Here is a 72,089-nt window from a genome sequence, read left to right as displayed (position 1 = left end):
ATTGTCGGTGATTGGCTCATGGACACTGATTCATCAAGTGGATCATCCGATGATGATAGTGATGATGAAAAGGTGGCCGCCATTGCTATTGATCTTGCATCTTCACCACCATCATCGCCATCATCCTCTACACACCTATGCCTTATGGCCAAAGGTGAACGCAAGGTAACTAAGAGTGATGATAGTAGTGATGATGAACATGCTAGCGATGATGATAGCGATAGCGATGATGATGACTCACCTACATATGATGATCTTGTCAAAATACTAAGAAAATATACTAAGATCATTAGAAAGAGTAGAGCTACAAATGAAAAACTTGATGCTAAAAATGATTCACTCTTAGCTAAGTGTGATACATTAGAAAAGGCTAATGATGAGCTCAAAGAAACAAATGATTCTCTATCATCCAAACTCAAGGAGCTCAAATCTTCTAAGAAAGAGCTTAAAGATAAAAATGATAAACTTGAGTGGGTGCACAATGAGCTTATCACTAGTCACAACAAGCTAAAAGATGAATATACAACTCTAAAGATCAATTATGATACCCTTATTATTGCACAAGAATTCTTACCAAATGAGCCACATGATGCTACTAACCATGTTGTTAAGATTGATATAGCTACCTCATGTGATGATTTGATTGATGAAAGCATTGAGCATGGATCTAGTAGCAAAGGCAAGCAAGTGGTTGAGTGCAATGACTATGATGAGTATGTCAAGCTCAAGAGTGACAATGAGAAGCTCATGAAAGATCTTGAAGAGATGAAAAGTCACAACACCATTGTGCTAGAAACTCTTGATCATGACAAAGAGTTGATCCTTGAGAATGAGAAGCTCAAAGAAGAAAACAAGAAAGTCAAGGAAGAGAAGAACAATGATATTCTCAAGGAAGAGAACAAGAAGCTCAAAATGGAGAAAGAGCATATCAAGGTAGGATTGAGCAAGTTTGCTAGAGGCAAGCATCTCCAAAGTGAGCTACTCATGAATACCGTCATGAAGATGGATAGAAGTGGCATTGGATATATGGCAAGTATAAAGAAGAAGAAGGCTCAAGCTCAACACCAACAATCAAAGCCAAAGCCAAAGCCAAAGAGATGTTTTGAGTGTGGACAAGAAGGCCATTTTGCTCATGAGTGTCAAACTCCACCACCACAACCCTTGCCCAAGCATGCTAGACCCTTTGCTTTCAATGCTCACTACATGCTTAGAAAAGATTCTAGTGGAAAGATGAAAGTCATGTTCTTAGGACCCCCTAACAAGAGTAGGCCTAAGAAGATTTGGGTGGCTAAGTCACTTGTTGAGAAGGTGAAGGGCCCTCAACAAGTTTGGATCCCTAAAGCTTGAATCTCTTGTGTGTAGGTGAACTATAAGACCGGTGGAAGTCATTGGGTTATTGATAGTGGTTGCACTCAACATATGACTGATGATCCTCGTATGTTCACCTCACTAGATGAAGAGGTAGATGGACAAGAGAAAATAACATTTGGAGATAATTCAAAGGGCAAGGTCAAAGGATTGGGCAAAGTGGCAATATCAAATGATCATTCCATCTCCAATGTGCTCTATGTTGCTTCATTGAGTTTCAACTTGCTATCCGTTGGACAATTGTGTGATCTTGGCTTCCAATGCTTGTTCACCGAGAAGGAGGTGATTGTATCTAAGGTAGATGACAATCAAGTGATATTCAATGGATTTAGATACAACAACTTATATCTAGTTGACTTTACCTCCGAAGATGCAAACTTGAAGACTTGCCTATTCACCAAAACAACACTTGGGTGGCTATGGCATAGAAGACTTGCTCATGTTGGGATGAGCTCACTCAAGAAGCTTATGAAGAATGATTTGGTGAGAGGATTGAAGGATGTGAAGTTTGAGAAGGACAAGCTTTGTAGTGCATGTCAAGCCGGCAAGCAAGTTGCAAACACTCATCCAACCAAAGCTTTCATATCAACCACAAGAGTGCTAGAACTCCTACACATGGATTTATTTGGACCAACAACATACAAGAGTTTGGGAGGAAATCTCTATTGTCTTGTGATTGTGGATGACTATTCAAGGTATACATGGGTGTTCTTCCTTCATGACAAATCTGAAGTTGCATCTTGTTTCAAGAAGTTTGCCAAGAGAGCTCAAAATGATTTTGAAGTGAAGCTCAAGAAGATAAGAAGTGACAATGGCAAAGAATTTGACAACACAAACATTGAATCATACTGTGATGAAGTTGGAATCAAACATGAAGTCTCCGCAACCTATAGTCCTCAACAAAATGGTGTAGTTGAGAGGAAGGACCGGACTTTGATCACTCTTGCAAGGACAATGCTAGATGAGTACAACACCCCCAAAGCTCTATGGGCGGAAGCAATCAACACCGCATGTTATGCATCCAACCGCCTATTTCTTCAAAAGTTCCTTGTCAAGACACCGTATGAGTTGCTCAATGGGAAGAAGCCGGACGTCTCCTTCTTTAGGGTGTTTGGTTGCAAGTGCTACATCTACAAGAAGCAGCAACACCTAGGGAAGTTTCAAAGACATTGTGATATAGGTTTTCTTGTTGGTTACTCATTGAAGTCCAAAGCATATAGAGTATTTAATCATGCCACCAGCTTGGTTGAAGAAACATATGATGTGGAATTTGATGAATCTAACGGCTCCCAAGGAGCACATGAGAATCTTGATGATGTAGGTGATGAACCATTGAGGGAGGCTATGAAGAATATTCCAGTGGGAGACATCAAGCCAAAAGATGATGAAGATGATGTACAAATCATTAACCAACCTTCTTCATCAAGTGTACCACAAGATGGTGAAAAAGGTGGGAGAGTAGAGAATGAAGATACTCATATCTCCTATGAGCAAATGGTGGTACAAGCACAAGATGTTGATGCTCCACAACCTCCTCCTCAAGAGGTCAATAGAAGAAATACACCTCTCCTACAAGATCATCCACAAGACCTCATCATAGGGAGTCCATCAAAGGGTGTAATGACTCGATCTCAAAAACTTACTTCATTTATTGCTCATCACTCTTTTGTCTCTTGCTATGAGCCTACCAAGGTAGAAGAAGCTCTTAAAGATCCGGATTGGATCAATGCCATGCATGAAGAGTTGAACAACTTCACTCGCAATGAAGTTTGGAATCTTGAAGAGTGACCAAAAGGTGCAAGAGTCATTAGAACAAAGTGGGTGTTCCGCAACAAGCAAAATGATCAAGGTGTTGTTGTGAGGAACAAGGCAAGACTAGTTGCAAAGGGGTTCTCTCAAGTTGAAGGTTTAGATTTTGGAGAAACCTTTGCACCGGTTGCAAGATTAGAAGCCATCCGTATCCTTCTTGCATATGCATCACATCATGAAATGAAACTATATCAAATGGATGTGAAAAGTGCATTCTTAAATGGCTTTATTAATGAACTAGTCTATGTTGATCAACCTCCCGGGTTTGAAGACCCTAGATATCCTAATCATGTTTATAGGTTGTCCAAGGCACTATATGGGCTTAAGCAAGCCCCAAGAGCTTGGTATGAGCGCTTTCGGGATTTCCTTATTAAGAAGGCTTCACCATTGGGAAGGTCGACACCACACTATTCACCAAGAAGCTTGATGGGCATATCTTCATTTGTCAAGTATATGTTGATGATATCATCTTTGGATCATCAAATGAAGACTCATGCAAAGAATTTGGTGAATTGATGTCTAAGGAGTTCGAGATGTCAATGATTGGTGAGCTTACATTCTTTCTTGGTTTTCAAGTCAAGCAAATGAAAGAAGGCATCTTCATCTCTCAAGAGAAATACACAAAAGATCTTCTCAAGAGATTCAAGATGGATGAATGTAAGCCAATCAAGACCCCAATGCCTACCAATGGACATCTCGACCTAGATGAAGGAGGTAACTCGGTTGATCAAACTCTCTACCGTTCTATGATTGGTAGCTTGTTATATTTAACCGCATCTAGGACCGACATCATGTTTAGTGTGTGTATGTGTGCTAGATTTCAAGCTAGTCCTAAGGAAACACATTTAATTGCCGTAAAAAGAATCCTTAGATATCTTAAGCACACACCAAGCATTGGCCTTTGGTATCCCAAAGGAGCTTTATTTGAATTAATTGGCTATTCCGATTCGGACTATGCCGGATGCAAAGTTGATAGAAAGAGCACATCCGGAGGGTGCCATTTGCTTGGTAGATCACTTGTATCTTGGTCCTCCAAGAAACAAAATAGTGTGGCTTTGTCCACCGCCGAAGCGAAATACATTGCCGCGGGTGCTTGTTGTGCATAAATATTATACATGAAACAAACTTTACTAGACTATGGAGTAGTTCTAGAGAAAGTACCTCTTTTGTGCGACAATGAAAGTGCGATAAAACTTGCAAATAATACGGTTCAACACTCTCGCACCAAGCATATAGATATCCGCCATCACTTTCTAAGAGATCATGTAGCTAAAAATGATATATCACTAGAAGGTGTAAGATCCGAAGATCAATTAGCGGATATCTTCACTAAACCGCTAGATGAGGCTACATTTTGTAGATTGCGGAATGAGCTCAATGTACTTGATTTTAGTAACTTCACTAAAAATTGAGCTTGTGTTGTCCCTTGCATTCATTGTAATATACAACATGTTTAATTTGTGGCAATGCACATAGGGCTTGTCTAACATGGTTAAGATAACCGCCGAAAAGCGTGTGAAGAAGCTTAACCTTGGATCAAACTGGACAAGCAACTAGATTTACTTACAAGTATTGCATATGCATGAATGTTGTTTTGTTGTTTTGTTCCTTTTGCCCTCTTGTTGCCTATTTTCTTAAAAAAGAATTATAGCCTAAGGCAAAATATTTTGAAAAATATGAGGGTTTGAGAGAGGTCACTCACATCAGTCCCAATTGGTGCTTATTTGGATCTTATTCAAGTTGGGACTTGATTGGGAATAGGCAGCGTGAAGGAAGGTTGAAGGTTTGCTGGAAAAGGTGCACCGGACACTACACCGGACGCTGCTGTCCAGCGTCCGGTCAGTTCACAAGAGGTGAACTGCTACTGAAGGAGTGACCGGACGCTGCGTCTATGCGTCCGGTCAGGAAGGGTTCAGCATCCGGTCGATCGAAGGAAGACCAAGTTGTACTGACCGGACCCTGCCTGCGTCCGGTCATGGACCACCGGACGCGTCCGGTCCCGATTCCAGAGGATTTGGACCTCTTTGGAATCGACCGGACGCTGGGTGGTAGCGTCCGGTCGCTACCACCGGAGCGTCCGGTCAGTGGATCTCGCGCGGTTTCAGGATTCTTTTTCCGTTTCCTTCTCTGTCGCGTCGGTGGATCTATTTATATTGGCAGTTCTTTCGTTTTGACTCCCTGTGCCCTAGCCCTAGCTCTTGCCGCCGCCTCCTGTGCCTCCTCCGCTCGCCAGCCACGTGCCTCCGTGCCCCTGCCTCACCGCACCACCGCATCTCGCGCGCCACCCGCCAATGCCAGCCCGTCGCAGCCACCAAGCCTCCCTAGCCGCCATTGCTCACCCGCGCCAGCACATCTTGCAGCGCCGCCGTGCTCCAGCCTGCCGTGCCTCTGTAGCACCGCGCCGGCCTCCTTGCGCCCAAGCTCGCCGCTCCACCATTGCCAAGGCTGCCGGTCATCACGCCGAGTGCCCTAGCCCTACCATCCCCTTGATTGGTAAGGCAAGTTTTATTTTTCAATCTTGATCTCCACAATTGTGACCTAGATCAAATTCTCAATGCACTAATTCCCCATTACATTCAGGGCGTTTGACCTAACCCTAGCTGGTTCCGAGATCCCCCGCGTGACATCTTATCTCTTCTCGGATCGTTGATCGTCAGGTAGAAAGCCACTCGATTCAAGTTCGCATCTACATTGCTTTCTCTATTAGGATTTTGCATCTATTAGACATATGATATTTATTTGTATATCCATCTATTCTATCATGCAGCGAGTCGGTTCCGTTGTGTTTCGTCTAGCAGTTGGTAGTCAACTCGGAGCCAAGCTCACGAGTAAGGATCGAGGCCAAGCCTCAAAAGCGGCAGTTTGATAGTTGATCTTCATCAGCGGCAGTTCACCATCTTGTCAGTTCAGATGGCTCGCACCAAGAATGTTGGTGGTGGCCCAGGTGATGATGATCGGAGGCCCCCGCCTCGCCAGCCAGCCGGATCTAAGGGCAAGTCAACCAAGCAGCTGACATCCAAGAAGCGCAAGTACCCCGACACCGAGACAGTGAGAGCAACAACTGTTGCAGAGGCCGTAGAGCGTGCTGAGAGAGGAGGTGCCCGCAGCGGCGTGGTTATAGCAGATCCATAGCTCACACCAACACAGAGGGCAGCAGTTGAGGAGGCTGAGCGATGTCATGGTGGTCCACCTAGGACTGTCATGATGGTAGGTCATCGTCTGCCTATCGAGGAGCCTCATCCTCAGGGGGAGTCCCAGCAGGAGGCACAGCAGCAGCCCCCACCAGCAGAGCCTCAGCCAGTTGAGCAGACCTAGGAGGCCGAGGAGACAGAGCCAGCACCCCAGCTTCGCCGCTCTGGACGGACCCGTGTACCAGTCTCACCGAGGCCACCGACATAGCGGAGGGGATCACGTCCTCCACCTAGACCACAGGGTCTGCCTCCAGTGGTTCACCTCGACTTGAGGGCCGCTACAGCCAGGTAGGTTCAATAGCTGTGGTTTGTTGAGTTTGAGGTCTGGTTTCCTCCGAGGAGGGATGAGAGAGCAGCTGAGGGGTTCTACACACCACCGCAGGAGGATTTCTATAATGCATATCTTAACAGTGGGGCAGTGTTTAGATCTCAGAGGGTCTGTCAGATAGAGTCTATTGTGGCAGCAGCCGGAGAGAGCATTCGGCCATACTTGTCATATTTGCCAGGACTGACAGATTTGATTGGACGGACAGGCATATATGTACCATCTTGGGTCCGTCAGTTTTATGCCTCACTCTACATCGATCCTCATCACAGATTCATTCACTTTGCTTTCAAAGGCAAAGACTACAGAGTGACGAGTGGCAGAGCCAGAGAGATACTGAGGCTACAGGAGTAGCCTGTTAAGATGCATGAGGTTTGTTATGGACAGCAGGAGCCTCCTAGGCATCCTCATGGAGGGTAGGTGCCCCCTACAGATTTAGTGCGACATTGCTTCAAGGAGCCTTTTGGTGAGGGGTCGAGCAGGAACCCTAGTGACTTGACTCCTACAACGAGGGTACTAGAGGCCATCATCAGGAGGACACTGCTCCCAGGTTGGGATACAGGGAGGGCCTGACTCGCTTATAGCTCTGGCTTCTCAATGCCATCATGCAGAGGATAGTATTTGACATCTGGGACCTCCTTCTTTTAGAGATGGAGGATACTATAGCTGAGGGATTCAAGGGTCGCAGGCAGCTTCCCTATGCTCACTAGATCACGTTCCTCATCTGTAGAATAGTGCTTGATAAGCCCCTTGGTATGATGGATGAGTATACAGGTGCCACCACAGAGTTCCTAGCTTACAACCTGTCACAGAGGATCAGACACGCCACTCCTCAGGCACCCAGATAGCCTAGCCATCGTCCTAACGTTCCAGAGTCTACAGCTTAGCAGGATGAGATCATTAGAGGGATTGTAGCTACTGAGGAGGAGGAGCTAGAGGCACAGCAGGAGGTGAGCGAGTATAGTGACTGCTCTGACGGCGACTACCAGCCTATAACTCAGATGCCTCCATGCAGACACGATGTAGAGGCCGGTAGCTCCAGTTCTGCTCCACCTACTCCGCAGACAGACCCCGCTCTCATTGCTATTCTTGAGCGGATGCAGCAGGATCAGACACGATAGGCATAGGAGACAGCTGCCAACTTCGCCCAGTTTCAGGCTCGTCAGGACAAGTTTCAGTGGCAGCAGTAGCTCCTTCAGCACCAGCAGTTACTTATGCGGCAGCAGCTCTTGGGATTCATGCAGCATGTAGAGACAGCCATTGGGGTCCCACTGCCACAGCCTTCGCCCCAGCTTGCACAGCCTCCTACCACTTCGACGACTCCAGCAGTACAGCCCATCGGGCTTCAGAGTCAGGGACAGCCTCCAGCTCAGTTCATGTCACCTCCCGTATAGGTGTCCCAATGGTTAGCCTCACCTGGTGTAGCCCCGCAGTTCACTCCTTATCACACGAGTTTCTCACCAGAGCAGACTTCCTCGCTATTCGTGCCTGAGACGTCAGTCTCTAGGAGTCTTGGAGCATCCTTCAGCGAGTTGACCGGCATGCCAACTCCACCTCACATGAATACCGCCGGTCCGTCTACAGCCGCTCCAGCTATCATGACTACTCAGAGGCTCCCCTCGTCTGTCGCCTCATCAGATCCTACGACAGACATACTAGCAGCTTCACAGGCAGCACCTGCCCCAGCTCAGACCCAGATCGCTTCAGCGACACTTCCTGCCACAGAGGGTCAGTCAGTTCAGAGCTCAGGGTCAGATGATGATGGCGCTCAATTTCATATTGCACCACGTACTTCAGCGCCCGACTCGTCCACTGCTGTCCCGCCGTCCGACCCTTAGGTTTTGGTGTTTGACGCCAAAGGGGGAGAGGGTTTGAGTATGTAGACTCAGGGGGAGCGAGTTTCAGGGGGAGCTAGGTATCTAGTATTAGCCTATTATATACATTTGGAGTTTTATTTGTGTGATACACTATTACTTATGCATTCATGAGTTTACTTTCATGCATACTATTATATATATGTGATAGTGCTATCTTCGTGATTGTGATATTTGACATGTGTGATTTCTACTTTGCATTATCTATATGTCATATCACTTGTGTAATGCTCATTTGCTTTTGCTTCCGCGTTTACACTTCGAAGCAAATGAGCTTTGTTACTTGTACTCATGCTTTATTCATATCCTTTGAGTACATTATGATGGCTTGGGTCATATAAGCTTGCCTAACTCTTGTGTTCTTATTGACAAAAGCTTATATGAATCAAGCCCGTCTAAAAACCTCACTCCATAACATACTCGAGGTGGTATTGTCATCAATCACCAAAAAGGGGGAGATTGAAAGCATCTAGGCCCCTAGTTGGATTTCGGTGATTAATGTCAATACAAGATTACTATGACTAACGTGTTTTTTGCAGAGGCAATTAAGTTAGGTCATGGTAATGAAGATCGATTGGGCAATCGAGGTTGTCATGCCCCTACGATGGAAATCGTTTCGGTTTTTAAAGGATGGACGACAAGGTTAAGGATAACTAGTTCTAAGTGTCGATTGGAGTTGGAGAGACACTTAGAGTAGTTTAGGACTTTGTTTTTCCTTTGGCCGTACTATTAAGGGGGGTATGAACGGGTAGCTTGACCTAGTTGAGTCTAGTGAGTTAGGTGTGGTGCACACTTGTTAAAACTGGCTCTAGGTAGCTCCTATGAATGCCTAAGATCCTTTAGAGCAAACTTCATTCACATATGTTCGAAAGTTGGAAGTGAATGGAGGGTCAAACACTGACCGGACGCTGGCCGTAGGGTCCGGTCAGTTCATTTGACCATGAAGAACAAGTCTGGTGTGACCGGACGCTGGAAGGTCGTGTGACCGGATGCTGAGGGCTAGCGTCCGGTCGACTCTAGTAAGGGTCCAGACTTGGGAAAGAGTGACCGGACGCGTCCGGTCAGTGGTGACCGAACCCTGAGTATCCAGCGTCCGGTCGTTTACAGTAAGCATCCAAGAGCGACCGGACACGTCCGGTCGGTACTGACTGGACCCTAACAGCGTCCGATCATCACTTGAAAACTATTCGTGGGTTGAACTGACCGGAGTGTCCGGTCAAAACGATCGGAGCGTCCGATCATCCCGCAGAAGCTCATAACGGTTCGTTTTTCAGGCTGCCTTATAAATAGAAGCTCCACTCATGAGTGGAGTAACTTTTGCTCATTCCAACAGCTGAGAAACACGTTTGTGAGTGCCAAGAAGAGCAAGGTCCTAGTGAGGTGTTTGTGATTTGAGAATCCAAGAGAGTAGCCTCACTAGCAAATCAGGAGTAGCAAAGTGTGCATCCATCTTCTCATTAGGCTTCGTGTGGTCAAGTGAGAGTTCGTGCTTGTTACTCTTGGTGATCGCCATCACCTAGATGGCTTGGTGGTGATTGGGAGTTTGGTGTTCACCTGGTGGAGCTTGTGGGTGACCCAACTCAAGTTGTGAGCGGCTTTGGGTGATTCGCCGCGATGGAGTGTCGAAGAATCAACCCGTAGAGAGCACTTGATCCTTGCTCGGATCAAGGGGGAGCTACACCCTTGCGTGGGTGCTCCAACGAGGACTAGTGGGGAGTGGTGACTCTCCGATACCTCGGCAAAACATCGCTGCGTTCCCTTCTCTCTCTATTTACTTTGAGCACTTACCTTGAGTATTTACTTTGAGCAATTCAATACTTCTTTTACATCCATAGAATTGCTTGCTAGAGTAAGTTTGGAACATAGGTTGCGAGTTCGTTGTGCATTAGTTTAATAGAAACACTTTTCTAGGCACAAGGGGTTAATTGGGCTATCCGTAGGATTTGATTATTGCAAGAGAATTTTGAATTAGCCCAATTTACCCCCCTCTTGGGCATCTTGATCCTTTCAGGCAGCAAGACCACCATACAGCCACAAGGACCACATGCTATAGCCCCACAAAGACCAGCCAACATAGAGACTTATCACATCATTCTTCTCCTAAGTCTTGTGCATCGTCTTGAAGAAAAGTTGAACCATCCCGGTCCTAGAGCAGAGCTCAAGGAACTTGATCCTCCCAAGAGGCTTGGTAAGCAGGTCCGTAAGCTAGTCCTTGGTGTTGATGTAGCTCGCCTTGATGCTCCCTTCCTCCAAACTAAAGATGGCAATGGGCGTGGTGCCCGCGGATACTACCTTCTTGTGCCCGCGCCCGCTAGCTAAATCTCTCGCCCGCGCCCACGCCCGTGACCCACCACGGGCAACAAACCACGCCTGCGCCCTCCATCCACGGGCATGAAATGCCCGCGGGCATGCCCGTGTGCCCGCCAGGTTGAGCATATACATAAATCATAGTGCATTACAAGAGATACGAAGATACATATTCACAACAAATCGTGTATATATACATATATTTGCTTGTAGGTCCTGATGAGGACATGGCACCTTCGGATATGAACAATGATTATAAGGTGCGCTCGTTCCTATATTTGCATAGTGGCTTTGGTTATAATTCACTTGGTTCCACATGTACATGTCACTATTTGATTGTAGGTTCAAATGTATTTCATAATGGAAGTTCATCAAAGTTGAACTTTCGGTTCATCGGCAGCCCGACAGTGCCTCATTGGGAAGGCCATAACTCATCCATCCGGAGTGAGATCGAGGTCAATGAGCACTTGATGGAAAGCTTGTTTGATAAGTTTTCAAATAGATCTGGTTCCATCTCAATATCACATCGGCAAGGCCTCCAAATCACCAATATATTCTGTCGCTGTTTCTGCTGGGAGCTACACTGTCGTTATGGGCTTGTTATTCATCCTTGGGATCCTGGCCCAAGTGGGAGCACACCCCAAGGACTTGGAGAACCCACCAAGAAAGCCCTTGGACGTCCTCCTCCTTGGCCACCACCTTAGGAGGCCAGTAAGGACGTCCAAGCCAAGCCAGAGGCCCAGTCCAATCCGAGTTCGAGTCTGCCTCGGCCGTCAGGACCAGTCTGCAATAAAACGGACACCCAGGACGCATCCAGACTCCGTTTTTGATGATCTACATATGGATGGAAAGATAATTTAATAAGGAAGCCAATCCAAGTGGTTTCACGTCAAAAGCTCTTCGGAATCAACGAGAATCGTCGAAACAAGTTAGCGTCCAGAATCTGCCAGGGTGCTGCGACACCTTCTTTTGGGCTGTTGGGCCTTGTAACATGTTGGGACACCTTTAGGACGTGAAGAGGGATCCTTGGACGTCCCTTAGGCTATATAATCAGTAGCCACCACCTACTTTAGGTTTTGGGTTTTGTTTTAGATCAATCTGTTATTGAACAGTCGCCATTATCGGTTTGCAAGACCCCAACTTCGAGTGCTTAATCATTCATCTACAATTGTCACTTTAATTGAGTTGCTTTTTATCTTGTTCTTGCTTGTGTTCTTCGATTCGCAGCAGGGATTAGCCTTCTTGGCGAGGTCAACCGGATTGTAACACGGTTGATAACCAGAGGAGATGTGGTGCTAAGGTTGCAGGGTTTGGATCTTTGTGATCTGAAGCTGGATTGGTGTGTCGCTCTCCGAACAAATCATTGTTTATCTTGAACCTGACGGAAGATCGGGATCCCCGTCCTCATGTGAAAATTCAGAACCATCAACTATTACCCCTGCTGAACATGAGAGCAAAGGTAATGCCCATGATGCTAACGTCACAGAAGGTGAGAGTTCTCTTGATGTGCTGAATTTTTCCACCAATCATGCTATGATAGAGCAAATTTTAGTAGAGCATTCGCTTGATTTACCTTTGTCACAAGATGATTTGCTTGATGTTTCTTGTGACAAAGATGACTTGCATGATGATATTTATGTTATACCCATGCAATCATTGAAGAATGATCACGCTATATGTGTGCTGAAAATGAGCACTTGTGCTGAAAATAGACTTGTTATTCATAATGCTAGTAAAGTTGATGAGCTGAAATTATTGTCTTCTTTAAATACTTTGGGTTACATTGAATTTGATGTTCTGTGTAATCTTAGTTCTTTAGAGGAGAAACTTTATGAATATGCTAATTTGCCATGGTTCTCTAGACATACATATCATTTTATTGGAAAAGATAATTGTAAAGGAGAGTATATGGTGCATCGTGTCTTTATTTGTTCAAATTTGAAATCTCCTTATATTGAGCAAAAGTATGATCAACCAAAGGATTGCAATTGCTATAATCTTGTCATGTCGAGTTCCTCTAGTTTTGTTATAAAGAAACATGTTAAATTTCAAGAAGGGGCGCAATGTTGGCTACTACCAACAATGTTTTCTTCATCTAATCCCAAACCGAGGATGGTTTGTTGTCAAGAAGGGGAGGATGATGAGGACATGGCACCTTCGAATATGAACAATGATTATAAGGTGAGCTCGTTCCTACATTTGCATAGTGGCTTTGGTTATAATTCACTTGGTTCCACATGTACATATCACTATTTGATTGTAGGTTCAAATGTGTTTCATAATGGAAGTTCATCAAAGTTGAACTTTTGGTTTGTCGGTAGCCCGACAGTGCCTCATTGGGAAGGCCATAACTCATCCATCCGGAGTGCGATCGAGGTCAATGAGCACTTGATGGAAAGCTTGTTTGATAAGCTTTCAAATAGATCTGGTTCCATCTCAATATCATGTCGGCAAGACCTCCAAATCACCAATATATTCTGTCGCTGTTTCTGCTGGGAGCTACACTGTCGTTATGGGCTTGTTATTCATCCTTGGGACCCTGGCCCAAGTGGGAGCACACCCCAAGGACTTGGAGAACCCACCAAGAAAGCCCTTGGACGTCCTCCTCCTTGGCCACCACCTTAGGAGGCCAGCAAGGACGTCCAAGCCAAGCCAGAGCCCCAGTCCAATCCGAGTTCGAGTCTGCCTCGGCCGTCAGGATCAGTCTACAATAAAATGGACGCCCAGGACGCATCCGAACTCCGTTTTCGATGATCCACATATGTATGGAAAGATAATTTGATAAGGAAGCCAATCCAAGTGGTTTCACATCAAAAGCTCTTCGGAATCAACGGGAATCGTCGAAACAAGTCAGCATCCAGAATCTGTCAGGGTGCTGCGACACCTTCTTTTGGGCTGTTGGGCCTTGTAACATGTTGGGACACCTTTAGGACGTGAAGAGGGATCCTTGGACGTCCCTTAGGCTATATAATCAGTAGCCACCACCTACTTTAGGTTTTGGGTTCTGCTTAGATTATTCTGTCAAGAAACAGTTTCGCCGTTCTTCGGTTTGTGAGACCCCAACTCGTGAGATTAATCATACATCTGCAATTTGGTTGTGATCTTTCTTGTTCTTGCTTGTGTTCTTCGTTGCACAGGCAGGGATTAGCCTTCTTGGCGAGGTCAACCTGGTCCGTGACTCGGTTGATAACCAGAGGAGCTGTGGTGCTAAGATTGCAGGGTTCGATCTTTCGATCTAAAGCCGGATCGGTGTGTCATTCTCCGCCACAACGATAGTTACCATCACCTGACGGAAGATCGGGATCCCCGTCTCCATTAGGTCCCACATGTCAGACCTGTGGAGCGGGTCTGGCGGATAAGCGGGCGAGGATAGTAAATTTCTTTGCCGGCGAAGAACTATCCTCTGGGTTCAGGATGGTGCCCGCGCCCGTGCCCGCGGGCAAGAAGTCATGCCCGTATCCTTGCCCATCGGGTTCCATGCCCGCGGGCATGCGGGCATTTTGTACCCGTTGCCATCTTTACTCCAAACAGCCTCGGATGAAGTGGTATCTCACCCGGATGTGCTTACTCCGTTCATGAAAAATGAGGTTCTTTGCCAAGGCCAGAGCGGACTTGCTGTCCATACTGAGCTCCACCGCTCTAGTGTCTCTGCCGAGGAGATCACCAAGCAGTCGAACGAGCCAGAGCGCCTGAGTCAAAGCGGTGGAGGCCGCTATGTACTCGGCCTCGTAGCGGGACAGGGCCACCACCTGCTGCTTGACCGACTGCCAGCTAACGAGGCACTTGCCAAGGAGGAAGAGGATACCGCTCGTGCTCTTGCTGGTGTCGATGTCATCGGCGTGGTCGCTGTCGCTATACCCGACGAAGTGTGCCACCCCAGGACACCTAGGGTAGTAGAGTCCGTGGTCGAGAGTCCCCACAATGTAGCGGATGATCCTCTTCACAGCATGCTGGTGCTCTATCGTCGGTCGCTGCATGAACTGACTAACGTAGCCGACGGAGAATGCCAAGTCCGGCTATGTGTGGGAGAGGTAGCGAAGGCTCCCCACAAGACGCTGGTACTATGTAGCGTCCACCTCCTATGTCGTGCTATCGCAGCTCAGCTTCAGCCTCTCCTCCATTGGAGTGAGAGCTGGGTTGCAGTCGATGAGCCCGGCTAGCTCAACAATGCGCTTGGCGTAGGCGGTCTGTCGAAGCATGATCCCGAAGTCATCCTGGTGCACCTTGACTCCCAGGTAGAAGGAGAGAGGCCCCAGGTCACTCATCTGGAAGGTGGCCTTCATCTCTTCCTTGAATGCCGCCACCTCCACATCCTTGGTGCCGGTGATCACCAAGTCATCGACGTAGACACCCACCAGCACAACATTTCCTCCACTGCCCCGTCGGTAGATGGTCGCCTCGTGCGGGCTTTGCTCGAAGCCCATCCCTTTTAGCATGGAATCCAACTTGGCATTCCATGTCCTCAGTGTCTGCCGCAAGCCATAGAGGGCCTTGCGTAGGCGAAGCACCTTGCCCTCCTTGCCGAGGATCGCAAACCTCGACGGCTGGTGCATGTAGACCTCCTCCTTCAAGTCACCGTTAAGGAACGCCGACTTGACGTCCATGTGATGAACACGCCAACCCTTTTAGGCAGCTAGCGCAAGGAGTCACACGGACTCCATCCATGCCACGGAAGCAAAAGCGTCGTCGAAGTCGACCCCCTCCTGCTGCACGAAACCTCATGCCACCAAGCGAGCCTTGTGCTTGATGGTGGCACCGGCTTCATCCCTCTTCAGCTTGTACACCCACTTAAGGGTGATCGCGCGGTGACCACGAGGAAGGTCAGCAAGCTCCCAGGGGAGGTTCTTCTCAACCACATCCATCTCCAACTGCATCGTGGCGTGCCATGCCGCGTGTCTCTTGGCCTCTACAAACGACCGAGGCTCGTTGTCGTCACACGCAAGGTGCAATTGCGCCTCCAGGTCGTGAGGCACCAGTCCCGACACCGGCTAGCCACCGAGAAGGTTCTCCATCATACGGTACAGCAATGGCTCACCGTCATGGTATGCGTCGATGCGCTCCTCGTCGTGAAAGAGCGGAGTAGCGAGCTCAACCGGGCTATGCTCCACACGAGCTGGTGTTGGAGTAGACGTGTCTGGAGAGGTGCCTATCGGTGCTGGAGTGCGTGGCGGTGCCAGCTGTGGTGGAGCCAACAAAGAACTCATCGCAGCTGAGGTCCTGGCTAGAGAGCGTGGTGCTATCGGAGTAGTAGGCACCGGGGTCAGTGAAGGCTCGGAGACTGGGGTAGACGCGCTGGTCGAAGAAGAGCTGCCTACTCCCCCAGCTCCCTCGAAGTGGACGTACTCGACAGTGAAGTCGTCGTACGTCAGAGCCGAGCTGTCGTCCACCGCCTTGTCCCATGCCCATCCTAGCCCTGTTGAACACAATGTCATGCGCCGTGCGCACACGGTGTGTCTTTGGGTCGAGGATGCGGTTGGCCTTCGAGCCCTCTGCATAGCCGATGAACACTCTCAGAGTGCTCTTGTCGTCGAGCTTGCTGATGTGGCCAAGTTCCTTGGCAAACACGAGGCAGCCGAAGACCCGCAAGTGGGACACCGCCGGCTTGCGCCCATGCCAAGCCTTGTACGGCGTCCTGCCATCGAGCACCTTGGTAGGCGAGCGGTTGAGGATGTAGATGGCCGACACCACCGGCTCTCCCCAGAAGATAGCCAACATCCCCCTCTGCTTGAGAAGGGCCCGAGCCATCCCCACAACTGTCTGGTTGCGCCGCTCAACGACGCCGTTCTGCTGCGGGCTGTACGGCGTGGAGTAGTGGTGCTAAATGCCCTTATCAGCGCAGTACGACGCGAATTCAGCCGCCGTTGTCAGTGCGCAGCACGCGCAGCTTGCGGCCACACTCCGCCTCCGTAGCAGCCTGCGCACGCCTGATGCCGTCCGTAGCCTCTCCCTTGCTGCCGAGGACCATCACCCACATGTAGCGGGAGAGGTCGTCGATGAGCAGCAGGAAGTAGCGTCGTCCTCCCGGTGTGGCCGGTGTCACCGGGCCACACAAGTCCCCGTGCACAAGCTCGAGCATCTCCTTGGCTCGAAAGCTCGCCCGCTGGGGAAAGGGGAGTCGCCTCTGCTTCGTCAACACGCAGACGTCGCAGAGCTACTCCACATGGTCAAGGCACGGCAGGCCTCGCACCATCTCCATGGCACTGAGCCGCTTCAGGGCCTCGAAGTGAAGGTGCCCGAAGCGCTCGTGCCACTGCCACGCCTCGTCATCCCGATGAGCAGCGAGATAGAGGGGTTGTGCCCCCTACATGTTAAGGACATAGATTTGATTTGCGCTTTTGGTTACCTTCGCAAGAAGGCAACGATGACGATCCCAAATCCTCATGACTCCATCCTCAACCACCACGCGCGAGCCGTTCTCATCCAGCTGTCCCAAGCTGATGATAGAGTTCCTCAACGTGGGGATGTAGTTAAGGATGGCAACGAGTCAGGTTCAGATTGGGTGGAGTCTCTGTGCACCCAAAACCGAAACCCAAAATCGAAACCCGAATCCGCCCTGAAAACCGATTCGGGTGGAAATCCATCACCAAAACCAAACCCGCGGATACCCGAAACCCGAACGGATGCCCGAAACCCGAATGGATACCCGAAACCTGCGGATATATATACACATATTCACATGTATAAACAAGAGGCAACAAATAATAAATATTTTCATGAGTCAACTTTAAATAAATTTAATAATTTAAGTAAACAAATTATTAATAGTATATTATAAAACATGAGTTTTAATTCTAAATGATTTATTTCGGATATCCATTGGAAACCGAACCCAATTGGTTTCGGGGCCCCGAACCTGAAAACCGTGGGTGAAAAACCATCCCCAAACCCGAAGCCGCAGAACCCGAAACCCGCGGATATCCGCCCCAAACCCGATCCGTTGCCATCCTTAGATGTAGTAGACTCCGGTGAGCAGCATGTGCTCACCAGACATGGCGGTGAAGATGACGGAGCCGACGCCCTTGATCTCCACGCCGGAGGCATCCCCAAACTTGACGGAGCCTCGAACGCTAGAGTCAAGCTCGGTGAAGAACTCTCGTCGACTGGTCATGTGATGGGTGGCGCCGGTGTCGAGGCACCACCCGTCAGTCTTGTCGTTGCCGGAGCCGGTCCTGCTGGAGGTAGCTCGATGCTTGCATGTGCCATGAACAAAGCCGGCTCCTCCTCCGCCTGTGCGACGTGGGCCTGGCCGCGTCGTGGCTATCGACAGTCCTTGGCCCAATGGCCAAGCTGGCCACAGTTGCGGCAGGTGTCGTCTCGTGTCGGCTTGTGCTTGCCGGCGGCACCGCCCTAGGCACCTCCACGGGCATCACCCTCGGCATGTCCTCGTGCCCCGGCCTGGGCATCTCTGCGCGCCTTGCGCGGCTTGCCACGCTTGCAGCCGCCTATCGCGGAAGAAGGCTCCCCCTTCTTCCGGTCACCTTGGCAGGCAACCCACTGCTCCCGAGTGAGGAGCTTCCCGTCAGTGGTGATGGGCCCCGAGAGAGACTGTGGCTCATCACTGTCGATGACCTTGAGGCGACCTATCGCCTCCTCGATCGATATCGTGGAGAGATCCAGCAGAGACTCGATCGAGCAAGCCATCTGCTTGTACTTCTCGGGGACGCAGCGAAAGAGTTTTTCGACAGCTCTCTCCTCGCCATAGGTGTCATCGCCGAACTGCACCATTTTCTACAACAGAGTGTTGAGACAGAGAGCAAAGTCATCAACATCCTCACCTGGCTTGAAGGCCAGGTTCTCCCACTCCTTGCGAAGTGCCTGCAGTGTGGACTTGTGGGCGCGGTCGCTGCCGATGCGTGCCGCAGCGATGGCGTCCCAAGCCTCTTTGGCAGTCCGCTTGTTGGTAAGCGAGAACTGCATCTCGGACAGGATGGCAGCGATGAGGGCATCCAGCGCCCGTCGATCCTGGTCGTAGTCGACGTCGCCGTACCGGACTGCCTCCCACATGTGCCGCACCTAGAGCTTTACCCTCATCACCGCAGCCCACTCGACGTAGTTGGTCTTAGTGAGGGTAGGCCACCCACCGCTGGGGCCGACGTCCCTGACAACAGCCTAGAGCCCGTGGTAACCACGGTATCGATCCGAGGAGAGAGAGCCACGCTGCCTGTGAAGGCCGCGCTCTCCATCGACCCGTCCGCCACCGTTACCGTGCGCGCCTCCTCCAGGAGCGCCACCGGTGCGTCCGTGCCTGTCTGGGCTGCCGCCGTGCTTGTGGACGTGCGCGACTGCCCACTGCGCCGCCCGCGCTCGCGCTGCCTCCCTCCCCAGCAGCTCGAGGTCCGCATCGGCGCTGTCGTCAGTAGAAATGGAGTTGCTGATGCTGCCGTGCAGAACCTCAACCTCCGCTGCCGCCGCACGCGCGGCATTCGCCGCCGCCGCCGCTTCCGCCTCCGCTCTGGCGGCTGCCAGCTCCGCCGCTGCCAGCCTCGACGCCCTTGCCACCACCGCAGCGATCTTTGCCGCGGCAAGTTCGGCCTCCTGCCGACGCCGCGTGCTCGAGGCGACCGAGCGCTGAGACTGTCTTGCGGACATGACGCGCTACAGGGGGCTGCTGCGTGGAGAGAGGGCTGGGAGAGGAGTGAGCAGGAGCGGCCGGAGCTGCTGCTGCTCCCAGCTGGGCTATTGCGAGGCTGGGAAAGGAGATGAGCAGGAGATGCTCAGGCTACAAGAGGAGCCAGCTCTGATACCAGTTGTTAGTCGCTGAATTCTTACTGTTGGTAGTAGCAAAATTCTTACTCTCATCGAGAGAGGATGACACTAGGAGTTGGGGCAATTTTCTGGTTTATTTCTCACACAAATATCATGCCAACCTAAGGGGTTGGGGATACATATTTATAGGCTGCTAGCCAGCCAAGCATATGCCAAGATGCTAGATGCTAACATGCTGTCCTAAAAACAGATGCTGTCTTAGATGCTAAAATATTGTCCTAGCCAGTCAAGGATGCTGTCCTTGATGGACAGCAAGACCACCATGCAGCCACAAGGACCATATGCTGCAGCCCCATAAAGACCAGCCAACACAGAGACTTATCCCATCATCATGGACATGAGGAAGCATGTCACTGTGATTATCGTTGGAAAACCCAAGCTGGAAGCAGGTGCAATACTACATCGATTGAAGCATGAAGAATGATTACCACTCAGTTTGTAGAGCCTTTCAGTGGATCCATTCAGTGCAGCATCCTGGTATGTATTCCCAAATTAATCTGCAGCCTGAAAAATCAAAGAGATAGTAAGCAAAGTAATGAGGAAAGCACCCAAAATATGTAAGGGCTAATCGATTCCTTTTCAAACTGTGGCAACAGGAAGGCTAAGCAAAGTAATGAGGAAACCACCCAAAGTGTGTAAGGGCTAATTGATTCCTTTTGAAACTGTGGCAACAGGAAGGCCAGGACAGATACTTTAATCACCTATCTATTTTACCAATCCTATAATGGTCATGCAAATAAGATATTTCCACGACTTCTCTGCATATGAAAGTGGTAGGTACTGGGAAGGCAAGAAAATCATCAGTGAGACACACTCGAGATGACATTTTTCCTGTTGCAGAGTGATGTAATAAAGAATAATTTAAAGATGGCATGTTTTCTGCATAACTGGAAATGGAACCGTCAATAAAGACAACACCACCTTTATGCTATCATTTCAGCACCTGTACAATCTCATTTCCTGAGATCAGTTCTGCAACAATTGTCCGCAAGAGAGCAGCATGTAGGTAATGGGTGCATGTAAATAGCGATGGGAAAGGTACCTGCATTGGCAACACATGTAGAATCGGTAAGGTAACATGGTAAATGTTCTGGATTGTCGGCTACTGATCATTGTAAAGCATTGGGTAGTGGCAGTTTGAGATGGGAGCAAGAGAAGGAATCATTTTACCTTCATTTGTGGTGACCCAACTATCTGTGCAGGCTCTTCAGGTTAGGTTTGTGCATGGCAACACCGAAGAAAAGAACTGGAATACGCCATTAGATTATTTTCGTGCCACCTGTACAAAAACAGATGGTTGAAGGGCTGGTGCATGAACAGATGACATTTTGGTGTGTGTGTGTGTGTGTGTGTGTATATATATATATATATATATATATATATATATATATATATATATATATATATATATATATATATATATATATATATATATATATATAACCCAAATGCATGTTGGAAAGAAGGCACTATAAAATTTGGAAGAGATTACAACCCAATGACTTTTTTGCCGGGGTGCATCGTGCACCAAGTCAATGACTCTTTTATATTCACCTCGGCATTTCAGCAAACACCTAGAAGGCATCAATGTGTAGGAGTAAACACATCAGACAATAGATTTGTGTACATGGATGTATTAGACCTCTTGCTTTGCGAGGTGTCCATAGCAGGTAAATGGAACCCGTGGTGGCCGTAGCGAGAAGACCAGAGCTTGAGGATTCATCAGAATCGAATCGATTTGAGCAGGGGCAGGGCAGGCGAAAATGAAGGAGGTCCGTGCCTAAGGCTGGATAACGAGCCGGCTCGGCTTGTTTGGGCTCGGCTCGTTCTGGCTCGTTAAGATAACGAGCTAGCTCGGCTCGGCTCGTTATCCTAACGAGCTAGAAAGCCAGCTCGGCTCGGCTCGTTAAAAGCTCGAGCTGGCTCGTTAAGCTCGCGAGCTAGGTATAAAAAATACACAAAATATAATATTTGCATTTATCTAAAGTTTGAGAATAATAATAATACAAAAGAAATGAATCTAACAACCTTAAATCGAATAAAAAATTAATATGCGCTAATATATATACAAGTATAATAAAATACTATAGTATTCATGCATCTAACTACCTTAAATGATACTTTTTTTTCCTGGAAGCTTGGCTCGTTTAGCTCGCGAGCGGCTCGCGAGCTGGCTCGAGTTGGCTCGTTATAGCTAACGAGCTAAAATTTTGGCTCGGCTCGGCTCGTTATCTTAACGAGCCGAGCCGAGCCGAGTCGAGCCAGCCACGAGCCGAGCGAGCTAACGAGCTTCGAGTTTTTCGTCCAGCCTTATCCGTACCCTGGGACATCTGGCGTGGCGGCGATGGACGTGAAGTGGACAGCGACGGCGTTGGCTAGAGGCGGCAGGGTAGTGCAGCGCAGACGTGATGCACCGCTAGGGTTTGGCCAGGCTGGGGCACACGTGCTGCCGCGGCGCAACGTCGGGCCGGCAGAGCCGGGAAGATGGTGGAGCGCTGTCGCTAGTAGAGGCGGAGCGCTTCATCAAGTGGAGGCGGACAGGGTGGAGCTGCAGCATCGCGGCGTCCGCGGCGGCGTTGGTCGAAGCGGCAGCGGCGCAACGTCGGGGAGGGAGAAGGGGTCGTGGAGGGCGGTGGCGGCGCCGGAGGCAGCGGCGGCGTTCTGCGGGGTGGGAGCGACGGAGGTGGGAGAAGTGCCGGGTAGCGTCGGGTCGGGGAGACGGGTAGGGGAGAGGATAAGGATGCCAAGGAACGGCCGGGATGAAATCCGTAAGAAGGAACGCCCGGGATGCGACTGTAGGTAGAACAGTGAATCTACAGTAGCTGACGGAAAGATTAAAATATTTCATATGATATGGGAAATGTGGGCAACAGCTCTAAAGCCAATCCAAACAGCTCTAAATTATTTCTAAAATCAGTTTTAACTACTAGTTTTTAGTTGTTAATAGCTTGTATATATCTTCCATAGTACAGGATGTTGACGATCGTTATGGCACGTTTTTACACCAAACACCGTCAACATACCTCGGAACAAACAAAAATGACCATTTCATAATGATATTTTTTTTCTCCAAATAACAAAGTTCCATTTGTATTTGAGTCTTACATGTGTAGGAAGCAAATATGGAAGGAATGGGTTTAGAGAGGCCACCCCTAGGGTCGGGTGACCCTAGGTGGGGTCGACCGACCCCACTGGTGGCCCCACCAACCCCCAATCATGGTGCAAATTGAGGAAACATATTTTTAAGTGTTTTGTACCCTTAGATGCATTATGTGTTTTCTCTGAACGATGGATGTACACCCCACAAGGATCAATGGGCTGGGCCGACATGATCAACATCTCGCACAACCATGTGAACCTACTGACATAAAACACCTCATGACATGCGACCAAGCTCTGTAACAAAGGTGGGAGGCCCATAGGTACGTGGGGAGGTCGGCCGACCCCGAGGATTCGATTCCTCCCCACTACCTTACCTTCGGTCATGTCGAAGGTATCGGCTCCAGCAATGCAGATTAACATATCACGCACAGGAAATCAAAAGGGTAGCTCATGGGACACAAGTTTATATTGTTTCAGGTATGGAGTACCCTACATCCAGTTGAGAATATCTCTCTTATCTCGTATACTCGAGTTTACAAGGGGCTCTGATGACTAGTTGCCTATGCAATGTAGACTATGAGTATTGAAGGTACTGATCCGAGTACCCTATTTCTCCTTATATAGTCCAGAGGGTAGAGGTTACAAGGATCTTTATGTATATGTTTCCTAGTCCTCCGTAGAAAAGATTGATTATCTGTGGAACCTCGTGTGTAGTGCATTTTCCCATATTCGAACATTAATTCATATGTTATTCAAATGAAGCCAACATCACTTTATGTCATTCTATATATATTGATAACATTATGTTACACCTTTGTGCTAATTATGCAAACATGGTTGCTACAAATGATAAATATCTATTGAGGATAATTTTACAACATTCAAATTTATAAAATATAAAACTCTTCATTCTTATTATCATAAATAGTTTGCTTATTTAGGAAAGCAAAGAATATTTTTGACAATCATTACTTTGACCAACTAACACGGCTCAATGACTGACATACATCGATGCCTCTTCAGCATTACTAGTGATTGTAAAACTTGTGGGCTCAATGAAAATGATACAAATTAATTACAACATGAAGCAGTTGCTTTTCTATTCAAATGGAGATAGGATTGGCGAACACTTGTTTAATAACCTCATCAAGGTCGTCGCCAAATGTAAACACATCCTTCTTTTTACCGTATATTAGTGTCAAGCATACTGTCATGTTGACAACTCGTCTTACCACTGCATGTAACGTACGAAGTTCTAAGAGTGCCTTGTTTGTAGTTTTCCAAGCATCTTCCATCATCTGACTTATATTGGCAATGGCTACCTCGCTTGTAACATTATACTCAGCAATGTAGCACTGCACACAGTTTGGAGCATCCTGTTTCCTGTTACCATGCTGCAAATGACACATGTCCTTGTGAGTATCGTCATGTAACCATGGTTAAAAGGTGTAGGCAATTTTAAACTTTAGGCTCTACTTGTAATGCAGAGATGTCATTCATGTAACGAGTGAGCTCCCCACAGGCTTTCACAGCATCAGTGCAACCAATTGCCCAGTCCAGCGCTTCCTTATTCACTGTATCACCCATGCCAACCAGTAGAGCAACAACTGAGAATGGACTACCGGAGTCCATGAGAGAAACTTCTATTTTTTCTTTGAATGTTGGCATATAATTGTGATGGAACCATTCTGCGCCTTGAAGATAGAACTTTGATAATGTTTGAAACTGCACAGAAGAAAGAAACAAATCTAGTTCTGATAAAAATAACGCAATAAAATACAGAGGACCCCCTTGCAATATTTCATTTGAAACATGAGATGTAAAATGAATTTCTAATTATGTTTTCATAAGAGGAAAACCGACACCATCAAGTTCAACATTTTTAAAAAATAAAAATAAAAAATTCACGAATTCACGTGATTTTGTGAATTATGTGAACATGATAAGATTCCAAAATTGGTGCAACCTATTATATTTGAATGTTTAAATTATCTTGCACTTCAGGGCTAGCAAAGACTTGTACGTGTCATCTAACAAATCTATTCATATGGTTCTGACTGATCACGTTTGTTCAGTGGCCTGTGCAAAAATGCATTCATATATCTAAGGAGCATGTACTTGCAAGAATTTTACATCTAGCTATATAAGGAACAAATTCTTAGTGTTACTCTGGCAAACTTGATTTTGCCGAAAATCATAAATGTACAGATCTGATGGCTTTGAATAGAATAGTATTTCTCTTTGACCTTAGAAACCTTGAGCTTGTGTATATAAGGAATATGCTAGAGGAGAGTATGGACAACCTTTGGTCCTTTAGCCTTTAAAATATGTGCAACACAAATATTTTTTGCATTTGAGAACACATTTTTTATGTCACTAAACTGAATATTCGGTAAAAATGGGATTATTGAGATGGAAATAATCCAAAATTAAGACAACCTATTTCAACTTACTTGTGTTGCACTAATATTGTTCCTGAAAATTTCATAAACAAACATTGTTCCTGAAGAATAATTCTATTTGCATGTAACACAAAGATTTAGATCAATGATGTTTTATGTTAATTAACATTTCAAACTAATTTCTATGTTATTTGAATGGAAATTTATTAAGATAATTACATTATGCATGAAACAAATGATTGTATCATAAACATATTATTTAATACCCCATGTCTCAGAATGATAATCATATTTTGCATAGGGAAAGGTCAAACAAAAAGATTTTGAACCTTACTTTCTCTTACAATATATTGTATTTTGCTAAAAAAACAGTATCACTTTGAATACAAATCTATTGATGCAAGTTTATATAATAAATTTGTATATAATTTGACTAACTATTGGTTAAAGTTTGTAAAATTGGACTTTTCCCCTTACAAAATGTCCTTATGATTATGGGACCGAGGGAGTACAAACTAATGGAAATGAAAAACCCATCTTCTGGTATATTTTGATGTGATACCGATTTTTTGGCATATGAAGCTTTGTACTTTTCATTAGGTTCCAACGCATCCTCAATCTCTTTAAAGCTGAATATTATCCTGAGGTAGAACTTCTTGAGATACTCGGGCAGAAGAGAAACAACGCTCTCATCCCATCTGCATTCACATGATTACTTAAATACACATTCTCATGTGGTTTATTCCTAGAAGAATCCAGAGAGCATAAAAAAATTATTTTGTCAAAATATTTATTATGTAGTATGGAAATATTTTACTAAGTACGATTTACTAATTTCAAAAGCGGTTTTCTGCAATACATTGCTAACATTTATGTGCAAAATTTGACATCCATTTTGAATATATTTTATTGAAAATTTTAAACTCATAAATTTACACTTTTGGAGATAGATATCTATGAAGCGTTTTAGAGTATAGAATTCCACAAATGCGAGCAAAAAAAATACTACGCCATTCTTTTTATGTCTAAGGTTTTTTTGTGGTTCGATTTTTTAATCTAATCATTAGAAAAGTATAGATTTATATCATGTATAATAACCTAACCACGCAATTATAGGAATATTAGATTTAATTTTTCTATGATCGCACATCGTGGGGTTTATACTTGCATAACTGGATGTTTTTATACTTTAGAAATGACATCTTTTATAGTCACAACTTTTACAAAGTCGGTTAACCACAAGGTTTCTATGCCCATCAATGAAGAAATCTACTATTACCAGTATAAGTTTTTATGTCAATTGCTACCAACATAGGTTCTTTTGATTTTTACTCTTGCGTAAACTTGGTTTTTACACCTTAGCACTCCATGTAGAAGAACCGGTTGAATTCAATGTTCTGAGTAGAAGAGAACAACTACAAAATTTCTATGCCCGAGTTTGTGTTTTTTATACTTGGGTACACTTCATAGAAAAATGTCCCTAAAACTGTAAAATGAATTCCCCAGAGATAAGTATTGAGTTCAATCTTCATATCGTTCCAGTGGTATATACCTCATTGGAATTCTACAGTTGGTATCAATCTTCAAATTGGCATCAATTCATGTCTTTCAATTGGTATCCTTTTGTATACTTTCTCTATGCATTTTATAGATTAAACTCCCTTTGTTATTTAATTGCCAGGTTATGCATATGCTTTGCTTTCCACCATATGTATGCATACACTTAGGGGGAGCTTTGTCTATGTAATGTGAGAGTCAAGTATTGTGATCTATTCCAATCCAATCCAAATGATCACAATATTTGACCTCACTTGTGCTACTAATGTCTTCTGTTTTGGTGTTTGATTCCAAAGGGCGAGAATTTGTGGACTAAAGCAAGCCCAACCGATAATAATTACAAAAATCACCAAATCAAAACTTTTCATATTTTTGAGTTAGGGAAGGCTTAACTCGACAATGCCACATATAGGGGAACAATAACAAGTGGTAAGAGCAAGGTAAGTTTTTTTTTCATTTGGTATCATGCATATTTCAGTTAGCATAATATGATCTTGCTATTGCATTGCATCCAATAGATAGGTTTCAATTTGCTATGTATTGTTTGCTTGCTTTGGTTGTGTTGTCATGAATCTCCAAAAAGGGGGAGATTATAAAGAAATTGGCAACAAGCTAGGCCATTTATAATTTTGATGATTATGATGACAACATGATCATTGTAGAGAGTTGATTTTGGCAACATGCATTTTATAGTTTACTCCAGCATGGTTGGACTTGGACCAAAGGTGACATAATTAAATCTCAAGTGATGAACTCCTCAAGCAAAGACATGCATGGAGCATCGTTGAAGACCTTAGAAGACTTTCATGAAGTCCAACGCATTAAGAAGATGAAGCCTAGATGAAAAGACACGAAGAACGGAGCTCACTACCGGCTGATTGCAGTCACCGGAACTCTCCGGTTTGATTGAGGGAAGAGTACCAGAAGGTAACGTGAAGGAGTCCGAGGTAGAGCAACAGAATGTGGACTAGAGCCCTCGGGTGGGCACCAAACAGCAAGCATCAGAGCTTCAGTCTAGAGGGTCTACGTATGCATGATGGAGGTGTTGGGGCTATATATATCCTCAATCGGCCATGTGGGTGTTGTTGGAGCTTAGGATCATTTGTAGAGAGTTGAGGCTCATCTTTAGTGCTCTAGCCACAAAAAGTGTTAAGGAAATATTAGGTGATTAGCATAGTGCTTTGGGAGGACTAATTTGATCACTATATTAGTGCTCTACTCTAGGCTTAGGCTTAGTTTTTAGTAAGGTTTGCGTACCTCTAGCCATTTGGTTCTTGTGTGCACCATTGTTGTACACTAGAGGTTTGAAATCATGCGAAATCAGACCCACAACATTTGTGGGGTTGCTTCCTAGCTTGTACTAAAGGGAACGAGGCCCATGATGCTTGAGTAGGAAGCTTGATAGTTAAGACAACGGGGAGGTGTTCGCGAGAAGGCCACACAAAAACCCACTAGCTTCCACATGGTGAAGGCCCATGGGCTCCATAGAGTCACACGACCAGGAAACTTGGCTCTTGTGAGAGTCTCCAACAAGGATTAGGGGGAAGCTTTGTCTTCTCGATACCTTAAGAAAAAATTGGCTGTCGACGGGAGTTTGCATTCTCTACCACATTTACTTTTCACACCTATTTCCGTATCCTTTGGTTGTGTGCTTTACCTTCCTAGTCTATGATTAGTTGGTAGCATTGGAATTATTTTGCAGTAGAGATAGCAACACTTAGAAAACCTAGTTGCTCATTTAGATGGATTTCTTGCATAGGTTTTGATAAGCGCATCTAATCCTATTGTGGATTTAGGTGAATTAATGCCAATACAAATAAAGGATTGATGAGGTTTATGGAGTATTTCAGTGACTAATGATTGTGATCCACACAGGTTGTTTCAAAACAGTGATAGCCGGACTAGTCATACCTTTGTATTGCTTCATTGAAATTTTGGCTCTCCTCCAAGGTAGCACAGACATCATAAGTGTCATCCATCATGGTTATTAGGGCTGACAACTTGGTAATGGTTATCCTTGCACAACTGTATTCCTGTTCATAGCACATTGTATGAGCCCACAAGTATAACTGAACAGTACGATCCCGAGCATAGCTTAGCGCCACTTCAGCATAAAAGATCTTGCCACCACCTGAAATTAAGGTTTTCTGCTGTGAAGCGGGTGTTGTATATACACGAATGAAGGCACCAAGTAGTGGTAGGACAACATAAGGGGTGCCCTATTTGCCACAAAGCACTACTGTAGTTTTGCCATAGAATACACTGTTAAACAAAGGTAATTATTTCGACAGCACGGTGCACATCATTTTTCTAACTAATTTTCATTTTGCTCCCTTGGTAAATTTTGTAAAACATGAACATCCTCTTGGCATATATAAGCAATGCCCAAGGCCAAAGCTACATATGTAACTGTAGGTGCAGTTGCACACCCTATAAAATGCAAAATTGGTGATCGATATGGTCTAAATTTTGACCGTATATACGCATTCAATGGCCTAAGTTCATGCAACCTTAAGACATGTGTACCCCCTCTAGTTTATATGTGATACAATAAAAACATACACATCTTTATTGTGCATGCTCTTTCCATTAACCTAAAATAAACATTTTGTCTTATTAGAAGTCTAGGAAGAAGTGGCATACTCAGATACGACCTTTAGCTCTTTTAAGTGAAGACTTTGCAAAATGTTGAAGTCGATCTTCGCAAGCTCCAAAATGGTAGGGTTGCATGCTAGTTCATGTTCATACTCTGACATATAATGCAGTGCCTCTATCCTCCTAACTGTCCTTGACAATGGCAAGTGAAGAGCATGGTTAACTTGCTCAGCTAATGGATATTCAAGATGATGTCTCATTGATTCAAGATGTAGCCTTGCAAAACCGATAGCTTCATCAAGTATGAGTTCATCATGAGTTAAGAGATGAGCTGCATTGTATAGACTTAGGAGTCCCTTTGGCTCATTAATTATATCAAGGTTGAACCTTCCATTTGTATCTTTAAACCTATTCAAATCATCTGCATGACACCATTATATCAAGTGATTCGTATGACATTTCCTAATAACTTACATAACAAAAAAAATGTTTGTCCTATTGATATGGTAGAAATGGTTCTCCTTTAATCAAATAGATTCTCTATGATGAATTAGGAAACGTAGTATTGGTACTACTACATAATCCATTTTCAGTAACGGTCAAAACAGATTTGCAGCCTCGGCTATTACAATGGTTGCTAGCCATGTGTCTTTAGAAATCCAAGTATTTTCAGATGGGGTATAACCACCCCAAGAAATGTATGTCCAGAGGTGATTGGTTATGTCACTGTCGATAGAATATTGTCGGCAGTCCTCCGAGGGGTATCCCATGAAGGTAGATTGATCGACAGAGAGGCGTGTAATCAAGAACAAGAAGGCAATAGAGACACATGAGTTAAACAGGTTTAGGCCGTCAGTACGACATAATACCCTACTCCTGTGGTATGTTGGTTTGTATTAGCTATCGTATGATATTGCATGAGTTTGGAGGGGGTCCTTTCCTGCCTTATATAGTCTAGGGGCAGGGTTACAAGTCGGTTAGATCTGAGAGATAACCAAAAAGTAATAACAGATTACATGAATCTTGGGATCATACGTATCCTAATAGATCTCATAGTATCTTCAGGATATCTTCCTGGTGTCTTGCGGGAGGTGCCGAGCAGAGTCATGCCCCGCAAGGCTTCGTCTTATGGGCTGGGCCACCCCTGGGGGCACAACCCATGTGGTTTGCCGGGGTATCCGGGGTGATACCCCCCATAGCTAGTCCCCGAGCGCCTTGTACCCGTTGTGCAACGCCGTCTTGAGCTTGTCCGAGTAGGTGCGAATAGAGTCGAGTAGTTAAACTCATGGTCTAACCACCGTGATGAGTTGTCGAGCAGTTGTGAGCAGTTGCCAAGCAGCGTGAACCATAGCCGAGCAGCGTGAACCGTAGCCGAGAAGTATAACCCAAGTATGGCTTGCCTGTAAGGAGCTCAAGTTCAGAATTGGAAATTTCTTCACAGTGGACCAAGTGTGGCCATTTTGATTTCGACCATGAGAAAAGGAGATAGTCTTCTTCAACTACAAGAGGCATGGAATCTTCTAGAATAAAGCAAACACACTCACCGCGAGGTGAAGTGTGCCCACTTAGCCCCCGAGCCTGACAGTAGATGACATAGTCATGTGGTGCCAGGGTCCAAAGTAGAAGAAAAATAGAAGACCAGCCGAGCTAGCGGCCAATCCCTAGACGTAGCCCCGAAAAGCACATTCACCGCAAGGTGAAGTGTGCCCACTTAGTCCTCGAGCCTGACAGTAGGTGACATAGTCATGTGGTGCTAGGGTCAGAAACAACAGTCAACTTGGAGAAAACAGAATCATGGAGAAAAACCCCGAAGTAATGGTTGTATAGTAGTAATTTCTGAGCCGTAATGGTTGGCGGAGATGTCGGCGAATATTCGGCGAGTTGTAACAAATTGCGAAGATAAATCAGTGATACGGGCTGGGGCTACGCGAAAGCCTAGGTAATGGCCCACCTTCAGTTGCGGAGAATTCAGAGAAGCGCAAATCGTAGGAATGGTTTCCCAAAAACCCTCGAATGCGAAGAGGTAGGGGGAGTGCTTTATAACTGTGCCGTCGCACCCCGCGCTCATACCTTCGCCCCTTTGCCATTTCATCTTCCTCCTTATCCGTCACATTTCCAGATTCACATCTGTTCCTGCTTCCGCCGCAAAACCCTAACCAAATATGAGAAATGGCGCTGAAGAGGGGAGGCGCGAAAATGAAGAAGACGAGCCCCCAGAAGGCGAGTGCTGAAATCCGACATGACAAAGAGTGGGTGCCATCATAGACGGGAGAGGCGGAGCTCAACAGAATCATGGAGGTGGGCGTTCTGCCAGACCGCGTCATCGCCGGATGGCGTCTGGCCCTCGGTGAGCCCTTCTCCATGCCTCATACCGATGAAGTGGTGGTATTTGAGGATTATTTCTAGCGTGGGTTGGGATTTCCTGTTCATCCATTCCTGAGGGATCTGTTGGAGGTCTGGGTGGTTATTTTGTGCAACCTCCACTCAAATACCATATTGCACTTATCTATCTTCATCTATTTCTGTGAGGCATATATCAGAATCCTTCCACACTTCAATCTCTTCCGTCACCTATTCTGGCTAAAGAAGAAAGACGGTGGTGGTTCCAAGGTGGTCGGCAGAGTGTATCTTTAGTTGCGTGATGGGATGGCGGGGGAATACCTTACTGTTCCACTAAGTACATCGCTGAAGGGGTGGAACACCAGGTGGTTCTACATGAAGCAGAGCCACCCTGCAGTCCACTGCAACACTAACCACATACCAGAGAGCCAAAGGAGCTGGTCGGAGATGCCAAGCAGTGCTGATATGGAGCAAGTGATGGAGCTCCTTGGCTTAATAAAGGGCATGAAGACCAATGGTGGATTAGTAGCAGCAAGTTTTATAGTGCGCCGTATCCAACCCTACAAGGAGAGGGCCCACCCCACCTTTGAGTTCAAGGGGGAGGCCGATGGTACCCGGGAGAGGTCGGAGATGCTGTCGAGGGATGTTGTGCAGGAATGGTCCGTAGAGCTATTCGTTCCACTTGCCTCATTCAACTTGCCAGGGTAGATGAAACCCTTTCACTGCAAAAATCTACCTCCTCAGATAAATATCTTAGTTGTGTATTCCTGATGCTTTTGTATCTTTTGTCATTGCCGAGTAGTTGACTGATTTACTCATGCGAAGATCCATTTGTAGGAAAGAGCAGTGTACTCTCGGGCGTGCCGAGGAGCGATTGGCCAAAAGGAGTAGATTCCCGGCCACTGCTACAGCCTAAGGAGGAAGAAGTCATCATCTCGTTGGAGAGTCCATCCCCGGTGTCAGAGAAAATCTGAGGGAAGAGGGCAACAGTAGACGAGCTGGCCCAGAAGAAGAGAAAGATGGCGGCTGCCGCTCCCCTCAAATCAGGCGGCATCTTGCTTGGTGGTGACTAGACCACTTGAACATGAAGGACTGCGGTGTTCGAGTGGTTGGATGACGACGAAATTCTAGTGGATCCTCCACTGAGCACTGAAGCACCTCTGCGCAACACGCGTGCAGAGGAACAATCGAAGATAGGCGAAGAAGTCCCTGAGCAGCGGGTGAGGGGAGTCCCTACCCAGCAGGCGATGGGAGCTCTCGAGCAGTAGGCGATGGGAGTCCTCGAGCAGCAGGCGACGGGAGTCCTAGAGCGGTGGGCGGAGGAAGTCCTAGAGTGGTGGGTAGAGCTAAGGCCAATGGTCGAGGAGGCAGGACCTCCACCCCAGAGCACGGAAGTCGACCCCATGTCCATGCCTGGGGGCTCGGGTAGGCATCGCTGGCGCAAGAAATTGTATCGGTAGACCAAACCGTAAGTATCCTTGCCTTGGAGTTACTTTGCTATCGTTTCTTAGCTTTTTTGGTGGCTGGCGAGATGATCTGATGCAGTGCAAAGCATGTGGAGGATCCGATCCTACCCATCCAGATTGTCCAGCAATCAAAGGCTTGTCCTATAGTAGAAGAGGTGCCAGTAAACACCATCCCGGAGTCCTCGGTTGCTCGACAGCCTATGGAGGAGTCAACCATAGCTGCTGGCAGACTTGGTGGCGGCGAGAGTTGGCTTTGACGGCGGATGGATCAGTGATGGTGCCAGAGATGATGACAGAAACTGCCGGGTCTTCGGGGGAAGAGGCTAGAGCCGTTGATGCCGCACTGGCATTCGAAGCGGAGGGGCCTGTGGTGCCGGCAGAGCAGATGGTGTTGCCTAAGGCGTTGGAGGGCATGGTCGAACATGCTATCCAGCGACCGAGCCCCCAGGTGGTGCTTCTAGCTACGGTGGAGGAAGATGAGGTGGAAGAGATCGAGCGTGTTGAACCTCGACCCCAATCTATTTGAATCCTTCGCAAGCGCGGTGACGAGGTGGTGGTTGTCGAGGAGGAGGACACCACCAGGGAGATGAGGAGACTAAAGTCCACCCTTGCCAGAGTGATGAAACAAATCGAGGTCTGTACTGCATCTAGAGTGCTTGTCTTTGACGTTGGAGATCAGAGTTCATCATTATCATTGTGCATTTGCAGGGGATAACTCAAACTACCGAGCAGCGGCACTAGCTGATAAAGAGGATGGAGCCCCTCACCGAGGAGAACAAAAAACTCAAGGAAGCAATGAACCTCACGGAGAGAAACATCTAGAGGGCCCAGCATGAGCGAGACCTTGCAGAGTCCAATGCGTGGGACCTAGAATAATAGAAGGGCATCCTATCCGAGCAGCTGGCGGCCATGTCTAGGTAGCTGTGGAGCAAGTTCGAGCAGCTGGCCACTATCTCCGAGCAACTGAGGGGTGCTATCGAGCAGTTGGAGGAGCTGTGGAAAGTCTCCGAGCAGAAGAAAGGTATGTCCGATCGGTGAGATTGCTTGGCATTGCTAAAGTATCATTATTGCTAATGACCGTTGTGCTTGTAGAGCAAGATGTGGAGCTCGGCCAGCTATGCCAGGCCATCAAGCAACTCCGAGAGGAGAAGGCGAAGGAGTTTAGGCAAGCGGACAAACTGGCCTGGGAGCTAAAAGGTGAGTACTTCTTGGTCGGAGTTACTGTTGAATTAGTTTCCTTGCTTGATGGAATCTTGTAATGCTTGCAGACTACCGTCGGAGGGTCAAGGCATAGTTTGATGTGCTAGTGCAGGAGGCCAGGACCCAAAGGGAGAAGTTTGACGCTGTAGTCGCCGGAGTTAAACCGGTGCTCGACTGCATCGACCTGGAGGCGGCTCCTTAGCCCGATGGTAGGCCATCGTGTTTAGATACCATCATCCAGAGGTGCAAGGCGGCATGGGAGAGCTTCAACCGCGACGCCATTGTTACCGCCATTACTCACGCCCTTGTGGTGGTTTGGTCCCACTATCAATCCATTAACCTTCAGGCAATAGGTGTCGGATTCGCCAAAGGGATGGGCGAGGTAGAGACTCAGTAGCTGGAGGATGAGGTGGAGGACACGGCAAAAAAGCTGGCCAACAACATAGACCTGCTCGACGAGATAGATGGCAATGGTGAAACTCGGTGATCTGCTCGGAGAATATTATCTGTAACATCTGGAGAGGGTAGTTAGAATGCGCAAGAGCACGGAAAACATTTATGTGTTTGTATAAATGTTATAAAGTGCATGTTTATGCAACTTGCTCGTATTTGCGATGAAAAATTGTTGTAGTAATAACCCAACGCAATTATATGTAGTATAAGTAACAGCCGAGCAGTTAGTTCGTTACTGAACTCTTTGGCCTCAGCTAGCCCATAGTCCATAACGTCGAGCGCAGAGCCCGTGCACGTGTAGGAGGAATAGGCGTGACCAAGGAACCACAGCCGACCACCCATAACGCAAAGCACGGAGCCCGTAGCACATGTAGGGAGAGATAGAAGATTGGGTCTTCTCCATAGAGTGTAGAGCAGAACGCGTGCTGCTCGACGGTTGGCAAAATAACTTGGAGATAAACGTAGTAAAAGTGGCGTCCGAGCAGTTAGTTCTTTACTGAACTCTCGGCCTTGGCTAGCCCATAAACCATAATGTCGAGTGCGGAGCCCGTGCACATGTAGGAGGAACAGGCATGACCAAGGAACCACAACCGACAACCCATAACACAGAGCGCGGAGCCCATAGCATGTGCAGGGAGAGATCGAAGATTGGGTCTTTTCCATAGAGAATAGAACAGAACGTGTGCTGCTCGGTGGTCGACGAAACATTTTGGAGGTTTGGAGAAAAGTGTTCGGCGATTTGGAGAAACCTATTCGGTGAAATCATTGGAGAGTTAGAGAAACGTGGTCGGCGATTTGGAGAAACTTGTTCGGTGAAATCATTGGAGAGTTGGAGAAACATGGTCGACGATTTGGAGAAACTCGTTTGGTGAAATACGCTGGCAATTTGGAGAAACGAGGTCGGCGATATGGAGAACATGTTCGGTGAAATACGCTGGCGATTCTATATTTGAGTTCGTTATGGAGTAGCTTAGAGCTTGGCGACCGTAAGTGGAGATTAAACTGAAAATGTGAAAAATGGAGAGAAATTATGGAGACCAAAACTTTATTCATCATAAAGTGGAGAGTACATATCTGGAGCGTTTCAAGGATAGAAACGTATAAGATGCTTGATGTGCCATGAGTTGGGGACATCGATTCCATCTAAGTCACATAGGCGATAGAACCCTGGTCAGGTAACCTCTTTGACAACATAAGGCTATGTGGACAAAAGTGATTAGGTGTTCTTCCTCGGCCCTATCGATGTCCTCTATCCGAACAACTACGGCTTGCTCTTCATCATATTTTTCCACCTTAGGTGCTCGGAAGGCAATATCCGCTAGTAGTATGGCTTCTGAGCTATAGACCAAGAAATATGGAGACACACCAGTGATGTGACTAGCTTGAGTGCGCAGTCCCCAGACTACAGCTGGTAGCTCCTTGAGCCAGCTGCCTAGATGCTTTTGTCCTTTCTAATATAGCCTCTTTTTGAGGGCATCAAGGATCGTGCCGTTCGCCCGTTTGACATGGCCGTTGGCTCTAGGATGGGCAACAGAGATATATTTGACAGAGATGCATCGGTCTTCGTAGAAGTCCCAAAAGTGATGGCCAGTAAACGTAGTTCCGAGGTCGGTGATGATGTTGTTCGGGAGACCAAATCTGTGGATGATATCTTTGAAGAGCTCGACTACTTTCTTTGTAGTAGCCGAGATGAGCAGTTTATACTCGATCCACTTGGAGAACTTGTCGATGGCGACATATACGTACCGGAAACCACCTGGTGCTGGCTTGAAGGGCCCAATCATATCTAGTCCCCATCATGCAAAGGGCCAGGAAGCTGGGATGGTCTACAACGCTTGTACCGACACGTGTATTTGCTTGGCAAAAAATTGGCATCCTTCACAATATCGGACGAGATATTCTGCATTGGAGATGGCCGTGGGCTAGTAAAAACCAGCTTAGAATGCTTTGCCGACCAGTGTTCTCGAGGCCGCGTGGTTGCCGTAAGAACCAGAGTGAATTTCAAGAAGTAGCTTCACTATGTCTTCTTGGGTGATGCATTTTTGTAGTATCCCTTCCTTGGCACTTTTCCTCATCAATTTGCTATCCACCAGTGCATAATGCTTGCTTTGATGAATTAGGCATTCAGTTTCAGTCTTATCGGTGGGTACTTTGGCGCTGGTGAGGTACTTGATGAACTGTTCCCTCCAATCGGCGGCCGACGAAGGTACCGTAAGTACCAACTGCTCGACGGAGGGAATTTCTTAAACTTCTTTCTCTTCCTTAATGGATGGCACTAAGAGATCTTGAATGAAGACCCCTGGCAAAATCACGGCGCGAGAGGAGCCTAACTTGGATAGGTGGTTGGCGAGCTGATTTTGATCTCGTACCACGTAGTGATACTCGATACCGTAGAACTTCCCTTCAAGCTTCCTGATTTCTGCACAATATGCATCCATCTTCTCACTAGAGCAGGACCAGTCTTTATTGAGCTAGTTGATGACCTATGCGGAGTCCCCGTATACCATGACGTGTTTAACGCCGAGCTCAATGGCTATATGGAGTCCATGGAGACATGCTTCATATTCAGCGGCGTTGTTGGAGGCCGGAAAATGTATTCGGAGAACGTATCGGAGATTATCCTTGGTCGACGTAATGAACAGAATGTCTGCACTAGCACCGTTGATGTTGAGAGCACCGTCAAAGTACATCACCCAGTGCTCGGGACAAGTAGCGGCGACAGGTTCTTGAATCTCAGTCCACTCAGCGATGAAGTCAGCAAGCGCCTGAGACTTGATTGTAGGCCTGCTTCTGAATTCAATGGAGTAAGTGTCAAGCTCAACAACCCACTTGATGATATGGCCATTGGCCTCTTTGTTGCGGAGAATGTCCCCCAGAGGGAACTTGGTGACCATGGTGATCTTGTAATACTTGAAGTAGTGGCGGAGCTTACACGACGTAATCAGGACGGCATACAGCAGCTTCTGGACCTAAGGATAATGAGTCTTGGGTTCATTGAGGACCTCGCCAATGAAGTATACCGGACATTGCACCTTATAGGTGTGCCTGACCTCCTCATGTTCGACCACAATGGCCATGCTGATGATGCGAGAAGTAGCGGCGATGTAGATTAGGAGAGTTTCGTCTGGCCGTGGCATCGTCATGATCGGAGGCTTTGTTAGGAACAACTTGAGCTACTCAAAAGCTATGTCTACCTCCCCCGACTAGGAAAAGCGCTCAGAGGCCTTGAGGAGTTTGAAGAACGGTAGCCCTTTTTTGCCAAGGCGCGATATGAAGCGGCTTAAAGCAGCCATGCAGCCTATAAGCTTCTGTATATCCTTGACGCATGTTGGCCATTTCATGTTAGTGATGGCGAAAACCTTGTCAGGGTTGGGCTCAATACCTTGTGCGCTGATAATGTAGCCTAGGAGTATACCAGATGGAACTCCAAAGATGCACTTTGAAGGGTTCAGCTTCTATCGGTACCTTTTAAGGTTGGTAAATGTTTCTTCGAGGTCAGCGATAAGATCATCGGTGGTTTTGGATTTGACGACCACATTGTCGATGTAAGCTTCGACATTGCGGCCGATCTGTTGATCGAGGCACATATGGATGACCCTTTGATAAGTCGCCCCGGCGTTCTTGAGTCCGAAGGACATGGTGGTGTAGCAGTATGCACCGAAGGGCGTGATGAACGATGTTTTGATCTGGTCTTCTTCCTTGAGGGAGATCTGGTTATAGCCAGAGTAACAATCGAGGAAGGAGAGTAGTTCGCAGCCGGTGGTGGAGTCTACAACCTCATCTATCCGAGGCAGACCGAAGGGGTCTTTAGGACAGTGTTTGTTAAGATCAGTGTAATCAATACACATTCTCCATTCTTTATTCTTTTTTTGAATGAGAACAAGGTTTGCTAACCACTCAGGATGATACACTTCTTTTATGAATCTGGTAGCTAGGAGCCATTTTATTTCTACCCTAATAGCCTCCTTGTCTGGCGCGAATCTACGGAGTTTCTACTTGATCAGTTTGGCAGTCGGCGAGACATTCAAGGAGTGCTCGATCTTTTCCCGTGGTACCCCCGACATGTCTATAGGTTTCCAAGCAAACACGTTGGTGTTGGTATGTAGGAAGAAGATGAGCGCGCTTTCCTATTTGGGGTCAAGGTGAGCCCCAATCTTAATGGTCTTGGAGGGGTCGTAGAGGCCAAGGCCGACCTCCTTGACTTCCTTGGACTTGGTGGAGGCGCGAGGAGACTCTAGCTCTGGGATCTCCATGTTGTCGGTGGGCACCGTCTTGGCTTCGGTGACCACCCTAGCCATCTGGATGGAGAGGTCAGTGGCTTCAGCGAGGACGAGACTCTCTGTCTTGCAAGCGTAGGCAACGGAGAGGTTGGCCCATAGGGCCAGGACTCCTACAGGCGAAGGCATCTTCAGCACCAGGTATGCATAGTGCGGTACAACCATGAATTTGGCTAGAGCTGGCCGACCAAGTATGGCATGGTAGGCGGTGTTGAAGTCAGCGATGTAGAGGTTGATGTTTTCGACGCGGTAGTTGCTTGTCGTGCTGAACTGTACTAGTAGGGTGATCTCTCCAAGTGGTTTGGAGGCCCTACCAGGTACCACACCCCAAAAGGAGGAGTCGGAGGGTGTGAGATCCGCTAAACCGAGGCCCAACTCTTTTAGGGCTCCAGCGAAGAGGAGATTCAGAGCGCTCCCACCGTCAACGAGCACTTTCTAGATGGTCGTGTCGAGGACGAGGAGGAAACGCCCGATGTAGGGGATGTCCGCCCACTGGTCTGCCCTACTGAAGGTGATGAGAACCTTGGACCATGGGCGATAGCTGGGGTTGGCGGCGACATCTTCCGTAGTGACAGCGAGCACCCGCCGGGTGGTGAGTTTCCATTCTCTTCTGCTCTCGATGGAGGCGAGGCCCCCAAAGATGGTGGCAACCACCTTGTCGTGGTCCTGAAAGACATTGTTATTGCCCCTAGGTGGTCAGCGGCCTCCGGCTCATAGTTGGTGTCGTCGTCCAGCTTTTTGTCCTAGAACTCCTTAGCCAAGCCGAGGCAGTCCTTCATCTTATGTTTGGCGTTCTTATGGAGAGGGCATAGGCCATCGAGGATCTTCTTGTATTGCTTGTCATAGTTGCGCTTGGCGTGAGGTTCATTGACGGTGGCGACGATGTGGTCTGGCCAACGGTGACAATTTTGGCCAGACTTGGGTCCTTTTTGCCAATCACGGCTGCTGTCACGATAGTAACTATGGTCATCGTAGCAGCGGTCGTTGTAGCGTCGATCATCGGGGTAGTCGTCGTAGCGGCGTGTTGGGCGATGAGTGCCCGCATCCTCATTGAAGCGCACCTCGGCTTCCTCGGTGTCAGCATACTGGTTGGCGGTCGTGATCATCTCACCAATCTCAGTAGGCGGCTTGTGGTTGAACTTGGAGCGAAGCTCGTGATGGTGGAGTCCTCGGATGAAGGCGGTGATGACCTCAGCTTCATGATGTTGGGAATAGAGTTCCTCATCCTAGAAAAGCATCGGATGTAGCTACGGAAGAGCTCAGACGACTTCTGGTTGATACGGTTCAGATCATGCTTGGTGCCCGGCCGAGTACATGTAGCCATGTAGTTATCGGTGAAGACTTTTTTCAGCTCTTCCCAGGATCCAATGGAGTCTAGGGCAAGGCTTGTAAACCAGCTCATGGCAGCTAGCGTGAGTATGATGGGAAGATAGTTTGCCATGACACTGGTGTCTCCTTCGATGGCGCAGACAGCAGTGGTGTAAGCCTATAGCCACTGTGTTGGATTCATCCTTCCTTCGTAGGGCTCGACCCCGGTGATTTTAAAACCATGGGGCCACTAAAGTGTTCGGAGCGCCCTTGTGAATGCTAGGGGCCCTTTGGGGTTGTCAGTGATGTCGTCTACAGCATTGCCGGTGGCGAGCAGCTTGAGAGCTGAGTCTAGGTTACTGTATTCTTGCTCGTACTCCTGCTGGTGGCATACTTCTTCTTCATGGCGACCGAAACAGCGTTCGTTGATATGTCGTCATGCATCTCAGAGATTGTTGAGGTGCACTCGGATGTTCTGGTCAACCTCCTGGTCGGGTTGGCGGTGATGTTCAATGCAGTTGCCCCTAGCTCTGCCCTAGAGGGGTTGCCTGTCGTCATGGTGCTGGTCGGTGAAGTGACTTGGGTGGTGATCGGATCTTGTGGCGACTGATCAGCGAATCGAAGTTGTGGAGTAAGAAGGTCTCTGATCCTGGCGGATCTCATTGACCTGGCAATGCGCCGCTTTAAGCATTGCGGTGACCTTAGCGACCTCTGGTGTCTGTGGGAGTCAGGCAAGCTCATTGGTAGCCACAACCAGGTTGGCGCTTGGGGTCTTGTAGACATCGTGGCTGTTGACATGGACAAACTTGTCGTCGAGGTTACGTTGGAGTGGTCTTCCTTGCGGGTCAAGCTGCTACTCCCCTATCGTAAGGACAATCTCGTTTGCTCGGTGCTGCGCGTGGTTGACATTCTAGTTCTTGTGAGCGGCGCGTTCCTCCTCGTTTTCGCCATTCCAAGGGGGGTTGCGATGCTAACGTTGAAGATTGCGCCGCCGTGGAACAGAGGGGGAAGAAGTAGTTCGGTGGTCGTTTCAGCGACGATCTCCGTAGAGCCCTGGGACTCGGAGTCTGGATTCTCCTCCGAGATGGTCTCAAGGGACACTCCAGAGTGTCGACCGACGTGGAGCATGTTGACAGCCGGCGGAGGCTGGTCGGCGATCTGGTCGGTGGGAGGATGGATATCTCCAACCTAGTCAGCGAATCTACCCCTTAGGGCATCTTGGTAGGCGGCAGCGGCGTTGGTTAACCCAAAGGGTAGGGCCATAACCCCTAGAGTTTCCCGAGCAGCCTCCGATAGATCTAGATCAGAGGGTGGTCGATGCTGAACTAGAGTGTCCAGAGCCAATTCAGTGATGGAGAAGCAATCGGCGAGCTTGAGACCAACTCGATTGATGGATGCGATCAGATTGTCATTGTTGATCTGCCTCCTCTGGTAGCGAGGAAGCGGGCGGTGAGTCGTCGAGGAGGGCGACCTCGGAGGCATTTCTGAGATCGGATCTGTAGTCATAGGTGCAGGAGTGATTGGCGCAGAATTGATCTGCACCGGTTCGAGGAGCTCTCCGACTCGGTCAACGTTGATGATCCACGAGATGGATCCGACCATGAAGATCCGGCCGGGCTGTGGGAGGGAAGAAGAGCCTGAGGAAAAAGCCATCTTATTCGACAAGGAAACAACACGCACACCCCTACCTAGCGCACCAACTGTCGACAGAATATTGTTGGCAGTCCTCTGAGGGGTATCCCACGAAGGTAGATTGATCGATAGAGAGGCGTGTAATCAAGAACAAGAAGGCAATAGAGACACATGAGTTAGACAGGTTCAGGACGTTAGTATGATGTAATACCCTACTCTTGTGGTCTGTTGGTTTATATTAGCTATCGTATGATATTACGTGAGTTTGGAGGGGGTCCCTGCCCACCTTATATAGTCTAGGGACAGGGTTACAAGTCGGTTAGATCTAAGAGATAACCGGAAAGTAATAACAGATTACATGAATCTTGGGATCATACGTATCCTAACATATCTTGTAGTATCTTCAGGATATCTTCTCGGTGTCTTGCGGGAGGCGCCGAGCAGAGTCGTGCCCCGCAAGGCTTCATCTTGTGGGCTGGGCTGCCCCTGGGGGCGTAGCCCATGTGGTCTGCTGTGGGTATCCAGGGTCGTACCCCCTACAGTCACTCACCTCTACACTACTACAAAATGGATTTTTTGTCAATGTCATAATCACCACTTGTTCTATTGAAACTATTGGTGATAATATATCACTGCTAGTTTATAATAGAGTCATCGATAGTGGAAATCATTTTGTTTTCACCACCAATGGGAACCATGAGAACCTATGGTGAAAGACATGCTTGATCCCACATGGCACGTAGTATATAAATGAAGGTGATTAATGTAAACCCTAAGCCCACCCACCTGGTCAGCCGCCCCTTCACTCTCCTATTTCTCCCCGTCCACCCGATCGTGGTCTCTTTTCTCTCTGTCCTCACCTAGCCACCGCCCCTTCTATATCCATCCACACATAGGTGCTGCCACAGTTCCCTTTCCCATTGGTCTCCATTCTCTCTCCACATGATGATGACGCGACTGGATCCTGCCCCCTTTCCAAGTGTTGTCTAGATCCCGCCTCCTCTCCATGGCGACCACCTCCCCACAGTAGTGCTACCACGCACCGGTGGTGGCGCCTTTGTCCAGGCCCTTCCCGTAGGGCGCTCTCTTCCATGGCAGTGGGCTTAGGTGGTGCCAACATGTGAAGGTTGAGTAGTGCCGTCTCTCCCTCAGCGATAGCTGCTTCTAAGGGAGGAGGCAGCTCATATGGAGCTCGGACAGCACTGGCTCTCAGCGGTGGTGGCTTCCAAGGGTAGCAGTGTGCAGATGGCATGTGGGCAGAAGGTGGCAGGAACGCAGGAGGCTAGCTATCAGATATTTTTTAAAATTTTTTTAATCAAATATTATTGCCGGTTTGGAATCCGTGGTGATGAACATGATTTTTACAATCCACCTTCACCAGAGCCTTGCAAAACTAGCACTCAAGCTGGGTTTCATCCCGGTGGTCATGGTCTTTGTGTAGTAGTGCCATAAATGAATTACAAGGGATGATTGACAATGTGGTTCACCCCTAAAGAATGTGATTTGAGAAAACAAAAATAATAGAAACATTGTCATAGCACTACGATCTACCACTCTGCCATGTGTCCCGTTGTAGCACCTGGTTTTAAGAACAAAACTAGATACACACCATATGTGAGCCCAGGAAGTCAAATCTCACATATAGCTTCAAATAAGGATAATATCGAAAGACAATGCTCAATATATAACATACTTAGTATAAAGGATATAACCTTAGACAACAAATAGTGGAAAGACAACTCTGATCATCGGGTGAAGACTCCAATTCCACAGGGACAACTGACTGATTGCTCACAAGCCTAATTCCTCCAAATTCTAGCAATCTGGTACCCATCCGGGATTTTTATCCAAATAATTGAAAAATAAAGCAAGCGTAAGTACATGTCGTACTCAACAAATATATCATGGGGTTCATGAAGCTCAAAAGGCTGACACTGGTTCAACTGTGATTAGCTTTTAATGAGTCATCTATTAGCAATTGGGTGGCAACAAGTTTATTCATAAGCTCATATAAACACATGATCAGGTAAACATGAATAATGAATAGCATAAACAATAATCATTAGTGAGCATCTTTATCATCAGTGTTTATCATCTATTCTGTAAGGGTCCAAGGCCGCTCATGACCGTGAGCACGACTGATATACCAGTTTTACACTCTACAGAGGTTGTACACTTTCACTATGAGTCATGATTTACCCTTTCGCCCGAGGTGATTAGCCTCTTGACCCACTACTAAAGAAGGTTGGCAGGGTTCACTATGAAGCCTTTCAAAGATTCGTCTAACAAGATAGGGCCATTAGATTTACTCGGCAAACAGATGTAGAGCCCCCCTTCCCGATGGCACAATGACGCGCAACCTATACATAAGGGGACAGAGGCCGCACTATACCCGATTCGTCAAGCCATTCTTACGCCAATAAAGGTAACCACTAACAAGCTAGAAAAGGTCCTCATACTGGGCTAAAGTTAGAGCCATGTAGCCCCCACAGCTGTACTGTAAGTCCTAGATGTTCGCTTACAGATAAGTCCTTAGGAAGAGAAATCTAGAGCACCATAAAAATAGCCCAATGCTCTAGCCCCCTTGTTCCATGTTGCTAAAAAGCATCTTTTAATGTTTATTGCACATTCCATTAGTCAAGTAACAAGATCATGGTTGTAGTTGAATACTAGCATCATACTTTCCAATGCAATAACCCATAGGAATCAAGGTACAGGGTAACGAAGTACTAGAAAATCCTTAGTGGTAGTCAAGATAGACACATGCAATATGAATTAAATGATTAAAAGTGTATAGGATAACAAGGAAGATCACATGCTATACTTGTCTTAAAACTCAGATCCTTCTTCTACTGAATTGTAACCTCCAAAAGACTTTTTCTGGATCACTAACTTCTTCTATTTCACCAACGTACTTCTCACCGACTGGACATAATCATAAAGTACCACACAAACATCTATGCAATCATACACGAAGCAAATAATAGAACTAAATTAGAACAGTACACCAAACATATGAAACAATAAGTAAAAAGGTTTTAAAGATGTTCTACATGTCGCTACGAACACACAGCCATGAAAAGCACGCTAATCGGAACTACGGTTATAAAGAAACGACTATAGGGTTTTATATTGTAAAAGAAAAGAGAAGACTATAAGCTTGATTTATGTTAATTAAGAAAAACTATGTGAGTAACATTAATTTAGATTAAACAAATTATATTTATACTTAAAAACTGAGTTGAAGCTAATCATATTTTATTTATAAATATTTTGATATCATTTATGCCAATTCAACTTTAACTTGCAAATACAAATACACATGTGAGAACATCTAATCAAATTTGATGTGTGTTTAGACTAAACATATTGTAATTTAGAAACATGTTAGCAACTAGTCATGTTAAAACTTATTTGCAAAAGAGCATTGTATATAATTATGTCGCTTTTATTTATAAAAACTAGTTGCATGCATATTAATCAAATTAATATTTAAGCATATATATAAAAGTCACTTGACATGAAAAACGATGACACTAGCATGTAGATCACATCGATATGAATCTAACACAATTGGAACGATTCGAAACGGAGTTAAAACGAATATACGACGACAATATTACAAACTGGTGGTAATTTTGTAATTATCTCGTCTTCATCTTTGGCCTCCGTACAGCCACCACACAGCCATGACAACAGCAGCTGCGCAGGGTTGGGCTCGACTTGTTGCACGAAGGAGAGGATGGCTAGGTTCGGCAACGTGGCAGCGACGACGAGGAGGAAAAAAATCTAATTTATTATACGAGAGATTTCCTAAACTAGAGGCTCTCCTTATGGTAGTTTTGGTGCGCTTTGCTCAAGGGGTTGGTACATATTTATAGGGAGAAAAACTCTCAACATCTACATCAACTAGCAATATGGTATTAATTGATGTTGCACCCTCCACATTTACTAATGGGCCTAAATAACCATTAAAACCCATTAGTAAATAAATACATGGGACTTTGAGATTTATTAGGATTATTGCACATGGGCTTTGAGAGTTGGTTGGAAAATGAGATATTTATTATTTTCGGAATTAATTAATTTTGTGGATAAAATAATTCCAGAAAAGTCTAGAATTATTATTTAAGCCGTGAAAATACTCCGAAAGCTCTAAAAATTCGGGGAAAATTCCCAGAGACATTATGGAACATGAGGAACCCAAATAAAGTATTTGGAGCCCATGATAAGATAATTTGGAGCATCTAAAAATTAAATTATGCTCACAGACAAGTAGGAACAAGTTCCAAAAAAAAACTGAAAAATTCCCGAGAAGTTTTTAGAGATTGATTGACGGACGAGTAACTGAAAGGAGTGATTTGTGTTATAAAGAAAAGATTTTAGGAAGCTCCCAACAAAAATTTGAGCCGAGAAACAAAGAATTTGATTATAGAAAAAGATAAAGATGTGCCGGAGAAGGAAAATCGACCTACTAACGTAGTTTAAAGACTTTGCTCACTCTCAACACACAAAGAAGCAACAAGCAAACATCACATCATCCAAACGCCCGTTAAAATTAGAAAACTTTGAAAATTTACATTTTTTCTATAACTAAATTTGCGCTAGCTCAAACTAAACTTGGTAAATTTTATCCAAATATTAAAATAATTTATTTTATTTAGTGATTTCTATGCACAACCCAAAATCGAAAATTTTAGGGTGTGACACTTATCGTGCCACGTGCAACCGTGCGAGATAAAAGTCTCATGCACAACTTTGAGAAAGAAGCAAGGAATCCACTTTTGGATTCCTGCCATCGGGTTGCTCAGCTATGCAGGGATTCCTGCCATCGGGTTGCTCAGCTATGCAGCCGAGCTCGCACCACTAATATATAGTGGCCACCGCACTACAGGACCGTGGCCTGCATGGTTGTGGGTCATCGTGCCAATGCCGGTGGTGCCGCACAGGTGGCATGTTGTGGCTGTGACACTCACGCCACCACTACACCATGCTGCTGTGCCCGCGCCGGCGGCAACACTTTCATCCGCGTTGTGGCCACCGCCTCACTTTTGTGTGTGCTAGCTGCCGTGCATGTAGTGTTGCACGTGAGAAGAGATAAAGGAGAGAGATGAGATACATCTGTCAAATCAATTTAGGAATATGATAAGGTTCTAGGGACGGCAATTGAGATCACCCACCTATATAAATCGATTTCTAATGACGGCTTATTAGCTTGGGCCCTACGAAAACGTTTCTAGAGGTGTTTTTTTATGGAGTCATATGTAGAAAAAAAAGAGGCGTCTCTTAAAACCATTCATGCTGTAGTCATGTAGTGTATTATGTACAAACCTGGAGACACCCAGAGACCATGCTCTCTAAGCAGACGAAATCGTAGAGAAACCTCATGTAGACTAGAGCTATTGAATTCCTCATGTTGGATCTCGTGTAGTGTATCAGCAATTTGATCCTCAAAATGATGCCCAATACCCAAATGTTCAATAGTGTCCAAAAGGTTCATTTTCTCAACCATATCTTTGGAAGCGTCAAAGAACTGACTCACCCTGTTCTTCAGTGCATTAACTCGATCGTTCAGCCATTTTTCTGGCATCTACAGTCATACAAGCACACATTATACAACACTCACTGTCATTTATGTAAAAGTTATGTGCAAAGTAATATACACATGTTAGTTGATCTCCATCAATAGGCCCAACGACCTATTGGGCCCTTATCTCTGCTCCCTGATCGGGGGAGCCCAACCCTAATCCGGTTGGTGGGCCCCTGTCGCAGAGCACACATAAAAGAAAGGTCGGGGTGAGGGCTCGGACGATGAGGTTCAACGGAGCCGCCACCCACCTACAGAGAAACCCTAATCCGATCCTAAAGAGTGCTGCCAGCGACGGGGTGAGCCCGCCACCACCGCCGTCGTTCCCCTGCAGGCCTACACTGGACCGCCGTCTCGCCACCGAGCCGGAGCTGCCCCTACACCGGCGTCTACCCTCTGAGGTGCAGCTACCGGGAAGACGAGGATGCTTACTCGATCTACGGGTTACACAGAGAGGTACACCATATCGATCCTAACAATGGTACCAGAGCCGATTGCCTCTATGTAATCCTAACCCTAACCGGGTAAAAGCAAAGAAAAGGGACCGGGGGTGGCGGATGTCACTGGAACCCGGTCACCACCGCCACCGCGCGGGGGAAAAGAACAGATCCATTCGGATCAGTGTAGAGATAGGGCTCTCGGATATGGTGTACTTCTCTGTGTAACCCGTAGATCGAGTAAGCATCCTCGTCTTCCCGGTAGCTGCACCTCAGAGGGTAGACGCCGGTGTAGGGGCAGCTCCGGCTCGGTGGCGAGACGGCGGTCCAGTGTAGGCCTGCAGGGGAACGACGGCGGTGGTGGTGGGCTCATCCCGTCGCTGGCAGCACTATTTAGGATCAGATTAGGGTTTCTCTGTAGGTGGGTGGCGGATCCGTTGAACCTCATCGTCCGAGCCCTCACCCCCACCTTCCTTTTATGTGTGCTGTGCGACAGGGGCCCACCAACCGGATTAGGGTTGGGCTCCCCTGATCAGGGAGCAGAGATAAGGGCCCATCAAGGGGGAGAATGTTAGTTGATCTCCACCAATAGGCCCAACGGCCTATTGGGCCCTTATCTCTGCTCCCTGATCGGGGGAGCCTAACCCTAATCCGGTTGGTGAGCCCCTGTCGCACAGCACACATAAAAGGAAGGTGGGGGTGAGGGCTCGGACGATGAGGTTCAACGGAGCCGCCACCCACCTACAGAGAAACCCTAATCCGATCCTAAAGAGTGCTGCCAGCGATGGGATGAGCCCGCCACCACCGCCGTCGTTCCCCTGCAGGTCTACACTGGACCACCGTCTCGCCACCGAGCCGGAGCTGCCCCTACACCGGCGTCTACCCTCTGAGGTGCAGCTACCGGGAAGACGAGGATGCTTACTCGATCTACGGGTTACACAGAGAGGTACACCATATCGATCCTAACAACATATACTCTACAATCTTATAGTTCTTTGTTATACTCTTTGGTTCAGGAAGATAAGGGCACACAATTTAAGATGGTTTGACTGTTTGTTTGTATACTCTTTCTGTTCTGGAACATATGTCATCTTGATCCGAGATGTAGTCCTGGTTGGTCCAGTAAAAATAATCTTGCTATAAACACATGTAATTGCAGCCATGATGAGTTCAGTATACGGATGCGACACATGTATTTTACCATAACTATTGGCTATGTCATCATCATCGCCATCGCATTTTAATCCTCTCTAATCGAACTCAACCTCACCAAACTGAAGCGAGGCATCTTATTACACCGTGAAAAAGTAGTAGTAATAAAGTTTATATAAAAGGATATTATAAAGTGAGAAATTCAAAATCATCGTGTAGTACTCCACTGCAAGACACAACATAACAAAAATCCTGTAATTTAGCAGGTAAAAGTGATAACATACCTGCAATGGCTGTGCCTGGTAATTGATAAAGAAGTTACTCCATATCGTCGGTTCAAAATCCGGTGATATCATCTGTAGAAAAATAAAGTTAATAGATTCCATACCTATATACGGTGAAAACTATGTAATCTTTTAGTCTTCTAAGCAAACCATGACCACACACAATGTGACAACCCCATGAATAATGTCTTATTGAGAGTGTCCATAACCCTACGCTTTAGAGGGAGCCAACACTCAAATTTATCAATAATCATTAAAAATTCAAAAGCAAGGTCAGCGGCTCAGATTTTGCATATGACTTGGTTAAAAGCAAAAAGAAACAGAATTACTATACCACAACCGAGTGTTGAGTGCTCTTTCTTCTCCAACTCTGACGGGTTTAGAAAAAAACTGAGGATCAGAGGAAGGCTGGTGGTGGGCGCGGGAGAGGTGGGGGGCAAGGCGGTGGTGGTGCCGCCGGCCGAGCGGTGGAGGAAGGCATTTAGGCAGCGGACGTGGCAGGGACATCACGGTGATAGCCTGGCAATGCTTGGTTAGCATGGCAGCGGGTGGGCGGTGGCAGATCCGGTAGCAGGGAGCCACCGGAGATGGAGGAGGAGGGCGGGGCGAGGGCGTCACATTGATAGCCCGGCAAAGTCAGGTTAGCGTGGCAGGGGTGGGCAGCGGCAAATCCGGCAGTGGGGAGCCACCGGACATGGAGGAGGTGATGGGGCGGGGGGTGTCATGGTGATAGGCAGAGGTGGGCGGCAGCAGATCCGGCGGCGGGGAGCCACCAGAGATGGAGGAGGAGCGTGGGGCGGGGGCGTCATTGTGGATTTTTTAACACATTATTTAAACTAATTTTAAAACTAACACTGTTTATTTTTTTTTTCCAAATCTAACACTTTTGGCCACGCCTATTCGCACGGCGCGGCGAATTAACACTGCCGCGCCATGCATGGGGGCGTGGCGAGGCTGCCTACGTGGCAGCGACCAGGGCCCCCTAACTGGTGATGTGGCTAGCTTAGTCGCGCCACCGATTAGGGCACGGCGATGACGTGCCACGCATCAAGGCGCGGTAGTGACGCGCCACCATCCAGGGCGCGGCAGAGCCTAATATAGGCCTAGTCCCGCCCCTCCCTCTCTGTTTCACTCGGCGCCATGCAGGAGCCGCCTCTGTGCCGCCTAACCCGCACCGCCGCGCCTCCCAGCCCGCACCGCCACGCCATTGCGAAGTGTCGTTTCAATCAGTGGCTCTACGGTCCTAAGAATCAATGACTGGAGCCACCACAGGCAAAGGAAAAGAAGAAAGAAAGGTTAATTTACAAAGCACCTCCAGTCAAGTGCGAATATGGTGTTAAATCCAATTACAGGCTAGTCCCTTCGGAGCTTGGAATAGGCCATTACTGTGTCCATATGGTTGACTATGATGAGGTTGGTTATTTTTGTGGTAAACATAAAATCGTATTATTATTTCTTTTGCTAAGACATATATGATATAATTTTTCGTTTGAACAGAGCACTAGGAAATGCAAGTGGGAATATTATGATGGTCAAGCTAAGTTCTTGGATAAACTGAAGGGAAGGCAAGTAATTGCATGGAAGAGGGGATATGGACCTGACTATGTCAACCTATTCGTTAAACATCACAAAAACAAGATGCGTGAGTTTGCTAGACAGCACGATATTCATAACCCGATTGATGTTGGGCTTGACAAATATGGCTCGGAGAGACGGAGGGTGTTAGAGGAGGAGAGGGCAAGAAAGGAGGCAAGGGAGGAGGAAAGAGTACAGATACAGGTCTTGAACGACCATGTTGTTGCATTGTGTGTCAGTGAGTCATTGGAAGCCTTGTTATTTTCATTGCCTGCGTTTAAATGTAATATAATGGCATTACTAACTTGTTGCATTTCATACATGAAGGGATTGGATGCAGCGAGGACCATGCTACAGAGGTGGCCCGTGCAAGATTTGAGGAAAAGAAGTTACATGAGCACAGAACGCGAGCTGGTCGCACTGTTCAATCTCTGATTGTGTTGTCTGATGAGGGGCACGAGGATGAGGACGGCACTGCCAGGTGGAGTGATCTCATCGCTCTTGCTGAGGCGGGCTTGCAGGCAGAGGACGCTGAGGACGATACTGGTAGATTGAGCGAGCTCATCGCTCTAGCAGAGGTAGGCTTGTAGGCAGAGGAGGCTGAGGACGACACTGACAGACTGAGTGAGTTCATCGCTCTAGCAGAGACGGGCTTGCAGGTGGAGGAGGACGACGACACGTTCTTCAGTCAGGTCGCAGAAGCCATAGATGAGCCAGACAGAGGAGGACGCGTTCTTGACTCAGGCCGCAGAGGCCGCAGATAAAGTGGAGGCAGCTTACTAGAGGTGACAGGTAGATCAGAGCAATGCCGGTGAGCCTAGCCACATCAACGAGGTTGTGTTAGAGGACTTGTACTCGGATGACGAGTTGCTTATTCAATATGTTTCAGACTGAGGATTGATACATGTGTGCTAGTTCAATGTTTTAGATTTGGTATTTGTATCATAGTAGAACTTTCTTGGTGTTGTATTGTATTTCATTTGAACTATTTATGTATTGTACCCATGTAACAAAGACTGTTTTATTTTTGTAATGGACATTGTGTTATCTCATTAAACTTTCGCCATGAAAAATGGTATTACAATGCTGCTGCTAAGCATGGCGCGCCTAGCATGGCACGACGGTCAAAGCAGTAGCAAAAGGAACAATGAACTTTTGTTATGTCATCGTGTCGATTTAACGAATAGGTAAACAGGAAGGATAAGTGTACGAGACAATCAATACACAAGTTCAGCAATGCTAACTTGTACGCGTCCCAAGTTCATCGTAAGTTAGACAATACAACTGTTCGACATAAGTTCAGCAAGTCATAACTACGAAACAAGTTCATCAATACATAAGTTTGACATTACTCGACATACTATATGTTCCATCAGTATATGGGTGTCCGAATACGAGTGCATCCTAAAGAACTCCTACGACCTAGGAGTATATGGTGACCGCGGACGTCGCTGCCTCTTCGGACGTGAAGGCAGCACGTTAGGGGTGAACCCAACGTCGGTACGGTCTCGCTGGCGGTACACCCAGCGATACTACTGAGTGTAACTAGGACCCTGCAATTACAATATAGGCATCGTTACTTATAATGTTCAAGTAATTGTGATGTATATGGCAAATGGTTGTTTCAAGTACCTGTGCATCGAACTGTGTAGGAAATGGCGCATCACCAAGCTGAGACATCCCAATCTCATCATAGTCCTCCTCCTTGTCCTCCTCAACGTCGTGCTCGGCAGGACCCTTGCCGCGATTGCCGGGAGTATGAACATAAGAGGTCCCACCAGCCGTCGTGTCAGAGGAACCTGCTCGTGTCAGCAGGGCGGTGGCGTGGCGCGGCGGGACTAAGCCACTGGCCTATATTAGGCTCTGCCGTGCCCTGGCGAGTGGCGCGTCACTGCCGCGCCTTGATGCGTGGCGCGTCACCGCCGCGCCCTGATCGGTGGCGCGGCAGAGCTGGCCACGTCACCGGTCAGGGGCCCTGGTCGCTGCCATGTAGGCAGCCTTGCCGCGCCTCCATGCATGGCGCGGCTGCGTTAATTTACCGAGCCTAGATTTGAAAAAAAATTAAACAATGTTAGTTTTAAAAATTAGTTTAAAAATGTGTTAAAAATAAAAAAATTCTCATGGTGATAGGCAGGGGTGGGCGGTAGCAGATCCGGTGACGGGGAGCCACCAGAGATGGAGGAGGAGCGCGGGGCGAGGGCACGGGCGCACGGTACAAAAAAATCGAGTGGTAGGTCCTTGTGAAACGCGCGGATATAGTATAGACAAATTCAAAAGTAAGGGTGATATTTTAGGACCTTTACCACCTCTTATCTGTTTAGCCAACAGAAGAAACGGTTATCTTTAGGACCCTTACCACCACTCTTTTTTTTAATCACCCCATCGAAACATGCAAATTACATAACAATTGTTATAACTCCATTTTATTTATTAGGAATTAGTTAGGTTTTCACGTATTTTCTATAAACCTGATAAAAGTTAGAGTAATTTGACTACGAACAAAAGTGAAAAATATTTAATCCATCTGTTCCATAATACGTATCTACACAAAATGGCATTAAAGAGAAACATGAAAACTACATTAATATTTTTTTTAAAAACATAGAACAAATATTATGAAATAGAGGGAATATATTTTAGAGCGGAGCTAGGGAGTAGCTCCGAAGACACGTGCGAGAGCATGCATGCACGATAAGAGTGACATGAATATTACAGTAACGAAATCTCAAAAAAAAAAAAAAAAATACAGTAACGCCAAGCAATAGTTGCTGAAGAAGGCTCACCGGTGTTCTTACACTAGCTATTGGCGACTCTTCCATCGGCTGACTTAATTTGGACACGGTTTGCTGTCCTCGTCTCTGATGGCCTTTTTAATCAGTTCTTCGCCGTGGACATAGCCGCTCCGTGCATGTACGTGTTGTATGCTGTATACCGCGATGTTGAGCCGCTGTCACGCCAGGCGCGTGTGGCTTATTTTACTGGCCTCGTGCCACCATGAGATGTGACGGGAGACCAAGCAGTTGAGCGAATGGCTCTTTCTTATCATTTCTGACAAAAAATATAAGCAAGCCCACACATATAGCCCAGTAGCTGGCCCATCAAACCTAGAACATCTCCGCGAACCCTACTAAATCATGTTCTGACCGCGAGCTGCCACACGACGCACTTGCAAGAGTCACATGTGTGACGCCTAGGGCTGCAAATGGTATAGAATTTTTTTTTTACCGTATCTGAGTATGAATCCATTTAGGGTTCGTTCGGCTAGGGCTGTTCTGGTAGGAATAGTTCCTGGTGAGGATTTGACTATATAGGGGCTGTTCGCTGGTCGTAAGAAACCAGCCAGTCCCTTACATGACACTATTCATCCATCCAGCCAAACAATATTTCTCTCTCACACAACAAGCCAGTTTCAGCTAAGATTCTATCAGCCGAACGGGGCCATAAATTACACAGACATTTCTGGTAGGAATGATTCCTGGTCACCGTTCCTTGACAATCGAACACAGCCTTAGGCCTTGCTTGGATACATGTGTATCCACCTTAATCCACATGTGTTGGAGTGGAATGTAATGTAATTTAGTTGGATTGAGACGAATACATGCGCATCCAAACAAGGCCTTAGCGGGGTTTAGATCCGTCCATATCCAAACCTGGATATTTAACATCCGATACCATATCCTTGTAACATTTTGTATTGTTCTCCATAGTTATCTGACCGTCTCCTTAGGCCCCGTTTGGCCGGGCTCCCACGGGCCCCGGCTCTGGTACTGTAGCACCATGTCGGCCGCCCACGAGCCGACAGGTGCCAATGAGAGCCGAAGCCGGTGAAGCTCGAATTTCTGGCTCTGGCTGCTGCGGCGGCGTCTGTGAGAGGGGAAGAAAGGAAAGAGAAAACGGTTTTGATAAACAGTGAAATACATATGGATAAACAGTGATTTCGGCGTAGGAGCAGGTGCCAGCGCCAGCCAAACGGGGCCTTACCTCTCGATCTCGATCTCCCCATCACTTCACGTGCTGCGTGTACTCAGCCTGTTCGGGAGGCCGTATCGTATCGTGGATTATTTACTGCTGGCTGGTTTGGTGTGAGAGAAAAATACTGTTCCCGGCTGAAAATTTACGATCGTTTACGAGCAAGCGAACAGGCTGACTGTCACTACAAGCCGCCACCATCAGAGCAGTCCCAGAGGCAGAGGCAGTTCACTTAATTCGCATGTCAGTTCCAGAGGTAGAGGCATGCATGCTAGGTGGTGTGTACTATTCTTCCTGCCAGCTTTGCTCCCGCCACTGGACCATCAGATTGTGTGACAGGATTGTTTCTTTTTGTCACCTCAGCTGTAACATCGGTCTGTGGCACCACGCGTTCAGAGACTTCACTAGAAGTTAGCTTTTGTTTAGTTTCAAAAAGTTTTTTTCAAAAAGTGCTATAGTATCCATCATATCGAATCTTGCGATATGTGTATGGAGCATTAAATATAGACGAAAAAAAACTAATTGCATAGTTTGATTGGAAATTACAAGATGAACGTTTTGAGCCTAATTAGTCCATAATTAAACACTAATTACCAAATAAAAACGAAAGTGTTACAGTAGTCAAATTCTCCCTACTAAACGCAGCCTTAATATGGGAATAAATTCCAATGAGAACACCAGTGCCGGACCCGGGGTTCAAACGCTGGTGGACAGCATGCTCACCTTCACCGCATGCCAACCCAGCCAGAGCTCGTTCTCGACAGTATTGTTTCTGATGTGAGTGGAGGAGGTGTTATCGGACAGGTATTCTGGGCTTGGAAAACATAACTACTTTTTTGTTATTGACTGCAATTACCTTTGAAAGGTGCTTAGTTAATATGCCTAATCAACATGTCTTGGGCAGTATCCTGTACTGTTACCTGGTGAGGATGAGTTTGTCTATGAGAGTTGCACGCCACTGCCCAAAGTACCTGGATCTGTGGAGGGTTCTTTTTCGTTTGTGCCTGGCAAGTATGTTCCGATTATCTAGACAAGTTATGTTTAATATGATCCTGTTTATGGATTTAGCACCTTCATTCTGTTAATGTAGTGGTTAGAGACGCTATAGTTTTTCATGGGCCACGCTGTTTATCATTTGTTCCTCTTTTCTTTGTAAGGTTGATCCGGCCTGAAGGGAAGCCGTTCGAAGTCATGGTGGCACCGTTCCCCCTTGAGGTTCCAGAATACATCTTATGATGATCACAGCAGAAATAAATGTATGCGTGCTAGTTGCATCTCCGTGGTACTTGCTTGTTGTGGAAAAGTTTGGATGCTTGGCATGATCTTGTTGGAGTAATGTAAAATAAGGAACCGTGTGCTCTAACTTCATGTAGCAATCAATGAGCATCGGAACAACATGTTGAATAATTAGGCAATTTCTAGATTAAAACCAGAATATAAATCATGACAATCGGAAGTACTAGATTAAGCATGGGCATATTTCATAGCATGAACATGATAACCGGTGTAATCATAGCTCGTACACCATACATATTAAACAGTACGAACGATGACATTAGATCACAAGAAATATACCTTCTGCATGTAGATGTAGTCGCTGGTGGTGAAGATGCAGATGGAGACGAAGCTGGTGATGATGGCGCGAGGTCGAGGTCGTCGATGAGCGGTGGAGGAAGAGCTCGGAGCAGTTGACGATAGATACGCCGGCACGTAGCGCCGCCTGACTTGGATGGAAGACGACCCGTCGTGAAATTGGGAGCAGTCGCGTGAAGAGCGCTTTCCAAAACCTTATTCGCCTTCTCCCGGTGCAGGATCGCAAAGACGGAGGTTCCAGAGACCTGCTCGCCCGGTCGCTGGTGCACGCAAGCGATCGGACTGGAGAAGCTACGGCGGCAGCGCAATAGCGAGAAGAGGAAAATGCTAATTTACAACTTTAGGATTTTCTAACTGAAACTCCCAATTGTAGTTTTTGGTGTTTCTTTTCCCAGGAGGATCGGTACATATATATATATATATATATATATATATATATATATATATATATATATATATATATATATATATATATATATATATATATATATATATAGGGAGGAAAACCCCCTACCTCCACATCAACTAGCTATATGGTACTAATTGATGTTGCACCTTCCACCTTTACTCATGGGTTTAAACAATAAAGCCCATTAGAAAACACAGATATTGGGCCTTTGAGATTTATTAGAATTTCTTCATATCGATTTAGGGGAATTATCCATATAAATTTTAACAATCCCCCACCAGATCACAATTGCCCAATATAAACATTTTCCTTCTCAAACTACTGTTTATATACTAGTGTTTCAGTAGAGACTGTTAAGTTGAACATCCGCCTAGAAGTTTAAGTTACACCCTTTCACAACTTGAACAATGGACTACGCCTTGAATTGCAAGTTTTGTGTGAACAAGTTTCACTCAAAGTCAAACTAGTACCTGGCTGTCAGTAGCCTTCCTTGTGGGTGGAGCATATATGTCATACTCCCTGGTCTCTTCATGCGCTTAGACTGCGATGTTTTACAGTCGGACTCATATAGGTATGTTCTTTCAAGAATGCTCTGCAGGACAATACCTTCGCTTGTTAAAGCCAATAGAACACATTAAGGCATTCGTCAACCTTCCTTGCAACGCCTCATCGCTATGAGAGTATTGCATCTTCACTTGCAGAGTGTTATAGATTACTCTCCTCAGTTTACCAATAGTTTGTTCTTCCCAGGTCCTTAGTCACGGGATCTCTGATAAAAAATGTTGGGTTACTACTACTATAAACTCACATGGGTCTCATACCCATCTCCCTTGATGCAATTTCTATCACATTCCGTGATAGCCCTTTTGTAAAGGGATTTGCCAGATTTTTTTCTTTTTGCACATAAGCCACAGCTATTACTCTAGAGTTTCTCAACTTCCTAACAGACTTTAAACGTCTTTTAACGTGTCTTGTTGACTTTGTATTATCATTAGCACTGTTCACTTTAGTAATCACTGTTTGATTATCACAGTTCATAAGAATAGCCGGTATTGGTTTCTCAACCACCGGTAAGTCCAACAAGAGCTCACGCAGCCATTCCGCCTCTGCAGAAGCTGTATCTAAAGCAGTAAGTTCTGCTTCCATGGTTGATTTTTTCAAAATATTCTATTTGCAAGACCTCCATGACACTGCGCCAGCTCCAAGAGTAAACACATTCCCACTTATGGCATAGATCTGATCAATATCAGATATCCAGTTTGAATCACTATATCCCTTAAGCACAGCTGGGTGCCCAGAATAGTGAATTCCAAAACTCATTATACCTTTAAGATAACACAAGACCCTTTCAAGTACATGCCAATGATCATCACCCGGGTTGGACATGTACCTACTCAACTTGTTCACAGCAAAAGAGATATCTGGTCTTGCTGCGCTAGCTAAATACATGAGTGAACCAATGATCTGAGAGTACCTCAATTAATCTCTAGCAATCTTCTTATTCTTTCTCAATGTCACACTAGGATCATAAGGTGTTAGAGATGGCTTGCTATCCATAAAGCCGAACCAGCTCAAGACCTTCTCAACATAGTGAGATTGCAACAAAGTTATCCCACTCTCATCCTTAATCAGCTTAATGTTTAGAATCACATTAGCTTCTCCTAGATCTTTCATGTCAAAACTCTTTGACACAAAAGACTTGACCTCATTAATTGCATCTATGTTTGTTCCAAAAATTAGAATATCATCAACATATAAACATAATATAACATATTCGCCCCCACCATGTCGATAATACACACACCTATCAGCTTCATTTATGGCAAAGCCTGCACTCGTTAAAGTCATGTCAAACTTCTCATGCCATTGTTTAGGCGCTTGTTTCAAGCCATACAAAGATTTCAATAACTTACACACCTTGAGCTCTTCACCTTTTACTACAAACCCATCAGGCTGATCCATATAAATTTTCTCATCCAACTCTCCATTTAGGAAAGGTGTCTTCAAATCCATTTGATGAACGAGAAGACCATATGAGGCAGCCAGGGAAAGTAGCACTCGAATAGTGGTCATTCTAGCAACAGGTGAATAAGTATCAAAATAATCCTCACCTTCCTTCTGGGTATAACCCTTAGCCTCAAGCCGAGCCTTGTACTTGTCAATAGTACCATCAGGCTTAAGCTTCTTCTTGAACACCCACTTACAGCCTACAGGTTTACAACCAAATGGCAACTCAGATAATTCCCAAGTTCCATTAGAAAGAAGCGAGTCCATCTCACTACGAACAACTTCTTTCCAATCATCTACGTCTGGAGATGCATACTCCTCTACAATAGAGGTGGGAGTATTGTCCACAAGGTACACAACAAAATCATCACCAAAAGATTTTGCAATCCTTCATCTCTTGTTCCTCATAGGAACTTCATTGTCATCCTTCTCATGAACTTCCTCAAGTGGTTGCTCAAATGACTCAACAGGAGACTTGATAGGTATAGTAAAATCAGGAGCTATCTCTGAGGAAAATCTAGTATTGCTACTTATATCCTTCATAGGAAATATGTTCTCAAAAAATGTCACATCATGAGATTCCATAATTGTATCGACATGCATATCAGGAACTTTAGATTTTACTACTAAAAATCTATAGGCAATGCTCTGGTGAGCATATCCTAGAAAGACACTGTCCACTGTCTTTGGTCCAAGCTTGCGTTTCTTAGAAATTGGTACGTTGACTTTCGCCAAACATCCCCATGTACGCAAGTATGAAAGTGATGGTTTCCTCCCAATCCAATCTTCATATGGGGTTGTTTCTCTATTTCTGTTTGGAATTCTATTCAGGACATGACTCGCAGTCTATAAAGCCTCCCCCACCATGCCTTAGATAAACCAGCAGTATCTAACATGGCATTCATCAAGTTAGTCAGCGTGCGGTTTTTCCTCTCGGCAATCCCGTTTGATTCGGGCGAATAAGGAGGCATCCTCTCATGAATAATACCATGTTCCTCACAGAATTCATCAAACAATCTAGGAAAATATTCACCACCACGATCCCACCTTAGACGCTTAATCTTTTCTCTAATTGATTCTCAACTTCAGCCTTATAGATTTTAAAGTAGTCTAGTGTTTGATCCTTAGATTTAAGCAAGTAAACATAGCAAAATCTAGTTGCATCATCTATTAAAGACATGAAGTATCTCTTTCCACCTTTTGTCAACACACCAATCATCTCACATAGATTAGAATGTATGAGTTCTAGAGGTGCCAAGTTTCTCTCTTCCACTGCCTTGTGAGGCTTTCGAGGTTGCTTTGATTGCATACAACTATGGCACTTAGAACCTTTGGCAATAGTAAAATCTAGAATTAAACTCATGCTAGACAATCGTGACATTAATCCAAAATTCACATGACATAAACGAGAATGCCAAACACTCAAAATATCATTAATGGTGCCACAAATGTGATTCACTGACTTATTACAAAAATCTACCAAAGAAAGACGGAACAAGCCTCCGCACTCGTAGCCTTTACCAATAAATTGTCCATGCTTAGACAATACTACTTTATTGGACTCTAACACTACCTTAAACCCATCTCTCAAAAGAAGGGAGACGCTAACAAGGTTCTAGCGAATAGTAGGGACATGCTACACGTTCTTTAGCTGCACGATCTTTCCCGAAGTAAACTTTAGATCTATCGTGCCAACACCACAAATAGAAGCATGTGACCCATTCCCCATCAGGACGGAGGAACCTTGGAGCCCCTGGTAAGAAGAAAACATAGAGATATCAACACACACGTGAATATTAGCACATGTATCAACTCACCAACTTGGAGATTGAAACACTGATAGTACAATAGGAAAATTACCATACCCGTCATCAGCTCTACTAGCAGTCACGAGGTTGACATTCTTCTTTTTCTCTTTTTGGTCCGCTTGCTCCAGACACTCTTTAGCAAAGTGGCCAAGCTCTCCACAAGTGAAGCAAGGCAACTCTGCTTTGTCTTTCTTCTTCTTCTTGAAGGCAGTTGTTGATTTGGCATTGAAAAGCTTAGACTTTCCTTTGTTCTTGCCATGTGAGTTTCTCTAGACGAAGTGGGCGGTAGCTTTTTCCTCGTTCCCCTTCTCAATGTTGTCTTTAGCCAGAGCCTTCTCCTCAACATCAAGAGATGCTATCAGGTTTTCAACTGATATTTTCTATCTCTTGTGTTTGAGACTTGTGGCGAAGTTCCTCCATGAACAAGGCAACTTAGCAATAATGCACCCAACCACAAACTCATCGGGTATTACACACTTTAGGGGTTCAAGTTCCTTAGCCAGGCGCTGAACCTCATGAGCTTGTTTGACTACTGATTTGTTAGCAACCATCTTGTAGTCATGAAAGCTCTCCATGATGTACAGCTCTTTGCCTGCATCTAAAGCACCATAGGTAGCATTCAGATAATCCCACAGAGTCTTTGCATCTATCATGTGCAGAGTCGAAACAAACAGATGATTAGACAACACATTATGCACAGCTCCCACAAAGATCTGGTTGGCTTCCTAGAATTTTCTCTGATCTTCATCAGAGATGTTTCCCTCGGGCAAGCCATCTTTCGCCTAGAAAACTTTCATGGTCATAAGCCAATTAGTGACCTTGACAGACCACCTCTTAAAGTGCGCACTAGAAAACTTTTTCGGCCTCAGCACGTCAGCGAAACTAGCCATAGATAATTCTGGAAAAGGCCTATAATAAGGTTTTTGGATTGTTGAATAATTAGGCAATTTCTAGATTAAAACCAGAATATAAATCTTGACAATCTGAAGTACTAGATTAAGCATGAGCATATTGCATAGCATGAACATGATAACTGATGTAATCATAGATCATACACCATACAGATTAAACAATACGAACCATGACATTAGATCACAAGAAATATACCTTCTGAATGTAGATGTAGTCGCTGGTGGTGAAGATGCAGATGGAGACGAAGCTGGTGATGATGGCGTGAGGTCGAGGTCGTCGATGAGCGGTGGAGGAAGAGCTCGGAGCAGTTGACGATGGATACACAGGGATGTAGCACCTCCTGACTTGGATGGAAGACGATCCATCATTAAGATTGGGAGCAGTCACACGAAGTGCGCTTCCCAAAAACCTTATTCACCTTCTCCAGGTGCAGAATCCCAAAGACGGAGGTTTCGGAGACATGCTTGCCCGGTTGCCGGTGCACACAAGCGATCGGGCTAGAGAAGCTACGGCGGCGGCGCAATAGCGAGAAGAGGAAAATACTAATTTACTACTTTAGGATTTTCTAACTGAAACTCCCAATTGTAGTTTTTGGTGTTTCTTTTCCTATATATATATATATATATATATATATATATATATATATATATATATATATATATATATATATATATATATATATAGGGAGGAAAACTCCCTACCTCTGTGTCAACTAGCTATATGGTACTAATTGATGTTGCACCTCCCACCTTTACTCATGGGTTTAAACAATAAAGCCCATTAGAAAACACAAATATTGGGTCTTTGAGATTTATTAGAATTTCTTCATATGGATTTAGGGGAATTATCCATATAAATTCTAACACAACAGCCTAGTAACTAGCAAATGTGCCTCATACCCATATCCTGGCATGTATTTCACTCCTAAGCTGGGCTAGTGGGCTGGACCACACTGATGTGGAGATATCAACTGGCAGGCTGAGGCTCTGATCCAACATGATAGCCCACGGCGAGGGCATGCCTTTCCTGCATGGCTCTAGTTAGTAGCTTAAGGACAAGCAGGCCAGATTAAGTTTGCAACCTTGCTGGCCCAGTCTTCGAAGGTGTTCATAGTGGCAAGGTTTGTGACATGTTTATAGACATGAGTGTGCGTGTGTTGTGAGCGTCTGTGTTGTATTGTGTAATCTCAAATAAAAGGCCATAGATTTTTCTTCGTGGTCCCAACTTGGTTGGGAAAGAAAAATGAGGATTTGAAATACACTTGTTGTAGAGCTAAACTGTAGCAAAACCCCTGGGTTAAGGAAATTAAAGTTACATCATCATTTATTCATGTCCATTACCAAGCACCCATGTCTGCAATAAGTTATCCCTAGGTTTAGGAAGCATCAGGTACCAAGGTAGTCGTCTTGTTTTTTAGCATTACTTCAGCAGTACTTTTCAGTGAATGAACAATATTTTTCTCTCACAATAAATCAGCATCAGCAGCAACATCAGCCAAATTTTAGCAAAACGAACAAGCAAGTATATACTTCCCACAAGCATTCTAGAATGCCCTCTGTTACCATACTTGATCCATTCAGCAAGCAACTATAAGCAGTCTAGCCAATCATGAATACTAGATCTAGTACAAATAGGGAGGAGGGGGGCGAGTCGTACTTGCGTCGACATGGTGATGAAGCCTAAGCTTAGGCGTGGTCGAGGTTTGGTGGCACAAGAGGATCAACTCGGGTAGTAGGCACAAGTTAAGGACGGCGTCATGGACATGTGGACAAGTCGATGGTGGATGGCATGGAGAAGCTTCTGATCTGGATCTAGGTTTTGTAGGTAAAGCCTATGGTAACGGAGGTGATGGCGGCGCGGAGAGGCTATGTCATAGCAGTGGCATGATGGAGTTAGGGAGGGAGTAGGAAGGCGGCGGGATGAGGTCAGGGAGGGAGAATGAAGGCTATAAGGAAAATGGACCCCATGGCCCATTTAGTTTGGATTTTTGTGTTTGACGAACAATATGACCATTTGGACAAATGATTTTTGCTAGTATAGAAGGTATAGTTTAAATGGATGCAAAGTGGACTTGGACTTAGACAAAGTGGTGATATGGATGATCAACACCTCAAGCAAGACATTAAAAGCTGTGTTGAAGACTCACAAGACATGCAAGAAGTCCAAGACATAGGATAGAAGCCCAGACAAAGACACGTGAAGAAACAAAGTCAAACAGGTGCTGCATTGCAGCACTGGACCTGTTCAGTGGTTGCCAAGAGAGGGCACCGGACAATGCAAGTGTTATGTCCCATGGGCTGCTGCAACTGGTAGCACCGAACGTGTTCGGTGATGGGCTCTATGGAGCACCAGACTGCATGGTGACAGCCAGAGCAGGGGTGGAAGACCCACCAACCACTACACGTGGTCATTGATGGTACCAAACCGAGCTACAGAACATTCTACCGGAGAGGTTGCAGCAAAGGTTGGAGATGGTCACAAGGCAACATACGTCTACACTCTCCAATGGTCGGCAATAGCTAGTTTGCCAATGGCTAGCTGACGTGGACCTCATCGGACCTGTCTGGTGGGTGCACCGAACATGTTGGGTGACTACATAGAAAGAACGTGGACCTCATCAGACCTGTCCGGTGGGTGCACCGAACATGTTGGGTGACTACATAGAAAGCTGCTGTTGGTTTCAATGGATAGTTTTGCATTGGTGGCTATATATACCCCATGGTCGGTTCCTCTCTAGTCACCACTGCTTAAGAGATGATTAGGTGATTAGCAGTGTTTTACGAAGTGCTTAGGCTAGTTAGACCCTCTTAATTGTGCTTGCTCTTGGTTTAGGCCTATTGTTTAATGAGGTTTGCATACCCCCTTACCACTCCGTGCGTGCATGCACTGTTGTTGTACTTGATGAGCTTGTAGTCTTGCAAGACCGCACCAACTGTGTTTGTGGTGCGGCCTCCATTGGTGTACTGGAGGGGACGAGGCTGTAGTGTTTTGGCCAGAAGCTCGATAGTGAAGATGGCAGTGAGCGATTTTGGAGAGGCCATCTTGGAGCCTACTTGTGTATGGGGAAGGCAGGGGGCTATCCACGGAGTTACTCGATCGAGAGCTTGGCCCTTGCAATGGGCTCCAATAAGGACTATGAGGAAGCGAGGAGCTTCTCGGTACCTTTGTGAATATATCGGAGTTGTCGATGGGAGTTTGCATTCTCTACCCTTAAGCTTCCACACTTACTTTATGTACTTAGGTTGTGTGCTTTACATTCCTTGTTTAGCTTGCTAGGCTAGTGTTATGATTGGAATCTAGGTTGTATAACTCTTTTGCGGTAGAGATAGCAACACACCTAGCAAAACCTTAGTTGCATATCTAGATAGATTGTTTATTGCATAGGTTTTTACTAGGTGAAATTTAGAGGCCATAGTTTAGAGTATATTTTTAGAGAGCCTAATTCACCCCCTCTTAGGCAAAACCTTGGTGGAATTTAGACACCATAGTTTAGAGTATATTTTCAGACAGCCTAATTCACCCCCTCTTAGGCGCATGGTCCCTTCATTGGTATCGGAGCCAGTTGGCTCAATTTGGACCTTTGGCTTAACCGTCATTGAGCCGATGCTACTTTTTGTGGGAAGGATGGATACCTCTTGGCTTCGCACATTAACAACACTGATTTCCCTATTGGAGTGCTACACTATATTGAGGCGGTAGACTTGGGTATTTGGAGAGTCACTCATGATGGCCTGACGGGATGAAACCCCTTAACAATCTTAAAAAAACCCATGACGAGTGATGAAAAAGAAATTCATTTAAATGCAAGAGCTAAAAATTTCTTGTTTAATTTTTTTAGCATGGACATCTTTAACCAAGTGTTCACGCTAACAAAAAAAATGAAATTTAGTTAAGTTGCATGACCTCCGTAACAATACAAGCAATATCCGTGAGGAAAAACATTACCTGGTGTTGACAGTCGTTAACATCAATTATAAACCGTCAATATAACATGCATATATACTTAATTCCATCACCAAACATAGGTCTAGGGGTTGAAACTGACAAATTCCATAAGTTTTGGTGAATCTATGTTTTCAGCAGGGTTTAATTAGAAAACCGACAAGGTGGACCCAATCGTCAGATTTAATCACGTTTATCCACGATAAAAACAACTCTAGAAGACTCTAAAAGACACTAGAAGGCAACCCACCAAAGCAGACCACAAGGAGATGACATGTGGGGCCGGCCGGCCCACCTTCTTGCTGGCCGGCCTAGTGGCCCCACATGTTAGCCTCCCTTCGTTATGTCAGTTTCCCACCGCCTCCTTGATTGCATATACGCCGTCCTTTAAAGTTGGTTTGGTCTGAGGGTCTAGAATTGACGCTACCCCCTATATGTACAACCCTTTACCCCCTCCAATAGAGCCATCCTAAAACCCTAATTCATATCCTCCTCATTAGGATCAGAGCCAGATATCAAGAGAAGATTAGTCCTTCATAGGATCTAGTCTTGCATTAGAAATAGAGAGATAGAGTGTGAGGGAAGAGTTTGGAGGAAGCACCGGCCTATTGGTGCTCACTCTACAACTTGTACCCTGGTGAAATCAAGTTCTTCATGAGCTTGCTTCTGAGATTTCTCTGGTAATCAACTTCTAATTCAAGTAAGTAACATGTTTATGTTGATATTTAGGTTTGTGACTCTTTTTGAGTACTTTAATCCTTGTCATTCCTGGGTTAAAGTAGTATTAGTAGTGCAAACGTGGTGTTTAGACTCGGTTACTCGTAGATGTACCCTACATTCCAGATCGATGGTAGCTCGTGAGGGTGACTCTTATAGCCTCGTTGAATCCTCTGTAGTCCACCTCCTGTTTGTAGACCTAGCAGGATTTAGTTACTATAGGAAACATACTATGCCTATGTTTCCCTTAGTAATATCCCTAGAATTGAATAATAGAAGACATAGCTTACCGAAGTTAGAACTAGAAGACCTTAGTGATCTCCTTTATACTCCTGTTATCTTAAGTCTTGTTGCTACTCTGGGTTAAGTTAGACGTAGTTAATCTCACATGTTTCTCTATGGATATGATACTTGGAATACTTCTGGGTGAAAGCTACAGCGGTATCCGTGTGCTTGCGGATTTATCTATGTGCATTAAATATACCAACAAGATTTATAGCGCCATTGCCGGGGAAACGGTTGCTGAATTAACTACGTAGCTTAACCTTATATCTTTATTCTTTTATCTTTTATCTTTTATCTTTTATCTTTTATCTTTTATTCTTTTTACTATGGATTTGGAATCCACACCTATATATCAATACGCTGCACCTACGAGCACATGCCTAGAGCCACTAAAATCTTCAAAGCCTATCTTAACACATGTCTATGAGCTACGCCCGGGTTTAATAAAATTAATGTGGGAACAATCCTTCTCGGGAGAAGGCGATGAAAACCCATACTCACACCTACGAGAGTTTGGATAGACCTATGCATGCTTGCATATTGCTGGCATGTCTGATGAAACCTTAAGATGGAAGTTGTTTCCATTCTCTTTGACAGGAAGAGCTAAACAATGGTATAGTCAAACCGTAGGAAGTATGAAAGGAGATTGGGAAACGTTATGCTCTAAATTTTGCCTATATTTCTTTCCCATCTCTAAAGTAGTCAGCCTTCGAAAAGAGATTCTATCTTTTAAACAAAAAGAACAAGAATCTCTTGGCACGTCATGGGCTCATTTTAATGACCTCATCACCACAGGCCCTGATCTTGCCATTCAAGACCATGTACTTCTTCAATATTTTTATATGGGTCTTAGCAAAGATTTCATGAAATCCCTTGATGCAGCCTCTAGAGGAGCTTTTATTCATTTGTCTGCTAGTAAGGCAAGGACTATCCTTGATAAAATTATTGGAAAGATTCCCTGCCCTAGCATTCATGATGAACTCCCCAAGGAAGAGAAGAAATCATCTCCCGATCAAGAAGAGGAAATTTTGATAGCTAAATCACAACCACTCCAATCCCAAAATTTAGCTATCAATTCCAAACCATCAATACCCCAAAATCCTCTAAGGAAAGAAGAAATTCCACCTTTGGATAGCCCTGATGAAATTAAGGATGATCTTTTTAATGCTGATTTTAGGAAAAGCTTAAACTTTCTATTACATAAGAGGCCTTTGAGTGAATATAATTCAAATCTTCTCAAGAAGGGATCTCTTAGGAAGCGTCCTTTTTCCCATTTAGGACATTGGGAAGAACTCAAGGGTGGCATGTCAAGTGATGCTGTACAAGGAGAGCTGAGTCATTTAGAAACCAATCCTATCTTTTCCCCTTCTATGCCCATGCTGGATGTCTCATATGAACCCATCTCTAAACCCATCCTTGAATTCGATGATTCCCTTTATGTTCTTTCTCCTAAGTCTCATGATGATCCTAGAAATCCACTAAGACACCCAAAGCATAGAACCATGAAGACTACAAGGATGACCAAGAAGAGCCACGACAATGTCTAGAGGATGTTAAGAATTAATATGCCGTTGAATGGATGAACAAGGACGAAGCCTTAAGGGTAGAACCCAAACCAGATTTAGATCCAAAGGGTGAGCTTAAGTCAATCTCCTTAATAAACATGACTCATCCAAGTTTATAGGAGGCCTTAGACAAGATTAACTCGAGAGTCACCAATCCAAGGGAAAATTTGGATATCCATGAAGAATCAACCTTGGAGCTTGAAAGGGAAGATGACATCAACGAGCATGGAAGCTACTTCATGAACACTTCATCAAACCTGTGCTCGTATGAGAAATCTCCTAAAGCAATTGGTCTCTCTAACATTGCCACACACAAGATCTTGAACCCCCTCATACTTCTTGTTCATAAAGACATTGAACGGGTGGTTGTAGATGCATATGTTTATCATAAATATTCCAGATCTCGTTGTGTGTTGGCATGAATCTTGAGATAGGTACATAAATGTTGGTGTTGGAGGGAAAACCACTCCACCAACTTAAAGCACAATTCGAAGGTTTCCCAAGGACGAGCTTTTGCCCCAAAACGAGCACTTTCGGGAGATAACATGAGCTTTCACCTTTTGCTATAATGCCCTTGTGAAATGAGCATAGAGAGATCATTGTGAAAATACTCCTTCAAGTATTTTTGCCACTAACCATTCTAGGTTTGAAGCAAAAAGAATGAAGGATGATGATGCAAGGTATGTCCAACCAATTATCATGTAACATTTAATCACATCCATCCAAACTTGATTTTGCATTTGCAAAATTCAAGTATGGGGATAGACTTCTCTAAAAACATTTCATGCCATGTTGCTAAATTATTTTGGTTATCTCTACCTTCAAGCCATGCTCAATTTGCTAAATAAGAGCCATGCTCTTCCATCTCTATTTGAATAAATCTCTATAATGCTTTCATGCTACCTTTGTTTGCTATAGTATGCTTAAGGGTTGGAGTATATTCATACATCTTTTAAATTAAGCATGGTGCTTAGTTTAGGGGTGCTGATCTTACTTCCAAAGGCTTTTTAAATTAAGCGTGGTGCTTAGGTTAAAATGCTTTCCTAGATTAAATTAGACATGGTGTCTAGTTTAATTTTTGAACTAAGAGTGTGCTTTAGTAGATACGGGATATTTTGTTAGACTAACCCCTATAGGAAACTCTCAATTCAAATTGGGTTAATCATGAGATGAATTCAAATCAAAGATGAAGCAAGGCACATGATGAGCTCCAATAACTTTGCGCAAAGAAGACATAGCTCTTTCATCATAGATGGAAGAACTCTATAGATCAAAGAGGAAGAAGATGAGTGTCATAAAACATGATCTGTAATCAAAGCACTCACTCATAGGAAGTGGATGAGCAAAGCAACAAGCCATGAGGCTTCACTAATGGAGGTCATTCGTAGAAACAAATCAAGGTTTGAGGCATAAGACAATGAGTGAGCAGAAGGTCCAACAAGATGTCAAGATCAAAGAGCAAAAAGAAGGCATAACAAAAGGATGATAAAGAAAGGGTGCAAGCTAGGAGACAAGAAGCTCATGAACAGCTCAAGATGCAAGGCTAGCCGAACAAGGAAAATTTCAAGCAAAAGGGAAGGACCATTACGAGTCATCTACCCTTCGTCATATGGTGTCATTGCGCCCCAATGACAAAGGTAACATCCAAAGGTAAATGGTCATTATTTAAAAAGCTTTTCCTTGATTCGGGTAGGCACATAAATAAGAAACAAAATATATTTGAGTTACAATTTTACTTTATCAAATTTGATTAACTCAACATATTGAGTTCTTTAAGCTTCTTCCTAGCACCACTTTCTTGATCCCATAGTCTTAACCAAATAAGTTGAAAGTGCACATCCTATCCCTGGAAGATGATAGTCATAATCATGTAAAGTTTGATACATTATGTAAAGTTGAACAATCCTTCCATGGGTTAAGCAACTCAATCTTTTTTGGCCAAATATCTTCAAATACTACATTCATGCTCAATCTTCTGATCTTATCACCCATGATATAAATGAACAAAGCACATAACATCAACTTCATCTTGTTTGATGTGCCTAAGGTTAGAGAGAAATAAATAATTTTTTGGTTCTGTTGGTGTTTTCCCAACAACAGAGACACTGCACTTGATCTCTACCCTGTCTTTATGAGCAGGACACATTTCAAGCAAAGTATGGGAGAGTCAGTTGATTCCCCAAATTTCTACAAGTGAAGGTTCTGAACTTGTCAAACCAAAATCAAAACTCAAAACCAAGATGGATTTGGCGGAAGAAGATGGCATCACCATTTGAGCGCCACTTCAAGAATCCTCATCTTCAGAGCGAACCAAGGTACTTGATCAATGAACTTCACAAAGAGAAGTCCTCTTCAAAGAACTTACAACACTGAACCTTCACCGAAAGAGCTAACTTAGGGGTGAAGTACTCCCGTGTATCCAAGTAAGTATTCTTTCCCCTTTTTGTTTTAATTTTAGTTTCTTTTAATTAGTAAAAAATGATGAATGAAAAACAAAATAAAAATTTATCTTTGCATTAGTCATTTATAATAATAATGTGTGATCTAGTAAAATTAAAAAAACAAAATAAAAAGGTGTCTAGTTTGCTATAATTTGTTTTTAAGAGCTGAATAAAATAAAGAGGACTCAAAATAATCTCTTAAATGGAAATGATGAATAGTTGCTCTGTTGTAATTCCTTTCAAGTACCTAGTTTTCAGCCTTAAATTCTCCCGAGTTTTGGATAAAACTGATTTGATATAAAGATTTACTCTGAACTTAAAACTCGTGGGTGGCATATGCTTGATCTAAGTCAGTAATTGATGGATATGATATCAGAAGTTCTCAGCTACTATTTATCTTATTCCAAGTGACACTAAAGTTCTAGAGATTTATCTTTTAAAAAAACATAAAAATGCTATGATGAGTTCCTGTATGACAAAGCTTAAATTCCCACCAGAGACATACAGGTTATTTAGGCTAGGAAAACTTCCACATATATGATGCTTGTAATTGCATTGAGTTTTGTCAAGCTTTGTTGACCCTTATAAGAGATTTGTCATGCTCTTAAAATCAAGATCACGCACACACCACCCAAATATGCACTACTCCTACACTGGGGGTGGGCGCAAAAACATGCTTTCCATTTAGATCCACCCAAAAATGTTCTACTCCTACACTGGGGGTGAACACAAAAACATGCTTGTTAGGTTTCTAGTCAAAATAAATGCTCCAAATTCTTGTTGATATCTCTCTCAAGGTTTTGTTGCAGAAAAGAGGCATGGGGCTATGCAAAAGTTATTAAAAAAGAATTGAAAAAATGGACACAAAAGTGTCCGAGATATCTAAAACAATGGGTACTCAGATGCCCACCTGAAAAAAAGAGAGATAAATAAGATAGCCCCTGTTCTCTTGCAAAAATATTTCCAAGTTTCAAGAGAGAGAGATGTTTTCAAGGAGCAAAGTAGAATTAGGTTAGCCACCATATATATCCACACACATGCACATCTTGATTTGATTGTATGACTCAACTCTCTTTGGATCCATTGTTTGACTTTACAATTTATGCATTGCAAGTATGCTCTAGCTTTCTCCCTACCTATGAACTCCACATAAGCCTTAGTGGTAGGAAGAGAAAAAGGTATAACATCTTTATTGCCTTGGTGAGGATCCACAAATACCACATATATTGAGAGACTTGAGAGTGTCATAAAATGGAATCTCTAAGTTTTATTTTGAAAACTTATAAAAACTCTGGAACAATGGTGGAACAAAGAACTTGAGACATAGTGCTTGACTTGATCGTTCTGTCTTTCAATTGCTCAAGACCTAAGTGAAGGCTATGAAGCCCCATGGTTGAAGGTAATATGGGTAAGTTTGAAAGTCAGATTAGTTTA

General features: G+C 45.4%; 1 long non-coding RNA gene and 1 pseudogene across 1 annotated transcript; both read right to left on the bottom strand.

The window, feature by feature from the left end:
• Positions 1–20,086: 20,086 nt before the first annotated feature.
• Positions 20,087–22,276, bottom strand: LOC136484934 (uncharacterized). Its single transcript, XR_010766268.1, has 5 exons — positions 21,961–22,276; positions 21,136–21,214; positions 20,811–20,919; positions 20,562–20,682; positions 20,087–20,144 (listed from the first exon to the last, which is right to left on the bottom strand). It is a non-coding gene; the product is annotated as an uncharacterized lncRNA (long non-coding RNA).
• A 1,569-nt stretch (positions 22,277–23,845) lies between these two features.
• On the bottom strand, positions 23,846–53,826 carry LOC136485063 (tau-cadinol synthase-like; annotated as a pseudogene).
• Positions 53,827–72,089: the final 18,263 nt, after the last annotated feature.

Source organism: Miscanthus floridulus, chromosome 10, assembly GCF_019320115.1.
Source record: "Miscanthus floridulus cultivar M001 chromosome 10, ASM1932011v1, whole genome shotgun sequence".
NCBI classification, from domain to species: Eukaryota; Viridiplantae; Streptophyta; class Magnoliopsida; order Poales; family Poaceae; genus Miscanthus; species Miscanthus floridulus.
Note: the sequence above shows the minus strand (reverse complement) of the source record. Positions and strands in the feature narration are given on the sequence as shown.